We start from the raw sequence: 70,893 nt of genomic DNA on the forward strand, positions 1-70,893 counted from the left end.
TGGATGGGGTCCTGTGGAGGCGTGACTGTGAAGGCCGTTTCTTGGAGTATTGTTTGGTCAATTCAGGGCAGCCAGGGGTGGTGGACAAAGGCCATTATTTGCTTATGATGGGAAGAGTGACATCAGATAAGCCTTTACTACAAAATTTCTTATGTTGATGGTCTTTCTAGATAACTACTGTTCACAAATTTCAGAAAACAAGGTGACCCAGGGCTTTCTTTTCATGACCGATGTCCTTAGAAACCACCCAAGTGGTTAGTTCTAAACTTCTTTCTTTTCTGGATTTGGGATAGTGAGTGGAGTAGCAGGCAGGGATGGATGTGGTTTTTGTTTGTTTGTTTGTTTGTTTGTTTTTGCGGTATGTGGGCCTCTCACTGCTGTGGCCTCTCCCGTTGCGGAGCACAGGCTCCGGGCGCGCAGGCTCAGCGGCCATGGCTCACGGGCCCAGCCGCTCCGCGGCATGTGGGATCCTCCCGGACCGGGGCACGAACCCGCGTCCCCTGCATCGGCAGGCGGACTCCCGACCACTGCGCCACCAGGGAAGCCCAGTACGGATGTGCTTTATGGAATTTCTAAATGTATTTGTTTATTAAGGTTGGGGCGGTTCCATATGGATTATTTGAAGTCCGGTGTGGCCTCCATGTGGGTCTAAGCTCTAGACCACCTGCTCCACGCTGGGGTCGGTGGTTGCTCCACTGTCCCAGTGGGTGCTCTGCAGAGTCTTATCACCCCTGCCGTAGCCTGGGCACATGAGGTGTCTGCCTGTGCCCTCGCGTTAAATCCTCACGTGAGCAATCCAGCACGATGGCTGCGTCCGCTTCTGTCCGAGATTCAGAGAGGTCAGTCGCCCAAGGACACCTCACGGTGTGGCACTGCCAGGAGTTGACCCAGATTTTTGCCTTCCTTCACCACCACCCGACTCAACGGTCTATAAGTCCCTGTGCACGTTTCTCTCTTCCTGGATTCTCCTTTTGGTGGAGGTGACGTCGGGGAAGTCTGGGCTTCTGGGTGGGAGCTGGGTGAGTGCCGCAGGCCCTGAACTTAACAAGCAAGTGGGTCCCCGTCTTCTTCAGGATGAGCAGCTGCAGGAGGAGGTGGTGAGCTGAAGGCAAAGGTGAGCGGGCAGAACCGCCATGGCTCTGGCGAGAGGTGACCCTTCTACTGCATTCTCTATTCATCGTGTGCAAACTCACCGGTACGGAAATAGCACAGTCTTGTCGTTGTTTCTTCTAGGTCAGCTTGGACGTTCCAAATACCTCCCTTTACCTGATGCAGCTGATAAAATCAGGATGGCTTTAAACTCAGTAAGTGGTTAATCATTACCTTCCTGGCCTTTCCTCTGTTCCCGGTTCCTTCTGTTATTTCCAGCTATGTGTGTGAGTCGGCATTTTAAAAGCTGCTTGCAGGACTGCCTTTGCTCCCCGGATGCTGTGAAGGCGTTCTTGGGGTGAGGGGTGAGCAGGGGCTGGGCGGGGGGAGCCATGTGACAGCTGCACAGCGGGAAGTCTCAGAGCTCTCCGAGCGGGTGTGGATGTGTGATTCTCCCCTGGGCCTCTTCTCTTCCTGCTCAGGTTGGGGTGGGGCAAGGGGACAGGGGTGAGGGTGTGGGGACAGATAGAGGCAGGACAGTGGTGAGAGGGAGTGAGTCCTGGGGAGAAAAGCGCGCTTGGGATACCGCCAGCCAGCAGAGCACAGAGTCGCCTTGCTTCCTGGTAGCCTGGGACAGGCTATGGCTGTGTGGGACACTGGACTGGCTGCCCCTCTCCCCGAGACCCTCTCCCCGCCCAACACACACACTTTGGAGACAAATGCACTATCTTTATTCCCCATCGCATCTCACTCATGGTCTTATACCTGGGAATAAGTGCATTTAGTAGTTATTCTACTGGTTAATGAAAAAATTCTTCTCTCTCTTCTATCTGGAAAACAGACGTTTGCTTCCCCTGCCCCTTTATTTAGTATTATGTATTTATTTATACTAGAGCCTTTTTAAATTTTAAATCCACAGCACAGGAATTCACTGGGCCGAACCGCTCCCACCTTTCCTGGGAAGGACGGCACGTTCTTACATGCTTCAGATAGAGGCCAAACGCCTGTGTCGCTTTTTGGCCTCTGGTTCCCCCATTTAGATGAGAGATTACATTTCGTATCCCTTTCTGTTACTGCTCTGGTTTCGAGTGTAATCTTTGGACTTTGGAAGGAGCCCGTTGGTGAGTCATTAAACTCGCATTCGGCCCATTGCTTTCTAATCACGCTGCCCTGGAGGCCCTGTTTAAAATTCTCAGCATCTAGTCGCCTCTGCTCAGAATACTGGTCCTCTCTGAACTCTCGGTCAACAAGGAGCAAGGGGACAAATTACTGAGTGGGCAGGAGTGTTGCATGTGGACACTCAGATAAGAGGGCAAGTGTGGCTCCCAGAGTGGCCCAGCCAGTGGGCGGTTCAGGGGGGCTGACGCAGGACAAGGCGGCAGGCTGCTGGGGTCCGGAGTGTCCAGTGAGGGGGCAGGGCCTGGAGAGGGCAATTTTTAAGTAGGCAGAGGGGGAGGGCAGGGCATTCTAAGAAGATGGAAACCAGCCAAAGGATGGAGCTGAGAGGGAAATGGAGTAGCTGGGCCCCCCCTTCCACGTTTGTGTGTGTACACACTGTGTCCCAGAAATTCCACTGACAGGGACGGAGCCGCGGAACTCCGCACACTCTCAACATAAACGCATGTGTCCTAGAAAGATGCTTGTGGGAGCAGATCTGCTGGCCACCCCCCCAGTTGTAAACCTTTTAGGTAGATTTCTTAACCTCTGTCACTCACGTTCCTGTCTGCAAAATGGGTCTATCCATCTCAGCTGTACCATCTTAGGGGGTTATGGTCACGCTTCAAGGAGGGCATGAATACAGATGCCCGAAGCAGGTGAGTTCTCGAACGTCAGCTCTTATTATTCTCATTCTAATTCTGGCATTGCTAGTCCATAACTTTGTAGCCCACTCTCAGGGGATGGGGTATTGTCTCGTTCCCAGACTTCTACACGTTGTTTTACTCAATGTCAGCCATTTGTTTTTTTTTCTTTATTTCAAAAGATGAATAGTAAACAAACAAACCCCAAAACTATTGCCAATTAATTGGAAACGCTGGTGAGCTTTCATTCTATGTGAGTTCAGTTATTGGCATAATTAAAGATGCCCTAAAGGAATCTGCAGCACTGACCCAGCCATCCCACTCCTGGGCATATACCCTGAGAAAACCGTAATTCCAAGAGTCATGTACCACAATGTTCATTGCAACTCTATTTACAATAAGCAGGTCATGGAAGCAACCTAAGTGTCCATCGACAGATGAATGGACAAAGAAGATGTGGCACATATATACAGTGGAATATTACTCAGCCATAAAAAGAAATGAAATTGAGTTATCTGTAGTCAGGTGGATGGACATAGAGTCTGTCATACAGAGTGAAGTAAGTTAGAAAGAGAAAAATAAATACCGTATGCTAACACATATATATGGAATCTAAGAAAAAAAAAGGTTCTGAAGAACCTAGGGGCAGGACTGGAATAAAGACGCAGACATAGAGAGTGGACTTGAGGCCATGGGGAGGGGGAAGGGTAAGCTGAGACGAAGTGAGAGTGGCATGGACATATATACACTACCAAGCGTAAGATAGATAGTGGGAAGCAGCCGCATGGCACGGGGAGACCATCTCGGTGCTTTGTGACCACCTAGAGGAGTGGGATAGGGAGGGTGGGAGGGAGATGCAAGAGGGAGGGGATATGGGGACATATATATACGTATAGCTGATTCACTCTGTTATAAAGCAGAAACTAACACCATTGTAAAGCAATTACACTCCAATAAAGATGTTAAAAAAAAAAAAGAATCTGCAGCACCGTCCCAGTGTCTTGTCTGAGTGTGATGGGGTGTATATTTAACCTTTAGGATAATTAGGGTTTTGTATCATTCATCTTCTTGTTAAATTTTTTTAAAAAATGTTTAGTGGGTATAGCTGCTTTACAATGCTGTGTCATTCATCTTCTTTTTAATCATTCAGGGGTCACCACCAGGTGTCGGGCCTTACTATGAGAACCATGGATTCCAACCCGAAAGCCTCTACCCGCCGCAGCCGCCCATGGCGCACCGTGCCTACGCGGGGTACCCGGCTCAGTACTACCCGCCCGCGGTGCCCCAGTACGCCCCGAGGGTTCAGACGCACACCTCGACACCCGTCATCCTCATGCAGCCCAAACCCCCGGCGGGACCAGCATGCACCTCAAGTAGGACCCTTTTTGCATTTATTTCCTCTAATGGAGCCTGAGTTTTGGGTCTGCCTTCTCCGGTGGCCCGTCTGCCCCACCGGCTCTGGTGCCAGCTCTCCTCTGTCTGCCGGGCTGGTCTGGCTCTGCATACCTCTCCCCTCGCCCACTCTGTGTCAAAGCTGTGGGCCTGGGTCTCGCCTCCTGTGGGCCTCTGGGGGCCTCCTGGCTGCTAAGACCTTCATCTCCCACTAATGCTCTGGTAATGGCTTGGCCTGTACCACCCAGGGTGGTCTTTCTAGCTGGGCTTCTCTGAACTGCTTCTTGTCTGCGTGGTTTGTCGCTGAATCATCTTGAGTCGATGGTAAACCCCCAATGCAGGGAGAAACGATGTAACCTTTCTCTGTGTACCATTCCCTGGGCACTGCAAGTCACGTTCAAGGTGCTCAAAGGGTAGCTTGTGTATTTTGTGTTTGGTGAATGAAGTGGCCGGTGGAACTGTTGTACAGAAGCATCTTCAACATTTCTCTTGCCTTGAAGGGTCTTGTAGCCAGACCTGACTGGGCCACGGAGGAGGGTTGAGGGACTGAAGGTGGTGTGTCCTCTGCCCATCCCCTTAATCCCATATCTTTCTTATCCTCTCATTCATCTCCTTTCTTTGCATTGCATTTTATCTCTTCTCCCTCCAGACCCCTTCCCGTCGCACCCCCCCTCCCAGGCTTTTAATGCAGGCTAGTTGATGTGGTGAGAACTGCCCAGGCAGGACAAGTACTGCCATTACTAGTATGAGCACAGAGCCAGTACAGTGGCTGGACCAAGGAACATTTTCACTGATAATGTTTTAATTTTAATTCGTGAGATACGCCTACCTACGTACACCACTTGCACAGTTAAAGATTAGTGACAGAGTGAATTTCCACGTGCCACCACCATGCCATAAATAATGACAGTAAGGAATAGTGAATAAGACCCGTACCCTTTGAAGACGCCCCTCCGCAGACCACTCCAGCTCTGCACAGGTGCCGTCGCCCTCGGATTTCTGCCTCGGTCCTTGCCTCTGCCTCCTTCGCGCTTCACAGGTGGCTCGTCCATCCTTCCTTCTCCGCACCGCTACTCTCTTCCATTCCTGTGTTTTCTGCCCCTACCCCTTTCCTGTGTGGTTCTCTTTCCCTCCATTCATTTGTCTTGGATCAAGGAAGCACTTGTCTCTGCACTGATGTCTTTCTGGTGGTGGTGGGTAGAATGAGGCCAGTGGCTGCTACTCGGGGTGATTTCGATCCCCAGGGACATCTGGCAATGTCTGGAGACAGTTTTGGTTGTTATAACTGGGCTGGGGGTGCCCCTGGCATCTCCTGGGTAGGTGCCAGTGACGCTGCTTAACATCCTCCAGTGCGTAGGGTGACCACTCCCCCACCAAGAATGACCCAGCCAAGGTGTCCGTGGTACCCAGGCTGAGGACCCCTAGTCTTAGCCTGTCATGCTCTTAGCTCATCCTTCCCTCTCTTCCCCGACACTTGGCAAACACTGATCTAACTCTCTCCACAGTTTTGCCTTTTCAGAATGTAGAGTTGGAATCACGCAGCATGTAGCCTGGCAGAGCCTTGACAGTATTTTGCAAGTTACTTAAACAGCACAAACTCAAGAGAACCCCAGCAGGAATACAAGGGACATTTTTATCTTAATGGCTCTATTTGTTTTATCAAGAGTTGTAGGTGTTTCACATTGAACCACAAGGCATACACATGTGAATGTTTGGGTTTTGGAGGACTGAAGGTCAACAATCCTGTGCTACTAATAGTTGACACTGGACACGATAGGGCTTTTGCACCAACAATTGACAACAATGAAGGTAAATGATTAGTCAGTTATAATTACACTCACAATCCGTACAGTTGCAAACCAGTACCCAGTCATGTCCGATCGACCAGACAATGATTCCGAAATGCCTGTCCCCCAGAGGTGAGATCCGGGGCTCCCGCTGCCCAAGCTCCTAGTGAGGGCTGGGCAGGTTGCCACCTTCTCAACAAGAGGTTCAAGATACCTAGTTTAATAGCCCTCAACTCACCAGGCATGCTATTTTATCTTGGATAAGATAACACATAGGGAAGTCTCCTAAAGGAAGACATCATCCTTGACTAATGGGTCAAATTGGCCACTTGGAATTTCCCCTGAGCTTCCTTGGGGACCCTGCCCTGCTATCGGTAAGATGCAGGCACAGTGCCAAGTCCTGATAATGGGGCTGGCGGTACATGGAGCTCCTCAGGCCGGCGGCCGTGACCTCACCCGTGAGCCTGTGGCGCTGCAGACTCACGCCTCCTCTCCCCGAGCTGAGTCAGAATCTCTGGGTAACAGGCTCCCCGGTGATTTCTAAGCCGGTTTGAGCACAGACTGTGGGATTGGCAGAACATGGTAACGAAATGAGAGGCGAGGCGTTGAGCCCCGATCAGATGGGTCAGCTCTGGTCTCTCAACCCCAGAAGCTGAACGTCTTGGTCTGGTGGACTTCTCGAAGCAAGAATGTGCACAGGTGGGGTGCAAGGCCCCCCCGCACTGCACCTCTGCAGCCTGGGTGTCCTCCTGTATGAACTAAGCGGTTGGAGTGCCTGTGTGAGCGCCTTCGCCCGGACACTTCCCTCTGCCTCTCCGCCTATCCCAAGGGATCACTGGGCCAGGAGCTGCTCTCTGCACAGGACCTGCTGAGGGTGGCGGTGGTGGGGGCCTTCCTCTGAACCTTGGCATGACGTTCGGCTTACACTCTGACCGACAATGGCGTGTTGGTTTGTTTTGACTAGAGAGCGCTGGTGACCTTCTCCAAAGACTTGTATTCTTAGCTGGAACGTGAGCCCAGAGTTCCTGCCCCCAGACCCGGGAGCGATGCCAGCGCTGCCCAGTAGCACTTCCTGCAGTGACGGAATGTCCTGCCTCTTCACAGTCCAGCACAGTAGCCACTGGTCACATGGGATTACTGAGTAGTTGAATTTACCGAACGATTTAATATCATTTGACGGTAATTAATTGAAGCGCAGATAGCCACATGTGGCCAGTGACTGTTTAAATGAGTCAGTGTCTCTGTCCCATCCCTCCCCAAACCACCTTGAGGAAGAGGCTTTTTCCCCGCTGCCTTGGGTACCACTGACACAGAGATGATAGTCTGAGGAGAATTATTATTATTTTGCTTATGCTTTATAATCACCGGAACAAGGTATGTTTCCTTTTTTCAGCCATTTTTTAATGCATCATTTATTTGACTGCCTTCAGGCCATACTTGTGGAAGAGCTTAATTTTATTGTATGTTGCTTCATATCACGGCTTCCTGCTTCGGTTCTCAAAAAAAGCCTAAAGTTCAGTGCTGTGGAAGAAGTAAGACCTCCCAGGATACGTTCATAAAGAGAAAACTCACATTTTTAAATGTATAAGAAACTATTATTCCTTGATAGGATACACCATATATATCTGAGAGTCTAACTTCTAAGAAACTTGGTGACTAAGTTGTTCACTCGACTCTTTTCTTCCAGGGACTAAGAAAGTCCTGTGTGTCACCTTCTCCCTGGGCGCCCTTCTGGCTGGAGCAGTCCTGGCCGCCATGCTGCTGTGGAAGCTCAGTGAGTGCAGGACGGGGCCAAGTCGTGGTGCGTCGGCCCTTTGGTGGCCCTACTCTCTGGGCTGGGGGCTCACCCACAGCCCCTCGGGAAATTTCTCATCTCTTTCCTCCTGTTTGGTTACGCGATGCACGAATACCCTTTCTCGGAAGCGGCCAATCTCGTTTGCATGCTTCCTCCTAATCCGTGGGCTGTCAAGGTCCCGTGCCCTTTGTGTGTGATATTCATACACGTGGGAGAAGCACGTTGAGTTTACCCCGTGCTTCAGGCACTAGGTGGCACCTGACACTCGTGAGCACAGTGGGTGCAGCACCTCGGGGCCACACCTGGTCCCTGTGTCTCAGTGTACAGCGGTGGCTGCCACAGGCCCCTCCTGTACCCACAGCCACGTCTCCTCCATCAGCCCGGGGCAGGGTTTGTGGATCACAGGACTCACCTGTGTGGCAGAGAGGGCGGGTGCTGTCCAGATCCGAGGCGAGGGGTCCTCCCCTGAGCAAAGGGACAGACCCGAGGGGGTCAGGATCCCTGCGGCCGCTCCCTGTGACGTACGTCGTCGGCAAGGACTCATCCCCTCCTTTAACAGTAAAGGAGGAAAAGCTCACTCCCTCTTGTCACCTGGGTGCTGGGAGGTTTTCTCGGTTTCTCAGCCCGATGGACATCTCCCTTCCGTTTCTCTGCCAGTGGAGGACGAGTGCTTGGGGATGGAATGCAGCTCCTCGGGGACCTGCGTCAGCCCCTCTCACTGGTGCGACGGCATCCTGCACTGCCCCAGCGGCGAGGACGAGAGCCGGTGCGGTGAGTGGCGGGGCCGTGCCGGCTGCCTCGGAGGGGGGACCGCTCTGCCCCACCACAGAGGCCACAGCAGGGCAAGCGTGACGGTGTCAGGCCCGTGTCCCGAACGCCGAGCGTTCCACAACTGAATCCCTTCCTGAAGGCTGAGCCTCGCGTCTAAGCCCGGTTTTCAGATGACGGGACAGGCTCAGAGTGGGCGAGCGCCAGCCCTCCACCAGCATCGCGCAGCATGGGGGAAGGGAGACCACAGCCCAGGGCCAGGCCAACGTGCCTGCCCCAGCTGCCACGACGTCACTAAAACAGGAAAACTGTTTAAGACATAAAGTTGGGAGTGGGCTCTGCGTTTTCTAAACAAGCTGCCTTTCAAGTGATCTATGTTGTCACGGGGTGGGCACCTTTTCTGCTTTTATTATTTTCAATGAATTATTTCATGGGTGGTAAAGTGGTCATGCCAGGGAAAATGATGACCCTGGCGTTGAGGACGAGGCTTGTGCTAATACCCACTGAGGGCCATACCCAGAGCCTAAAGCCTGCTGCGTCCTCTGGGAGCTGTGTTAACTCTGAACGCAGGTGATGCCAGTCAAAGGCCGGGCTCTGCCCCACCGCTGTCTTCCTTCTGCAGCCATCCTGGGGGAGGATGGATTTCCCGTACATCCCATTTCCAGGTCAGGGCACCTGTGTGAGATGCAGTGCGGACTTGGCCGTGGAATCCTCAGGGTTGGGGGTTAGGCCAGAGCTCAGTCTCTGCACCATCTGCATGGACCTGCGTCCACGCTGGTGCCTTGGCCTCTAAGTTCCGACCTCCTGCAGTTCCTTCCCGGAGGGGGTTTGCACTGGGCAGTGACTCACTCTGTAAACTGTTGACATAGTGACTTGCCTTTATTTTGGTGATAATATATTTGTCACCATTTTCTTAAGTAAAGCAGGGAGTTTTTGAGGTTGAGAAGATGTGGTTAAGCTCTCAGGCGGGATGACATTTGATGTTTCCCTACCTGTGCATGTGCATGTGTTGATAAACTCTAGCAAGACAAACTCATGTTACCTGGAGAGACTTTCTCTCTCTCTTCTTAATACTGAAGTTGTATTTACTTAAATACTTTAAGAGTTAGTGTACTCAAATAGATCATAATTCGGGAAGTCCCTAAGGGTATGCAGTGAAAAATCTCATCTCCCCCATTTCACTTACGCTCATGCACACTCACACACACACACACACACACTCACATACTCACACAGAGTATATACTCACACACTGTGAGATAACAGAGTGTATGTATTGGTCTCTGCCCCCCGTTCGCGGCACAGGGCTCCTGAAACTCTAGTGATTCCGAAGTGAAAAGACCACCAGGTGCATCTTTGGTTCTAGTATTTCATCCTTGACCCCAGTTCCTGACACGGAGCTCCTAAAACCCTTGTCATTTCCGGGGTGATAGGAGTGTCTTTTGTCCTAAGAACGCGACTCTTGGCGGGCTCCTGAATGGCTCCTGGATGGGGGCTGGTCTTGGTTAGAAGCTTAGACTGTAGCTCCGCACCCCACTGTCTAGAGAGGGGGAGAGGCTGAAAATGGAGTTAATGATCGAACATGCCTACGTAATGCAGCCTCCATAAAATCCCAAAAGTACAGGGTTGGGGAGCTTCCGGGTTGGTGACCCCATGAAGATCTGGGGAGACCGGTGTGCCCAGAGGGCACGGAATCTCCCGCCCCTCCCCACATACCTTGCCCTGTGCTTCTCTTCCTCTGGATGTGCATCTGTGTCCTTTATCCCATCCTTTATCATGAACTGGTAAACAGTAAGTAAATGGTTTTCCTGAGTTCTGTGAGCTGCTCTAGCAAATTAATCGAAGCTGAGGAGGGGGTCGTGGGAACCTCTGAGTTCTAGCTGGTCGTTCAGAAGCACAGGTGACAACCTGGACTTGGGGCTGGCATCTGAAGTGGGGGGTAGGGGAAGGGGGAGGAGGGCAGTCTTGTGGGACTGAGCCCTCAACCTGTGGGATCTGATGCCATCTCCAGGTAAAAGAGTATCAGAACTGAGTTAAACTGTTGGACACCCAGCTGGTGTCCCAGAGAACTGCTTGTTATGGGGTAAAACCCACATGCATTTGGTGATCAGAAGTGTCAGGAGTGATATGTTCTGTGTGAGCAGTAAAGAAGACACACGTGAAACAAGGATGTGAGGAAGAGGAAAGAACAGGGTAGTTTTTCTAACACACAGACACACTCACACACAGACACACTCACACACAGACACACACACACTCACACACAGACACACACACACACACACACACGCCTGTTCATCAGCCAATCATGTTTTTTCCTTAGGGGCAACGAATAAGAGTATCTTGTTTCTCCTTGCACAGAGTTTTTGCACGAAAATGTACATGTGTTTGCATCGTTAATGTGCCCATTTCCCTGTGGTTGCCATCCAGCTGACTCCACAGGACTTGATGACACATCCTGGAAGTCACTTTTCTGCTGGGACGTGAGCCTCCCCTTTCCCTCCGCTGCACTCGCAGCGTTCCTTTGCATGGAATCCTGAGCAGTTTCACGTGTACAGAACAAACAGAGTTCCCATCCCCCCCGGCCCTCACATACAGTCGCCCCTGCTTGTAACATCTTGCATTGGGGTGGTACCTGCACTGTAAGTGATAAGTCGATATTGATACATTGTTATTGACTGAAGTCCTTAGTTTACATTAAGGTTTACTCGGTATTGCAGATAAATGTACAATGTATACATCTGGACAGTAGGTTTGGACAGATGTCTAACATGTGTCCACCATGACAGTGTCATACAGAGTAGTTTCACTGCCCTAAAAATCCTCTGTGCCCTACTTGTTCATCCCTTACTCCCCAGCCCCGAGTAACCACTGATCTGCCTACCGTCTCCATGGTTTCGCCTTTCCCCAAGTATCTTAGAATTGGAACCCTTTCAGATGCTTCTTTCGCTGAATGATGTGCATTTAAGGTTCCTCCACGTCTCTTCGTGGCCTGAGAGCTCAGTTCTTTCTAGTGTTGAATCGTAATGCATTGTCTAGATGTCGTCCAGTTGGCTTATCCACTCACATGGTGTGTGGAATCACTCATCACAGAAGCAGTAGGAAGTGATCAGACCAAGGCTGGTCATTCCACAGCAGGATGAGCCCCAGATGCCAGGCCCTGAGCAACCACTAATCTACTTTCAGTCTCTATAGGTGTCCTTCTCTAGACGTTTCACAGAAATGGGATCATACAGTGTGTGAGCCTTTGTGTCTGGCCTCTTTCACTCAGCAGAATGTCGTGGGTGCTGTATTGTGTCAGTGTTTCATCCCCTTTCATGAACAAATAATACTGCATTATGCGGATGGACCACATTTTGAGCATTCATCGGTAGATGGACATTTGGGTTGTTTCCACCTTTCGGCTCTTGTGGATAATGCTTTCACGAACATTTGTGTACAGTGTTCCCTTTTGTCTGAATACCTGTTTTCAGTTCTTGTGGGCGAAGGGCATATTTTGCGGGGAAAGGCTGGATTCTCGGCACCTCTCATGTGTAGCTGTTGCCTTGGGAAGAGGGAGCCCAGCCCTGCCTCTGGGTCCCAGGGCCTCTGTGTCCCAGGGAAGGTGGGGCTTATGTGGCGGACAGGATGATGGTTTGAGACTCACCAGAATCTCCCTTCCTGCAGTTCGCCTCTACGGACCCAACTTCATCCTTCAGGTGTACTCAGCTCAGAGGAAGTCCTGGCACCCCGTGTGCCAGGATGACTGGAGTGACAACTACGGGAGAGCAGCGTGCCAGGACATGGGCTACCCGTGAGTTCCGAGCCCCGTGGCCTCCGTGATGATGGTGACAGGCGCAGAGACATAAGATCAGTGCTTCTCTCTGTCCCTCCCTGGAAGCGCCAACACAGGGGCACCGCGAGCCTTTGTCTCCTTTCTAAAGCCGCTCCAGGAAGCCGGCAGGGGACCGTGGGCAACACACTGCCCCATCCCCCTCCACGGCATCCCCAGCCCTGCCTCTGGGGCCTCCATCAGCTCCTGGTTCCTCGAGGCTGTCCAGTTCTGCGGTCACCAGGGTCCAGGGTGCTGGCCGAGGGTCTTGGGTGACTCATTTCCTAAGGAGCCCCCAGGTAGGGTCGAAGCCTTGACTCCACTCACCTCCTGGGTGGTAGCGAGAGGGGAGGGCTGCAGGGAAGGTCTGGAGGGAACAGATCTGCATAACCTTCACTGCGTGAGCGCGGAAGGCGCTGGAGGCCTTTGAACAGAAGAGAGCTGATCAACAGATTTATCCGTTAGAGAATTCATTCCTCATGCAGCCACCAGAGGAGGTGGGAGAGGGGGGTGGGAGTGCCCCCTCCTCAGGATTCCAGCCAGGGACACGCCAGACCATCCTTGTCAACGCGTGGCAGCCGTCTGGCCTCTCAGGGAAAGGCTGTGCGATTTCATTGCCACCGTCTCTTCCTTGGGGGTGTCACCGTGTAAATTCTGTGCAATTCTAGTGTGTTGCCTTTATGCCAGTTTTCAAAGTGAATTACCACTTGATAAGAAAGCTGGCATCTTAGCTAGTGAAATACTTCAAAATGCCAGCCCCCAATTGCAGCGTATGTCACTGGGAATGACGTAGGTGAGGCCCCATCACGGTTCAGGGTCTGTATTTTATCACTGGGAGCATTTTAACAGGTGTAATTTTGTTACATTATATGTACTCACACACCCTTATTCTTACTGCTTCTTTATCCTAATCCAGATTAGATTAGAAACACGACTGATGGAGGACATTTCCCTGACACTTCAGGCTTATCGGATGGAAAGATGGTTATAACGCAGCGTCACTTGACTGGAAGTTGTGTTTTTGTTTTCCCAAATGCTATGCTGTTCCTCGTAACCAGAATGTCATATTCTGATGTAGCTATAACATAGGATTTACGAATGCTCACAACAAAACCCATTATTTTACATAAGATTTTCTGTCTTTTTCAGGAATAGTTTTTTTTCTAGCCAAGGAATAGTGGATGACAGCGGGGCCACAAGCTTCATGAAGCTGAATGTCAGTGCCAACAATATCGATCTCTATAAAAAACTCTACCACAGGTATTTAATTTGGTGATTTCTTTTTAAAAAATGTATTTCATTGAAGTATAGTTGATTTACAATGTTATGTTAATTTCTACTGTATGGCAAAGTGATTCAGTTATATATACGTTCTTTTTCATATTCTTTTCCCATTACGGTTTATTACAGGATATTGAATATAGTTCTCTGTGCTATACAGTAGGTCCTTATTGCCTATCCATCCTATATATACTAGTTTGCATCTGCTAATCCCAAACTCCCACTCCATCCTTCCCCCACCTCCCTCCCCGCTTGGCAACCGCAGGTCTATTCTCTATGTCTGTGAGTTTGTTTCTTAGATAAGGTCATTTGTGTCATATTTTAGATTCCACATATAAGTGATATGTGGTATTTGTCTTTCTCTTTCTGATTTACTTTGCTTAGTACGATAATCTCTAGGTCCATCCATGTTACTGTAGGTGGCATTATTTCATTCTTTATTAGGGCTGAGTAATATTCCCTTGTATGTATGGACCACATCTTCTTCATCCATTCCTCTGTCAATGGACATTTAAGTTGTTTCCATGTCTTGACTATTGTAAATAGTGCTGCTATGAACATTGGGGTGCATGTATGTTATTGAATTGTAGTTTTGTCCAGAAACATGTCCAGGAGTGAGATTGCTGGATCATATGGTAGCTCTATTTTTAGTTTCTTAAGGAACCTCCATACTGTTCTCCATAGTGGCTGCACCAATTTACATTCCCACCAACAGTGTAGGAGGGTTCCTTATCTCCACACCCTCTCCAGCATTTGTTATTTATAGACTTTTTTTTTTGCGGTACGCGGGCCTGTCACTGCTGTGGCCTCTCCCGTTGCGGAGCACAGGCTCCGGACGCGCAGGCTCAGCGGCCATGGCTCACGGGCCCAGCCGCTCTGCGGCATGTGGGATCTTCCGGGACCGGGGCACGCACTCGTGTCCCCTGCATCGGCAGACGGACTCTCAACAACTGCGCCACCAGGGAAGCCCTTATTTGCAGACTTTTTGATGATGGCCATTCTGACTGCTGTGAGGTGGTACCTCACTGTGGTTTTGATTGCATTTCTCTAATGATCAGTGATGTTGAGCATCTTTCCATGTGCCTGTTGGCCACGGTGATTTCCTCTTTCCTTTCAAGAATTGTGTAATGGGAATGAGTAGGAGGCATCAGGGAGAATCACTGTCCAGAGTTTGATTTCTCTGCTGCACCTGCGGGTTTGTCTGAGTTTCTCATGGGGAGGAGATTGGACTTTATGTAGGACCGTCCCTCTGAGCAGCTCTGGGTTTATTCCAGGGAAGTGACTAAGGTTTATTTGCCATCTTGTTTGTGCCCTCTGCCCTCTGCCCTCTGCCCTCTGCCTTCCATGGTATTGGGTAACATTGCACAATTGAAATTCCTCTTTCCTGATTTTTTTCTCTCTCCGGACATTAGACATGTACCTTACTGTGTGTCAGGGTGTGTGTCTAGGAGTCCAAAAGAATGTCTCAGGGTCCCCACTGGGGTGATCAACTCATCCTGGTTTGCCCAGGACTCTGCCGGTTTCACACTGGAAATCCTGCTTCCCAAGAAGCCCCTCAGCGCCAGGCAGCGGGGGTGGTTGGTCCCCCAGCCCAAGCAATCGTGTCAGAGGATGCTGTGCAAGGGGTGGGCCTAGGAGCGAGCGGCTGGTCCAGGGCACCAATGTTTCCTGTACCTGGAGGGATACTCGCAGCGCTGGGCGGGTCGCAGTGCGTCTGGTGGGTGGAAATGAGCCTGAGCTGGTCCCATGGTTGATGGTTTAGCTGTTTCGGAGGGTGGGGGAGAGGGCTGGACTTGAGCAACTCATTTTGTGTTGCATATGTTGAAAATGGTTGCGGTCTTCCTAGGATCATTACTATCCAAATGTTCCTTAACGTGAAAGATACACAGTGTCCTTCTTGCGTAAGTCCTCCTCAGCTCCCAGGTCCCTATCTCCCATCCCCAGGTGGCCAGGCAGGCCGGCACCTCCTGCTGGCCAGGTGCCAGATGCTGCCTTGACGGGAGGATGGACGGGTCACACTTCCCCTCCTTCCGTGTGAGTGGGAGGCTGGGGGCAGGTTTGCGTTCCTGGTGGCCCGGCGGGCTGACTTCTGCCTGGGGCCCCTGGTCTGGCTGTCCCCAGGAATGTGAGAGGGTGAGCCCAGGAGAAGGGGTGCACACGGCCAGGTGTGCCCATCAAAACAGCAGGCCGTGGTTTGCCCTCCCGAGGAACTAAACACAGCTGCCTGGGCTCTTTGTAAATGCCCCCGACTGTCTCGTCATCGTCTTTGGTTACATGGAATCAGGGCTGAGCAGGGGAGGAAAGGCTGCCACCTCTCGGTAACTCACAAGGTGGCTGCAGGGTTTGGAGGAAAGAAGAGAAGGTCATTGCCTGGGATGTGGTGTCCCCGGCATGCATGGCGTGAGGTGGGAGAACTGCTTTCCTCTTTGCTTTCAGAAGTTGCTCTTTGCTACCCGAGTCCTCGCAGGGTTTGTCTGAGTGGCCGCTTTGCGCCCTGATGCCAGTGGCTGCACAGTGTGTAGAGGAGAATGCCCTTATGATCCTTAGGAAGCATCTTCTCTTAATGGGAACATGTCTTCTCTCGGCATCCAATGCCCCCCAGCCAGAGACCGCCGGGACATGCCTTGTCCTGGAACTGTGGGTGTCTCCATGGAAGCGGGTGAGAAGGGACTTATTACAGGGCGTGGGCTTGTGTTGAGTCCTTTTGGGGAAGGTTCCAGGAAGCAGGGCTTTGCCCTGCATTGGATGCTGTCCGGAAGCGAGGGTGATTCTGTAGTTGGTACCTTAATGGTTTTTTTTTTTAGAAGGTGGGTGGCAGGCATGAAGCCAGGCTATGGCTGGGATTGGCTGGGAAGTGCGGCTACTCGTGTCAGCCAGCATAGGGGCCTGTTGGTCACCGTGTGGCTTGGACCAGGCTCATGGGATCGTGCGGTGGGCGCGCCCGCGTCCTGATCCATCATGTAACAGTGGTCTGGCCCCATGTGGATGCCCTGGGAGCTGTTTACGTTCAACAGAACGTGGCCAGGTTCGAACATGTGGGTGTCAGGGCTGTTTCTCTTCTCCTCAGCCTATTGGGGGAAAATTCCGTACACGGTGGAATGCATTGGTTGTTTCTTTTTCATAGGTAACCCGGAATGTCTGCCCCCCAAAGGAGTAACTTTTCTTCTGTTCCCAGCAAATGATTGACTGTATAGTTTCCTGTGCGGTAAACGTAAAGCAGTTATAGGAATCTGGAAGTTTACGAACGTCTTCCTTACAAAATTACAGGATCGTTTTAAATCCCAAGGAAAACTAATAACAGCTGATATGATGTGTGCTTATCTTCACAACCATCCTATGAGTTGGTACTATATTAGCCCATTCTGCAGATGGGGAAATTGAGGCACAGAGAGGTTAGGAAGCTTGTCCAAGGTCACACAGCTTGGATTTGACCCCTGCACGTTGATTCAGTGTCTGCTCTTTACTACCGTCCCCTATGTATATAGATTTACTTTCCTTATTCAAGTCTTCAACTGTGGACTCTTCTCTGTCTGGGGAGGCAGAGAGTGAGAACAGTAGAAGAAAATATTCATTTCTAAGCATTTTGAGAATCAAGTGTCTCGTTTGTTAGAGTGACCAGAATTTTCCCCTCTTCTTTTGTAGTGATGTCTGTTCTTCAAAAACAGTGGTTTCTTTACGCTGCATAGGTAAGTGATTCTTGGTTTTCCTTTTTGTGTTTCTAAAATAAGAAACATTTGGTACTTATAGAAATGTATCTCCCTGTGTCTCTGGGGGATGTGGAGAGATGAGGTGGGGTAACAGGTCAGGACATGCCCAGCACTCTGCCCAAGGGGCTCCTTTCTTGAATTCTGATGCACTTGAGACACCTTCAGCCTCAAGTCCAAGAAGCAGCTGTCCCATGAGGACGGGAGAGCTCAAGAAACTGCCGGGGCCACACTCTAGGGCATCCGCGCGCTGGAGCTGGACGCCTGTGCGTGTCCCCGCCCCTGTGTTTGCATTATTTATAGCTTCCAAACCTTCTACTGGTATGGAGGACACTGTCCCTGCGCTCCCTTCTCTGGGACAGCCCCATCCTGTTCCCATTCGGGTCTCAGGCCTGAAGCTTGGCTGTTCAGTTTGAACAGCTGAAGCTAGCAGATGCCCCTAGGTGGACGCATGCCCCAGTGGTCCCGCTGGTACCTTCCCACCCAGGCTGGCTCAAGCTTCTTTAGGTCCAGAGAAAGCAGGTGCCTGCCCTGCCTTCCCGCGCACGCGCCGCCATCCACCTCCTGGCAGCTTGAGAGCAGCACACGTGAGAAAAGCCTCCTTAGCTCTGTTCGGGAATCTTGGCGCCTCTGAGCATTCGAGGGGGTGCCAGGGCCTTTGTTATCCAGGCCCCCCACCTGGTGTACGGGAGACGCTGATGGAATCGCACAAGTGCTAAGGAACAGGGGCACCCAGTGCCAGCAGAAGTGGTGCTTCCTGGGGGGGAGGGGGAGGAAGCACCTCCTCTCACCCCACCCCCCAACGCAAAGAGACCAGGACACATTCTCGGAAAGTCGGACCCCAAACAAACAGGAACAAGAACAGACAACAGTCACCCTCCGGCCAGACAGGACCCTCGGGCTGGGGGCCGTCTGGGCACCGGGTGTGACGGGCGTCAGGCGGCTGGGAGCGGGCGGCCCTGCTTCGCTCACCGGCCGGACGCGCTGTGCTTGTCGCCCTCAGAGTGCGGGGTCTCCGGGAAGACGAGACGCCAGAGCCGGATCGTGGGCGGGTCGAGCGCTGCCCCGGGGGACTGGCCCTGGCAGGTCAGCCTGCACGTGCAAGGCACCCACGTCTGCGGAGGCTCCATCATCACCCCCGAGTGGATCGTGACCGCCGCCCACTGCGTAGAGGAGTAAGTCCCGCGGGGGCGGGTCCCGGGTTGGGAGGCGGAGGCTCTGGGCCCTGCGGCCTGGAGTGAAGTCTCCGAGTCCTTCGAGTTCCGGTTTCCTTGTGGACACGCGGGGATTCTAAGGGCGCCCAGGTCGTTGCCTCGCTGGGAGGGTCAAATGACTCGTGCAGCGCGTGGCCAAGCCCATCCCTTCAGCGGGCGTCCATTACTCCTGGGGTCTGGCGCAGGGATGCAGTGTGGGGCTGGGGTGATGCTGTGATCAGAACTCCTTCTAGGGGCTTCCCTGGTGGCGCAGTGGCTAAGAATCCACCTGCCAATGCAGGGGGCACGGGTTCGAGCCCTGGTCCGGAAGATCCCACATGCCGCGGAGCAACTAAGCCCGTGCGCCACAACTACTGAGCCTGTGCTCTAGAGCCCGCGAGCCACAACTAGAGAAAGCCCGTGCACAGCAACAAAGACCCAACTCAGCCAAAAATAAAATAAATAAATTTATTAAAAAAAAAAAAAGAAAGAAAGAACTCCTTCTAGCCCACAGTCTTCTCAGCTGTCCCACTTTTCCTGAGTCCCCTGCCCTCTTGGGAGGCCTGGTTTCCCCTGGGTGCTCATCCCCAGAGAGGGTGCACTCAAAGACACTCAGACCTCACACTGCCATGCAGGAAGGTCCTCTGTGGTCCATTAAACACCCTGGGCCACAGCATTGCCCATACAGGGGGGTGGAGAGGGGCAAGGGTAGCCATCATTTACAGTGTTAGCTTTTGTAGAAGATACTATTCCCCCTCCTTTTTTCTTAAACGTGGAGGGTTTTTTTGTGTTTTTTTTGTGTTTGTTTTGGTCACGTGGCTATTTTGAAAAAGCCTCGCTCATCAGAGTTATTTTTCTTTAGAGTGAGGCCGGGCCTGGCCTGGCCGTTCTCCGGCTCAGTGGCTTCAGACAGTCCCCTCGAGGTGGCTGCCTGTAGCATCTGCACCTGTAAGACAGGTGTGCTGCTCCACGGGCTGTTGTATGGTTGAAGAAAGCAGTGTTTATTACCCAAGAGCGTTCCCTTCCTTCCATCCACCATATTCCATGGGCTGTAGGATTTAGGATTTTCTTAGAAGGGAAATACCCAGATAAAGGTAATGCCAGGACGGCTATTAGACTCAGAGTCTGTTCATCAGTACACACCTATTAAGCACCTACTGTGTGCCAGGAAATGCTCTAGCATGTAAAAGTCAGTTAGACCTAGCCACGCCGGAAATGGGGTTTCAAACCTCAGGAGGGCACTTAGGCTCAAGAATAAGCGTTCTTGGAATCGCGAGGGTTTGCCGGCTGGCGGGGAAGCACGGAAGGAATAGGATTCACTGACGAGGTAAAGGAGGGGAGTGGGGGCTGTGTGGGGTGTGGAGGGGGAGGGGCCTGAGACCACCTGGCCAGCCTTGTCGTGCGGCTTTTGACAAATCACGTCGCCTTGGAGACCTTGGCTCGGGCGGGTGACTTTTGAAGGCCGTCGAATGAGCGTTTCGTGTTTGTGGTTCTGACACGCTGAGCGGTGTTCACGTCTGTCTTCCAGACCTCTTAACAATCCCAAGATTTGGACGGCCTTTGCAGGAATTTTGAGACAATCTTTCATGTTCTATGGAAACGGATACCGAGTAGCAAAAGTGATTTCCCACCCGAATTACGATTCCAAGACCAAGAACAACGACATCGCTCTTATGAAGCTGCAGACGCCTCTGACTTTTAACGGTGCGTAGCAGCGTTCCTGCAGCCCGGGGTACGTGAACGGTTTTGACCGCATCTTAAGGAGAGGTTGACTGGAAATAAAATGTGCTGTCATGTCCAGAAGGAAGGAAGTTGCACTGAGTTGTAGCGTGTGGAGTCAGGGGAGGGGTTGGCTGCTAGAAGAGGGCTCAGCAGAGGCCGAGTCACTGAGGGATGCCACTGAGGGATGCGTTCACTGCGGCACTTTTCCTCCTCGGCACGGTGACGACTTAATCAGCACACGTGAACGTCTAGAAAAGTTGTTTCCTAGTCAGCATCTGGTGGGTGCTGGTTTGCAATTGCACCTGTTGTGAGTTTAATTATAAATTGCTAATCACTTACCTCCATCCTTATCAATTGAGTCCGATGCAGCCCTACCACGTCCAGTGTCAACTCTTTGTGTCACAGGACTGTCGATCTTCAATCCTCCGAGACCCTAACTTTCAGAGGGGGGCGTCTTGCCTGTTAGAAGGAGGGTCCTGGCAGGGGCAGGAAAGGGGATGCCAGGACACACTGGAATCCAGAAGTCTCCCTGGGCAGGAGGCTGGTGGTCCCAGGCCCAGGGAAGATCCAGGTGGACACCGTCGCCGGAGGCCTTCAGTTAGACCAGACCCGCTCACGCTGTTTTCCCTTCTTGGAACAGACAGAGTGAAACCAGTGTGTCTGCCCAACCCGGGCATGATGCTGGAACCGACACAGGCCTGCTGGATTTCCGGGTGGGGGTCCACCTACGAGAAAGGTGAGGCTCCCAGCAGGGGATCTGCGGGTCTCAGGAGCAGATCACTGGGTTCTGAAGCGGGAGGTCTAGGTTTTGATCCTGGTTCTACCACTAAGTGATTTGACGACTTTGGGCAGTTCGCCCAGTCTTTTTGCCTGTTTCCCCACGTGCTAGATGGGAAAATCCTAGCTGCCCTACCTACCCCATGCCCTTATTAAGACCAAATGGAACAATGTGTGGAAACTGGTTTTTGAAGGGTGAAGGCCACCGTGTGAGGGGCACACGGCCCCCATGTTTGTACCCCATGGTCGCTAACAGGCCGCCTGGAAGTCTGCCTGCCTTTGATGGCTGAGTGATAACAGACTCGGTGAGGATGGGCTTGTGTGACCGGCAATGCCAGCTGCAGGCGTCGGAGCCTTTGTCCTCCTGCCCTGACACCACAGAGTGGGAAGAGGCGCTAGACCCTCCTGACGCAGGCTGGCCCAGCTGCCTTCAGTTACAATTTGCTTTCATCTCAGATAACGTTTTTCAAATGAAGGGATCCTTGCTGTTGCATTCTTATGGAGCATTGGATGGGCTTAGTCGTGCATTTATATATTGTTTACATCCTTCCAAAAGTGTTTAGGGCACACCTCCAAGGATCTTTTAAAGCACGGTGAATAGCTCAAGGGCGGGGTGGTTGGGAGGGGTAGGGGGGATGTCGGTGGCCCTGGGTGTCCTGGCATCTGGTCTAAAGAAAACTCCTGGATTGAGCCTTCCAGTTGTGAGCGAGGTTTCCCAGCATCCAAGACAAAAGGGAAAGTCAGCCACAATTTGGGGAGCACCGACCAAGAGCTGGGAATGCAGCAGTGAACAAAATGAGACAGAAATCCCTACCCGCAGGAGCTTCACATTCTCCTGTGGATGTCTGGGGGCAGGATGTGCTCAGACAGGAAAGGAATAACTGAACTAGGTGCTTTCAAACAGCGGAGGTTTGCGACAGCGAGCGGTGGTCAGGGAAGGCTTCTCGGAAGAGAGGACATTTGAGCTAAGATCTGCATGACTAGAGTGTCTTACGAACAGAAGGGCCAGTGTGGCCAGGGCACGATGAGCCGGGGTGAGGGGGCAGCCTGGGGCCAGGTCGCATAGGGCCTTGTAGGCTATAATGAGGATACTGGAGTGACTTGATCTGAGAGCTGTGTAGGGAGTCACGGCAGGGTTGGGGGTGAGGGCAGACGGAACAGCACGGTGAGGGGACCAGTGCTGTGTCCTCCGAGACAAGAAGGCGGCTCAGACGGGGGGTGGGGGTGGGGTGGGGGTGGGAGCACGTTTGGGACAGAGCCTTCAGAGCTGCTGATGGATGGAGTGTCAGCAGAGAAAGAGCAGAGAGTCACAGGAAGGCGGCTTCCAGCTGTGACGCGAGCCCCCCGGTGGGTGGTGGGACCATTTCCCGAGTCCGGAGGACGGGGGGCGGGGTGCGGTATGGCTTTGGGTGGAGGAGCCCTCTAGGAGAGGGCCCAGAAGACATCCAGGTAGCAACTGGGAGACATAGAGTGCAAGTCCCAGCGAGCGTCTAGGAAGTTTCCACCTGCTGGCAGCCGAGGGCAGATGGTCAGAGAGTGAAGGGTCGTGTGGGGTTGAGGACGGTCGGGTGTTTGAGGTGGAAACACAGGGCTCCTCCGGTGGCCCTGGGAACGGTCCAGAGAAGAGGGAGCAAGGAAGGAGGAAAGCTGACCCCAGGGAACCAAGTGGCTGGGTGATGGGAGAGGATGATTCTAGGACACAGGTGATGGGAGAGGATGATTCTAGGACACAGGTGATGGGAGAGGATGAGTCTAGGACACAGGCGGAGCTCCCCAGCCCCAGAGGCAGGCAGTCTGCTACCAAACCCAATCTGGAGCCGCTTTACACACAGACCCCAGCAGCTGGAAGATACCCCGGTGTCCCAGGAGCCAGTATGGGAGGAAGGGCGTGGCTGTCTCTCCACGCCCCCCGGGAGGGAGTCCAGGCTTCCTGGGAAAGCCAGCCATCCTCTGTTGCAGGGAAAACCTCGGATAGGCTGAACGCGGCGATGGTGCAGCTCATCGAGCCCTGGCGGTGCGACAGCAAGCAGGTGTACAGTGACCTCATCACGCCGGCCATGATCTGCGCAGGGTACCTGCAGGGAACCGTTGACTCCTGCCAGGTGATGACCAGCTTGCGTTCGGCCTCTGCGCCTTGGCCGGCTCCCAGGGGGCCCGTGAGGAGCACCTCCTCCCCGACCTGGGGCCCGGGGGCGGCCGTGGGAAGTGACGGCCATGGACGGTGCGACAGCCCTGGTACCCCCAACAATGCACGCCGCTGCTTCCTCCGGAAGGCGCTATGTGGTCGAAGTGTCACAGAAATAAGTCTTTTGACTATTTAAAAATATGGGCAGCCATTTATTTGGCAACTATTAACTGATGCAGACGCCAATTTGTCGCTGTTGCAGTCTCTTTGGGGGACTATATGACTGTCACCTCGTCGGAGGAGACCTGCAGCCCCTCCCATTACCCCCACCTCCTTGCCCTCTGTGATGTACGGCCTGGGGTTTCACTTCTGCTCTGTAACCTGCTGTGTCCCCCAGGGTGACAGCGGAGGCCCTCTGGTCACTCTGAAGAGCAGCGTCTGGTGGCTGATTGGGGACACGAGCTGGGGGTCTGGCTGTGCTAAGGCTTACCGACCGGGAGTGTACGGAAACGTGACCGTGTTTACAGACTGGATTTATCGACAAATGAGGGTAACTTTCCCGTCCTCCTCGTTGGGTTCTCTGGCTTCGCTGTGTCAAAGCCTAGGAGGTGTGGTCCCCGTGCCAGGTGGCATCCCCTCCCCCACTGTCCAGGGCCCACCACTGGTGTTTGGGTGAAAACGTCTGGGGCTCAGCTTTGTAGGGTCCAGAGCTGACTGTGATGGGCTTCCTTGTGCTCTGACCACGCTCGGTTCTGGCTCAGGTGGTTCTGTTTACCCACCCAGACGTCATTGAGTCAAACTTCTGGTGGATGGGCAGAGAGCAGGGAGAGGCAGGTCAGCCAGCCGTGCCTCTGCTCTGTCCTTTTCCGGGCTATCGAGTACGCCCTGGGGCCGGGGAGCAGCTGGGGTTCTCTGGTACAAGGAGAGGTGGTAAGGTGGGGAAAGATCCCAGGGGCTCCCGACCTGGCCTGTGGTGCATAATGGAGCCCAGTCCTTGTGCTCTGCCTGGATCCTGGGTCCACCTCACGGGCCTCGGGACCGGCAGAGCCCACAGATTTCGGCTTCTTCTAGGGGTTGGCTCCTGGTGGAAGAAAAAGTTCTGTTCTGTCCCCTCTCACGTCTCCAAAGGTACCCAGGTGCAGGACCAGAGGACACTGCCCAATGAGGTCCGGCCTGCATCTCCCCAGATTGAAACCGTAGGACCTAACACCTTCAAGTGGCCACGGGGCCCGTCTAGTCCCCCCCCCAGAAAGGGCCGAGTGCTGGAAGTAGATGACTCCCTCTGGCCCGCCGGGGGCTATGTGGTAGAGGGAAGCTGGGGGGGCTGCGGTGGGGCTGGGAGGAGAAGGCGGCCCGGACACGATGAGGGAGGTGAGCCAGGCCAAGGGGAGACTGTCCGTCCAGGATGAGAGAGCAAACGGGCAAGGTGTGTTAAGGTACCGCCGGTGGCTCAGCACGGCCAGAGCGGGGAGTGAGAGGGCTGGGTGGCAGCAGAGAAAGTGGTAGAAAGCAGGACAATTAGACACTTGACGTCTTTCAGTGGCTAAGGTCACACTCGGTTTGCCCACAGAGGCCTGTGTCCCAGCTGTGCTGAATGATTGGATCCCTACACACCCCGTTCCCCCTTATGCCTCAGGGCCTTTGCACATGCTGTCCTCCACTGTCAGCCTAACCCCTTGACCTTCATGCTGTAGAAAAACAATATCCCTTTGTCTTATTAAGCTTACTCATTGGTGTATAAGGGCCTCACGTTCATTTAGGGGAAAAAATAATTTTCTACCTTTGTTTGTCTCAAGAAAATAACATCGTTTCTTTTTCCTTTTTGAACAGGCAAACAGCTAATCCATACAGCCTGGGTCCTTGACACCATTTCACAAGAAAATGAAGGGGCTGATTTTTTTTTTTTTTTTTTTTTTTTTGCGGTACGCGGGCCTCTCACTGCTGTGGCCTCTCCCGTTGCGGAGCACAGGCTCCGGACGCGCAGGCTCAGCGGCCATGGCTCACGGGCCCATCGGCTCTGCGGCATGTGGGATCTTCCCGGACCGGGGCACGAACCCGTGTCCCCTGCATCGGCAGGCGGACTCTCAACCACTGCGCCACCAGGGAAGCCCGAAGGGGCTGATTTTTAATCCCTGTGCATGATGTATTTTTAGAAATGATTCCCAGGTCCTTTCGTTTTTATTAAATAGTGAACCTGTCTGTCTTTGGCACGCTCCACAGTTCTCTGCAGGCCACACGGCCTCCCCCACCCCGGGTGTACACTGCCGCGCCCCTCGTCCGACAGGGGAGGCCCAGCTGGGTGTGGGCATGCAGGGCCAGTGCAGGCAGAGGGCTGGGGTCTGTCCCACGGGGACCTCCCTTCCAAGCCCCGTTCCAGGGGCCCCTCTTGTATGCACATGGGGCTGGTGACTTCTCAGCTGCTGGACGGCTTGAGATGGGAAGGGAGGGAGCCAGGTAGAAACTGCAGGGGCCACCCTCTGGGGCCATCACCAGTGCGGGCCACTTGGGGCAGCCCCGGGGCCTGTCTCCCCACGAGGGATTTTTGCTGATCATTTTTTAGTGCCTTTTTAGCAGCCCTGGAAGGTGGCTGGAAATAAAGGGACCAGCCCTTCATGGGTGATGACTTGATAGCCACTTGTCAGGGCACTGAAACCTTTTTTCCTTCTTGGGCGGTGGTGAGGGTGTAGACGGAGCAGATGTGTTCAGTGCTGAGCACTGCCGGGGCAGGGGGCCCCTGCCTGTTGGGTGGGGCGCTGTCCAGGGAGACCAGCCTTACTCCGTGTCTTCTCCCTGTCCCTCTCCTTGGAGACTGTGCTACGCCCCACCCCCTACTGTGGTCCCACCCCGAGTGGGGTGTCTGCTGACCCTCTTAAGGTCTGCTAATCACGTGGAAATTGAGGTGACCCAGGGCAATCAGGGATGCTGATTAAAGATACACTGTTTCCTGTAAACTTTCTACATGTTACTACCTCAGTGCTCATGGAATCTGGGCCGTGATCCTCTAAGTAGTTCTACCCCTGACTCTGAAACTACTGTTGTCTTTGCCTGTGTGAACAGCAGCGGACTTGAGTTGCTGGCTCCGAATTGAATGCTCTGTAAGTGACATGCACAGCACCTGTGCTTGTGACAAAGAAGAGAGAGGTGTGTGTTGGACTCCCTGTGACCCCTTCCAGCCCCTAAAGTTTCCCTGGAGGGAAGGTCACGTTTCAGTTGCCAAGTGTGAAGCATAAACGCAGGGCCGTGAGGTTCTGCACCCTCTCAGACACGCTGGTGTTTCCAAGAACAAATTGAGTGATTCTGTGCTAGGACTTAACCTTGGAACGGAAGGCTGTACGATCCGCTCGCAGGATGCTTGGCCGGCAGCAACCGCAGGGACCATCCGGACGCGCCTGCTCCCCGAGGCGGATTTTAAAAAGCATTGTCATGGTGAGAAGGCGTTCCTTCTTTAGTGCTTCTCTTAATTTATGTGATCACTGTTTGTCTTCTGTTTTGTATCTTTTTTAAATTGTAAAATTCAAGTGTGAAAAATTGTACAAATAAATTATACATTCTTTTTCCAAACGTGTTGAGGCTCTGGAGATCTGTGTGGCCACCGTGAGCCAATCTGCGTTACTTTGTAGGGCCGGGATGTTGGAGCAGCTGCTGCGTGGTGGGGTGGGTCTGAGGCTGGGGGCGAGGGGCTGGGTCTGAAGCGGCGGGGCGGGGAGGGGGGGGGAATCACTTGTACCTCCCACTTCTCCCAGATTCAGACCCCGAGACCCAACTCTCTTCTAGAACTCTCTGCCCAGTGTCCCAAGAGTTTTCAGAACCTGCCTCCTCAAACATGAGTCTAGCGTCTCTTCCCCTAAAGCTGTCTTCCTAAAATCCCCACGAGCTCACGGTGGCAGAACTGCTTCCTTAACTAACAAGCATCTCCGTCCCTGGCATTGTGGCCACAGGTGGGAGACGGAGCTTAGGTAAATGTTTTCCTGCCTGGAACAAAAATCCATTCTCATTCTTCAAATTCCCCAAATCCAGCAGGTCCCAACAGGTAACAGGTGATTGGAGAAAACAACTGGCCGTTGTCTTCATCATGTCAATTTGCGTTAAAATTATGGAAAAACTTGTAATTGAAAAAGAAAAGAAAGCACATGTTTTTGTTAGATAACGTTCAAAAATACAGTTGAGGGCTTCCCTGGTGGCGCAGTGGTTGAGAGTCCGCCTGCCGATGCAGGGGACATGGGTTCGTGCCCCGGTCTGGGAAGATCCCACATGCCGCAGAGCGGATGGGCCCGTGAGCCATGGCCGCTGAGCCTGCGCGTCCGGAGCCTGTGCTCCGCAACGGGAGAGGCCACAGCAGTGAGAGGCCTGCGTACCGCAAAAAAAAAAAAAAATACAGTTGATTCTTGTTACTCGTGGCAATTATGTTGTACAACGTCATCGCGAACCTTGAATTAGTGAATATTGAATCATGGCTCCTAAGGGACAAATAGGGGCAGATGCCTGCCAGCCACCTGTCTTTGTCAACCCATCACTGCATAACCTTGTTCGGTATGTGTTTGTTTAAAGACACCTTATGGGTATATATTGTTCGTTTGTTAACATTGAACTTACGGCCCACAGCCCTAAAACACTCACTCCTGAAGGCCGCTTCTCCGTAGGGCACAGCCCAGCCTTCCTGCACTTAGCACACCAGACAGCTCTTTCCCACTCTGCTTGGGGCCATTTCAACAGTGAAATCACCAGCCCAAAGTACAAAAATGCTAAAAAAACACCGCACTAAATAGACTGAAAATGATACTTCTTTACAGTCTGAGCTGAAACGCATTCAGCAGCTCAAATGTCTTGCCCCTCTGCCCCTGTTGGCAAGTGTTGATTTTGCGGGGAACCAATAAATTTTAAAAGCAAGTTGGTGAATCCACCCATAAGGGATCTGCAAATAATAAAGACTGTATACCTGAAAACGTCCATGTGGGCAAGGCAGCTGACATGCTTTCCAGTCACACTTTTCATTTTGGAGTCCCCTCGTGAATGGTTTTACTTCTGGATGAAGCTGATTTCACCTAAAAAGTCCAGCCAGAACACTGAAAACATTGATATGTTTGTACTTAAACCTTTATAAAAGACATAGGTTCGATTTGCTCAATATAAATGAACCCAAAATACTAATTAAAGTGGAAATGAGTATTAAGGAAAGTGTGGAATCTGTGTTGATCGTCTTGTGGCTTCCTGCAGCTGGGGCAGGGTGAGTTCGCAGCGTGGAAAATGAATGAACTTTGATTCGCTTCTTGCTGAGCTGTTATGGAGGTCGGGGTACAGTCCTACCTTAAACTCGGGTCCCTGGCCTGTTCTCAGCTCCTTCTCTCTGGTTCTCCTGTGGTTTCCCTGACCTGGCTCTGATTTCAGAGACGTTTTCCTTATGGCCAAGGCTTCACCCTGGAACCTGACTTTTTAAAGAGACACACACACACACCCCTGGTTGAAGTCAAATCCTTTGCTGCTTTGGACGCAGAGAAGGTTATGTGGCACGGGCCAGAGCTCTTCTCCCAGCGCCCCCAGTGTTTTAAGGGCTGCAATTTAGGCTACTTCCAAAGTGACACTTAAAAGATTCACTGTTGTACCAGCTACCTCATTTTAAATGAATTAACCCCATAAACATGGGCGTTGCTGTGATTAAAGAACCTGATCTTATAATCCCCTGAAAATCCACTGATCCATTTGAATCCACTGAAGGTGAGTGGATTCAAGGTCAGTGCCCCTTTTGCTGCTTTTATGGCTACCTGGCGGATGATTTGTCCCTGGGACTGGATTCCTTTCCTCCCAAACAAAAACTGACCACGGGGCCTTTTCTGGCTGGCTGGCTGCTTTCGTCTTTGCTTTCTGCTCCAGAAGGAGAGAAATAAAGGGAGGTCTTCCATAGCATCTTAGAAAATAGTCAGGCATCCAACAAGTCATTTGGACAAGTGCCCAGCATCTCCTATGCCCACTCCACCCCTCACAGCATTTAGTAAGCACCTGCAGACCCTGCATTCTGGAAAAATGAGGCCTCCTACTTTGGTCAGTTCAACGTGATCTGGCCCCTCTCCTTGCTCTGCTCCAGACTCAGCCCCATCCTATGGGATCAGCTGAAGCCCAGGCTTGCCTGGAGTGAGGGACCGTGAGTGGGCATCACTGCTATTCTAGCATATTCTGCACACGTTGATGGACCTTCAGGCCGATGCTGTAGAGCAGGCAGCAGACCCTGGAGAGGCAGGTTCTGATCCGGGTGCCGCCCCTCATGGGTGGAGATGGGAGATGTGAGAAGGAGAATGGCGGGGGCAGTTCAACCCTTTGCCTGAGCCTCTCCGCCCTCTGAGTGAAGGAATCACACAGAGTGAACGCCAGGCCTGTCTCTCCCTGAGTCCTGAACAGGTGAGAGGAGAGACAGGGCACTTCTCCCCTATCGATGGCTGGTCGGAACAGGCCTGAGGGATTCCTGGACGTCTGTTCTTTCGGGGTAACAGGAAAGTGATTATGAGTACCTTGTGAGTCCCCAGCGGGCTTCCTCCCTGGGGAAATTCCCGTTCTCTGGGGCACATACTATCAGCTTTCTTCCTCCACTCAGTCTAGGAATCGCCAGGAAAACCGTAGCGACAGCAAAGAACCCTTGGCAACACGAACACCTCTGATTCTGGTCCCTTGTTGGTATTGGAGCAGTTACTCAGTCCAGCCACGAGGGGGCGCCAGCCCCCAAGTGTCCAGAGCACCCCGTCTCGTACATGAATTCGCATATTGTCCCAAAGCATTGAGGATCACGGAGTCCTGAGTGTCAGAAGGGCCCTGGGATGGGGGTGCGGGTACGGTGGGGGCTGGGTGGGAGGGGACAGTGTAGCTAGTTCACCCCCCTCTCCCCAACAACAAGTGGTTGTCCCACTGGGCCTGGGAGTGGACAGCTCGTGAGATAGCCACTCCCTTCCTGGCGGGCTGTCTGCGTGCGCCCCCAGCCCTGCCCAGTCCAAGGACACTCAGGACCGTGCTGTGCTCCTTCTGGCCAATTCACGGTTAACGGTCCACCTTCTCTGCCCACCAGACCTGCATTGGCCTGTAAAACCCCGCTGGCTGGGCAGTGACTTCTCTGGACGTGGGCTGTTTACCTGTCAGCCTCATGCCAGGTGGCCAGCGGTTAAGCAGACTGGACACTTGATCAGCACACGTTATACACAACGAATGCCGATTGCTCCACATTCTGTCGCATTTCTTTAACTGTATTCCCCATTTCCCTTCAGCCTCTCATCAATAACCGACCACATTCCTCTGTTCAACTGTTCGTTGTGACCTGATCCAGCACCGAGGGAAGCGGTAGTGCCCACCGACTGCTCCAAGCGTTCCCGCCTGCTGTCACTGTCAGACTTCTCCCCCCCAGATAAAGAAGGTGTCAGAGAAATGTCTGGTCGAAACGCGTTTATTACAAATCAAAGAAATAGGCTTCTGTGTGCATTCACACACGTGGCACTAATGCCCCTAAAACGTCGGGTGTGAAAGGCCACTACAGAAACCGGAATGACCCTCTTAGGATGCTGTGTGGGCATCGGTAACTGATGAAGTGATGCAGAGAGCACAGGGCAGCCGTGGACCATCTGTGTAAATCACTTTATGCCTGAAGCCAGCGTGCCCATCACAGCTTCTTACTAGGTCGTCATCCACTAACAGCAGGGATGACGGCTACAGTCTGACTACTAACCACTGGCGCAACTGTGAAAGGATCAGCTAATGACGCGAGGCTGGCAGGGAAAGATGTCGGTCGCCGGATTCCTGGAGACCCCGGGGCGGGGCGGAGGGCGGGTTCAGCCGGGGAACTTGGCGAGCCGAGCCCGGGTCAGCTGCTGCAGCGGCTCCCTCGGGAGCTTCCTCCTGTCGCTGGTGTCGCTGCGCTCCTTCAGCAGCCTGTCGTACTTGTCCTTGTTCTGCAGCAGCTGCAGCATACCCTTCCGCAGCTGGCCGAACGTCTTGAGCATGAAGAACTGGATGATCGAGGGGGTGTGGCTGGAGATGCGGGTGCTGACCTCCTGGCAAGAAGGGAGGGGCAGTTCACAGGAGGGTGAGGGGCTGCGGCCGCCAGGAGACCCTGACGTCACCGAGGAGCCCCCGGCACGGACGAGACCTGGCGGGTGCAAAAGCTCCCCACCTGGGTTTCAAAGGCACCCTCGTCCTCTGTGCTCCAGGAGGCACCGCGTCGGGGGCCAACCCCAAGCCTGGGCTCCCACCAGCCTCTCCTGATCACTAAATGCTTACTTCTGATGCAAGAAGGTAAAATGTGCTCTAAAAAGGTTAATGGGCAGACTGAGTACAAAAACTCTGCCCCGAAGATTTTATAACCTTTTTTTTTTTAAAATCAAAGCTAAAATTATTTAGCAGAAAAGGAGCTGGACTATCAAAAACCACAGAAGGGAGTTCTCTGAGCTCTGGGCACATTGAAAGTTCGTTTTGACCTTCCTTTCTCCCTCTCTGTAACTCAGCAGGACCCAGTGGGGTCCTGGGACAATATCCCCTCCTCACCCCACCCATGTCCTCTGCTTTCCCTTTGTCTCTAAAAAAAGAAAATGTATCCAAAGGATAAATTTAATCAGAGAAATGAAAAAAGGCAGCAACAAAGGAAAATAGTCAAGCCAAACAAAAGAATAATAGTTTAGCCGTTAAACAAAGTCAAGGACCTTTAGTCCCTCCTCAAGGGCTACAGACAGTATTTTGCACCATGTCCTCTGAGCTGCTTTACAGAGACTAAAACTCCCACCACGTAAAAGAAGTTAATCATATGCTGCCCACAATCACGTAGACCCCAGATCAGTTGGAACCAGAGGGTTGAGGATGTTGACCCTTGGTGACCTCACCACCAACCAATCAGAGGAATGTCCACGAGCTCATCACGTACCTCTTTAGCATGTTAACCCTTCCTCTTTTCCCTACAGAATCTCCAAACAAAACCTGGAAAATGGGGAATTGGTTCTTTGGGCCATGAGTCCACCTTCTCCCCAGGATTGCCGGCTTCCTGAGTAAAGCTGTCTCTCATTTTACCCAATACTTGTCTCTCAGTACTGGATTCTTGAGCAATGAGAAGCAGAACCTGAGTTGGGTAATGTCACCACACCCCACCTGCTAGTGCAAAGTTTCTCTTTCCTGAGATAAGTTGATCTCTCAACAAGCTGATATATACTGGTACCGCAGCAAGTTCTGCAACCTCTCCGTGCTTCACTTCCCTTCTCTATAGTATGAGCACCTGGCCTCATGGGAGGGCTGAAAAGATTACATGAGCCAAAAACAAAAGTTTAGAAAGATGCCAGGAGTGGAGCAAGCACGCAGGGTATGTGCGTGGAGGGAATCAGTGAGCTGGAGCTGGAACACATGCTCCGTGCCCCAGGATGAGGGCAGGCGAGGGATGGGACCGCCAGTGTCACTGATGCAGGGCGGGAGAGAAGGGACAGGCAGATGAAGGCATTCCAGGGGGATGCTGGGGCCAAGAAACCGACGTCTGATGTTGGAGAATGGACACCAGCTGAAAGGAAGGGCTGGTCTGTCTGACCGGCAAAACCACACACCCAAACAGCTTTTGAGAGTCTGGTATGAACACGGCTGCAAAAGTCATTTTCCCATTGTCCTGGAGATCATTCAAATCATCCCTAGTTTTGGTGAAGTAGGAGATGGGTAATGTTCAGCCTGTGACCCCCGTGTAACAGAAGCAGGGGCGGCCAGGCAGAGCCACATAGGGGGAGGGGAGCAGCACAGGTCAGACAGGGAAGGAGAGAGAAAGCCTTTCCTGCCGGGGAGCTCCCTGGTGAGCACAGTAGCCCAGTGAGCAGGGCTGATGCAGAGTTCTTCCTGACCAAGTGGGTGTGGGGGAGCTGAGGTGGCGGGCCACACAGAGAATCACACAGAAGGGCCACGTTGGCATGAGACCATCTCTTGGGAGCTGAGAGGAAATTTCTGAGTAGTGAAAATCAGCTCCCCTGGACCTCTCCGTTGTATTTTCTTTTCATCACCGCAACTGTAAGATCCATTACGAGACACGTCAGGCTTCAAGGCCTTGGTGGGTTAACCAAGATCAAACTGGGTTATTTCAGGGGCAGCACCGTTGGGAACAAAAAGAGTGTAACACACATGATATGTCGACTTGCTCACTGTTGAGGGAGGGCTGATTCTTCTGAGAGTCGTGACTGATATGGGCCAATGAATCTGTATTTTCTCTCTAGGTGTCCTCTGAAATCAGTACTAGACACTTGCTGGCCAGAGTTCAGGGATCTGAAACAGCACATGTGGCTTTCACGCCACTAACTCCTTACTCTGGGCGTCCTTCACCGACTGCATCACCCAGCCCCCCAGCCCTGGACTCAGCTTGACTTGCAGGGTTTCCCATGGTGCCTTGGACTCACCTTTCCGGAAACTGTTTGCAACCACAATACTCCATCTGTAGAACTCGGTTCGCATTTTGTTAAACAGCCGGGAGTCATACTCTCTCACGAATTCTTCCCCTTCTATTATATTAGTGATCTCTTTATTAAATGCATCAATTTTCTGCCAAGAAGAAAAACGTTACATATCAGTGGAGATATTCCAAATACAAGCAAAGTAGTTTGGCGGTCGCATGCATGCAGAGGGTGGGCGAGCCCTTCTCTGCTGCCTTACGGGCCTGGGTGGGAGGACAGGAGAGAAGAGGCTTTGGCAGCAGACAACCCCAAACTCCCCTCACTGCCCGGGGGTCTCGGGTGAGCGCGCTTGAGGAAGAGCCGATGCTGTGAATGGGATGGCCTGCCACTCCCTGCCCACCATCCTCCAACCCCAGCCCCTTTCTGGTGCTAAGTGGCCAGAAGGAGTCCGGATCAGCTTTAGGGGAGTGAAGAGAGATGTGCACAAGGCCCACGCACAATCCCTTTGTAGACAGTGACGTGCGACTCTCCGGCTTGGTGCCCCTGGCAACACTCACATCTATCAGAGAGAACATCTTCCCACTTGCGTCTTCCGGGATATCTGAGCCATACTTCTGTAGCTCCTCTGTTATTCTCTGGTGACTCTCCTTTATCTGATTTTCTAACAGGGGCAGAGATTTCTGAGGAAAATAGAAAACAATGGAAAGCCATAAATATGAAGAGGGAATGAGTCAAGTTTGGCGATGACGGGAAAGGAAGAGTTAGTCCAGTGCTCATAAGATGCTACTTAGTAATTAGGCCAAGTGGATAGTTTATGAGCATCCCACTCAACCTGTGGTCCTCTGACAGGCAACATCCACACCACCTGGGAGAATCCCGGGCCACATCCAGACCCCCTGAATCTGAGCCGGCATCTTCACGAGATGCACAGGAGATCCACGTGTGCTGACGTTTGTTAGCCGACACGGTTAAGCTTTGTGTCTGCAGGATTCTATTCAGAGATTGGACAGCTTTGCAAGTACTTACACAGATGTGCATGATGAGTTCAGTGGTCAGTCTTTCGGCCAGGCACAGGACCGTGGCCCTTCCTTCCTCCAGAAGATCCCTGTGAGAGAAAACAACGTACGTGTCCATCTGGGTCTAGCCAGAAAATGCACGTCGGCTCTCTGCTGCTAGGGAAAGCCAAGGCAAATCCAGTTACTTCCCACTGGATGGGATATCCTGCATCTGGTCCCCAACAAATGTTCAGAATTGGATCGCATAGAGTTGACTGAATTTCAGTAACGTTAGGTATTTCAAAAATGGTACAGAATGATCCTGCCAGCTGATATATTGTGTCTCATGACATCTGACTATAGAAATGGTCTTTATAAAAATATACAGTCACCTCTAGATACGTTTTCATAACGTGCACATACACTTCTATATACGTGATGCACGTCAGTATCGAGCCTCGTGAAAATATACTGACACAGGTTTACGGATGAACCCTGAACTGGGGGACCCACCCTTCCCCAAGAGGAGAACTTAAACCATGGGCTGGTTGGAGGAAGGAAGCCAAGCCCTTCTCGCACGGTTTCCAAATATGTGTTTGCAGGGTGAGTTATTACATGATATTCTATATTTTAAGGGACTTTTTAGGATGAAGGGCGGCCAGGAAGCATGAGTCCACACACCTCTTTGCAAGAGTACACTCGTACCTAAGTTTCAGTGTCCACACCTGTCAATTTTTAAAATTGTAAAATATACATAACATAAAATTCACCATTTCGGTCGTTTGTAAGCCCACATTCAGTGGTATTAAGTACAATTACGTTGCTGTGCGTCCATCACCACCATCCACCTCCAGAACTACCCCATCTTCCCCAAATGAGACTCTGTCCGCATTAAACGTCTCCCCCTCCCCCTCCCCCCAGGCCCTGTCTCTATGAATGTGACTCTTCTAGGGGCCTCGTACAAGTGGAATCATACAGTGTTTGTCTTTTTCTGACTGGCTTATTTCACTGAGCATAATGTCCTCAAGGTTCATCCGTGTTACAACATGTGCTAGAATTTCCTTCCTTTCTGAGGCCGAATGCTATTCCACTGTATGGACGGACCACATTCTGTTTATCCCATTCATCTATCAGTGGACACTCAGGTTGCTTCCATGCTTTAGCTATTGTGAACAATGCTGCTATGAGCACAGGTGTACAATTATCTCCTCTGAATTATACGTCTCTGCAGGCTTCTGGGAGCATCAAATGTGATAACGTTTACGAAGGACATGGGTCTCCACCTGCATACACATGTGTGCACACAAGGGATCTCAGTGACTGTGTCACTTTTTTCTCCACATCTTATAAGCTCCTTTTCATTGGCATCTCATTGCACAGCAGTCTAATGGTTGCCAACGCTGTGATCTCTTATTCTGGTTCATTTATATAAATCCCATGATTTTCAACATTTAGATTCCAAATTTTCACAATTAAAAACAAATCTGTGGGCTTCCCTGGTGGCGCAGTGGTTGAGAGTCGGCCTGCCGATGCAGGGGACACGGGTTCATGCCCCGGTCCGGGAAGATCCCACATGCCGCGGAGCGGCTGGGCCCGTGAGCCATGGCTGCTGAGCCTGCGCGTCCGGAGCCTGTGCTCCGCAACGGGAGAGGCCACGGCAGTGAGAGGCCTGCGTACTGCAAAAAACAAAAAACAAATCTGTAAAAAAAAATATTGTATAATATTGCTTATATGTGGAATCTAGAAAAATGGTACAGATGAACTTATTTGCAAAGCAGAAATAGAGACACAGATGTAGAGAACAAACTTATGGATACCAAGGGGGAAGGGGGGGTTGGGATGAACTGGGAGATTGGGATTGACATATACACATTACTATGTATAAAATAGATAATGAATGAAGACCTACTGTATAGCACAGGGAACTCTACTCAATACTCTGTAATGACCTATATGGGAAAAGAATCTAAAAAAGAGTGGGTATATGTATACCTGATTCACTTTGTTGTACACCTGAAACTAACACAACATTGTAAAGCAACTATACTCTAATAAAAATTTAAACAAAAAACAAACCTGTGCTGAATATCCTTTAGCCAACATTAGTGGATACATCTCTGATTACTTTCCTGGGTGGAATTCCTAGAACTGGAACTCAACCTCGGACACGCACCTATGCAGACCGGTTCGCATGTGACCTCAGCACACATTCCCAGCAGCAGAGGTGAAGGTCCACGCCCCTCCTTTCCCACCAACTCTACATCTTCTCATTGTTTCAAATCTAACCAATTTATCAGTCTTTTCCTTTTTTAAAAATGTCATTTTTGGCATTAGGGTTAGAAAGACTTTTATGCTGGGATTATAAATTCTCCGTCTATATTTTCTTCTGGGACGCTTATGGTGCCTTTCTTGTACTTAATTTTAAACTTCAACTGATATTATATTTGGGTATCCCATGTTAAGTAAGGTCACAATTTAATTTTTTCCCAAATATTAAACAATTATCTCAATGCCACTGATGGATGATCCAACAGACATAGCCCAGGGATTTGAATTGCCACATTCATCATAGACCAAATATATGTATCTGAGTCTTATTTCTGGGTTTTCTACTTTGTTTCTATCCTGTTTCACTTACGTTTATATTCCGGTTCCAGAACCATACTATTTCAGTTATTGCAAAAACCTCTGCCTTATTTTGACGTTTTAAATTTATTCTTTGCAGTACTTTGTGAATTCCTCCTTTTTTCTTCCAGGCAAATTCCGTGGTCATTGTCAAGGAACAAACACACATGGATACTCTCAAAATCTGATCTCAGACAGCATCCATTTTCCCCCGTGAGGACGGAGGTCCTTAATTTTGGTTCACACTCGGAAAACACCACCCGCCTACCTGAAATGGGCGTGGTTCCCAAAGAAGTCCTGCTCCTTCTGCAGGGCCTTGGTCAGGCTCAGCTGGTGCTGGATGTCCTGCTGCCCCCGGCACTTGACGATCACGTAGCCCTTCTTCAGGTGGAAGACGAGGTTTCTCACCACGTCCACTACCTTGTCTTCGGTGCTTTTGTCCACCAGATCGGGCTTCGTCAAGATTCCTGCGACCCAGACACTTTGGTTAGAGAATGCTCACAGCTTCGCAGAGCGAAAAGTAAGGACAGCTCCTGCCCCTGGGAAGGCAGGTCCCCTGGCCCCTGGTTTCCTCCCACCCTGCTTGAGGGCACACAATAGGGCTTGCAGAGCGAAGGTGTGAGGCTCAGTCCCTGTGTTCTCCCCAAGCTCACATCACCCAGATCTCAGCTCTCACACCAAAGAGACAGTAGAGTGTAATGGCCCTTTTGTGTTCTTTCTGTCCAGTGGAGGAGTTCACTCTCAAACTTTCCTGTGCATCTGAAACACCTTAAGGTAGGTCTTAAAATGCAGAATCTCAGGCCCCATCCCAGAGATTCTGATTCAGGAGGTTTGGTGGGATCGAGGGACTTGCATTTCTAAAACTTCTGCAATTATTTCTGGTGCAGGTGGGGCCTGGCTCACACTTGGAGGAACACTGGTCCAGCCAGGACCAGTTACATCACTTGCGGGGCCCATTACAAAATGGAAACGCAGAGCCTCTTGTTCAAACGTTGAGTATTGCAAGATGGCAGCATCAGAGCATCACACCAGGTGTGGACCCTTCGGGTGCGGGGCCCTGTGGGACTGTCCAGCGAAGCCAGCCCAGGACTAACCCTGAGGTTTACCGTGTCCACTGGTAGCTGCTGCCCTGGCCCAGAGATTCCCATCCCAGGCACGACAGGCAGCAGGACAAGCAAAGAATGAGAGCCTGCAGCTAAGGATGGTGGAGCAGAAGGTGGAAGGGACTGGGTCCTGACAGCGTCACTGAACAGCGGTCCCGAGGGAAGCAGCCTGTGCCCAGAGTTCTTGTTAGGCGTGAAAATAAATCGCCATTTGTTTCAGCCACTGTACTCGGGTTCTCTGCTATTTACAGCCAAACGCATTTTTTAAAAATAAAATTTACCATTTTAGCCATTTTTAGGTGCACAGTGCAGGGGCATAAAGCACTTCCACGTTGTTGGGCAACTTTGATCACTAACCAGCTCCAAAACCTTTTACTCCTCCCAAGCTGAGACTCTGTCACCACTGAACACCCACTCTTCTTTCCCCCTTTCCCCCCGTTTGACTTCCTGTCTCTAGGAACTTGACCACTATAGATCCCTCATATAAGTGGGATCACACAGTATTTGTCCTTCTGCCCTGGCTTATGTCATTAAGCATAATGTCTTCCAGATCCATCCACATTGTAGCAGGTGTCCGAATATCCTTCCTTTTTTTTTTGCGGTACGCGGGCCTCTCACTGTTGTGGCCTCTCCCGTTGAGGAGCACAGGCTCCGGACGCGCAGGCTCAGCGGCCATGGCTCACGGGCCCATCGGCTCTGCGGCACGTGGGATCTTCCCGGACCGGGGCACGAACCCGTGTCCCCTGCATCGGCAGGCGGACTCCCAACCACTGCGCCACCAGGGAAGCCCTGTCCTTCCTTTTTAAGGTTGAATACTATTCCATTGTATTGATACAACACATTTTGCGTATCCATTCATCTGTCTGGGACACATGGGTTGTTCTACCTCAAATGCACTGTCAACTGACATAACTGCTTTCTGATTTTGCCTCACCTCCTGAACCCACCATGCCTCTTATAAGCAGGTAGACAAGGATTACAAGCCAACGCATGGCCAATAAGAGTCAAATGTGGCCCATTTCATCTGGCCTCAATGTGTTCTCAAAAGGTTCTCATCTTGCGTGTGTGCCAGGAAGCACCCACTGGATTCAAGCGATGCTTTTCCACTATCAAGCCACCTACTATTTTTAGATTCTTCCGTCTTCTTACCTATGGTCCTGTCCTTGGAGGTCCACCTCCTGAGCCATGCGCAGTGCCTCCACGGTGGCGATGTCCACATTAGCGGGGACTACCACCAAGTTGATGGTCTCCTGCTTAAGGATGTAATTCCTGATGAGAGACTTGATCTGTAAGAAAATGAGAGGGTATGAGAGATGAGACAGGTCCTGACCTTGTACTTGCTTCAGACCCTCCAGGTCCCAGAGGTATTTCTCCAAAGAAGCAACTATGGAGAAACGAGCCCACAACACAAGCCTGGTGGTACTTCCCAAGGCAGAGGAACTAAGTTCTCTGTGGTTCAAACAGGGAAAACTGTGAGGTCTTAACTCTTTAACTATCTCCTAAGACCTCAAATCTGACAGTCACAATGAAAAACAAGATGCCAAAAGAATTGCTGGCCTATTCCCTAAATCTTTAATCCACAGAGTGAGATTCACTGATCTAGGAATATCATTAGACTTGCTTCTAATGCTCTCTTATGCTCCCCACATAAAACCCCTTCCTAATACGTGCTGGTTTAGATATGGCACAAAATGTAACTATGACCCAAACGAGTCGCCACATAAAACACAAATAAAATGCATTTCCAACTTTGCCTGTTTGCCTTTTTCCACAGAAGCTTCCACCCAACTTGGTGGAGTAGATTTCGACCATCACACTCTCCAAATTCCCCACCTCCTAATGCCCACTCTTCAAGCTCAGTCCTGGACTCACTGATGCTCTAATGCAGCCCCACCCCCACAAGGCCCGGGCCAGGATGGAACCTGACGTTTCACCTGATATTCAATGTCGGCTGGCTGATTGCCCACAGCGATCCTGGTGATGCCGGGAAGGTCTATCAGGGTCAGATCCGGGACATGAGGGGAGGTGACTTCCAGACTAATCAGCTCATGACTGATTCCCGTGCCTTCCCCAGCAATGGCAACCTGGGCTAGAGAAGAGGAAGGAAAAAAACAGAATAGAGCTTAGGATGGAATATCACATTACAGCGAATCCTCTGAAAGCTACTTCCACCCACTGTGATTCACGGATGAGGCATGCAGTGAGTCCCCTACATATGAACGAGTTCCATTCTGAAAGTGCGTTCGTAAGTCCAAGCGTTAAGTTTCTCTTTTCAGATGTCTCACATCGATGATGTAATCTCTGTGGTCTGCATTTACCGAGCCCTGCCATAAATTAGCCTAAACCAGGGTTATGCAAGGACATGCACCCCACTCTTGGAGAAAAAGGACCCCCATTTCTGAATAGGGTTCAGTGATGCCCCAGTCAGCATTTTGGAATGCCCTTTTACCAGGTTAATAGGTGAAGGGGTTCCCTGGTCCCATACCCGTATACCTCTTCCATCAGATCTGTGGGATGGGGAAGTCTGTGAATAAGGGGCCAATACTCCATATTTGGAGACAAGCTTCAAAATTCACACTACACTCAAGTACGTACTTACATACTAAACAATAAACTACTGAGGTCAGATTCTGTCCAAAGCACTGGTCTTAATGAGAGTAAAAGAAGAGAAAATACAAGAAAGCTGGGGGCCGGATGTAGGGAAGGGAGGGTTCCCGAGGGACCAGGACAGGCCCAGAAAGGGGAGAGTGGGAATGGTGACAGGCAGACCCCACCCACTTCACCTGGTTGACCAGACAGCCAAATAGGCAATGACAAACAAACACGGGACACTTACCTTCACTGATTTCCTTTTCCACCTGCGAAGCATCTGAAATCTCAGTCTCTTTGTCCCGGAAACTTGACTTTGCCTTTCCACTCGTCTTCATTCACAAGTGTTTTCAGTTTCAGCACCAGAGGACATCTTGTAACAACACCTAGGAGGTCATTATCCATCAGTTCTATACGCTGCTCTTAACAGTCCTATATGGTGGTCTTAGACCAGTGGTTCTCAAATTTCTATACAATCATCTGGGGAGACTGTTAAAACTGCAGACTTTCTGGTCTCACCCTCTGACACTCCGACACATTCTATCTGGGGTGACTCACGAATGTGCATCTTGACTGTATGTCTCAGGAGGTGTTTGGCTTGAAAGCCACTTCTTTAGACCCCCTGCTTCACTCCAGTGTTTTCCATCAGCCCAGATGGCAAACTACAGTGGGGAGCCCCAAACTTCTGCAAATGTCCTCCATCGTCCCCCAGTGCACACACCCCACTCCTATCAGGAAGGGGGACTGCCCCCGCCAGGCCCCCTCACCACAGTCCCCTTACTGTAAACTTCTTCCAAATCCCACCCGCCTTCACATCTGACCCGTATTTCAAGACCCAGCTCAGGTGTGCCTTCTTCCCTGGAGCCCTCACTGATCCTCGGCCTGGTGGTTCAAAAAGCACCACTTAGCAGAGCACCAATCCTCACCTCCCAGATGGAGGGTCACCTCTTGGGAAGGGGCTCAGGAAGGACACCCACGTGCACAGTGTTCAGGGCTGAGGACCCACATGCATTTACTCAGACCTTCCTCAAGTGTAGGTTATGGACCATCCACACTAAACCTGTGATGAGAGGATGTTATGAATTGGGTCTCCTCCCCCCGCCACCCTGTCAGACTCATATGTTGAAGCCCCTAATGCCCAACGTGACTATACTTGGAGATAGGGTCTATCTTTAAAGAGGTAATGAACATTAAATGAGGTCATAAGAGTGGGGCCCTAAACAACATGTCTGGCATCCTTCTAAAAAGAGGAAGAGATCCTAGACATGGGTGCACATAGAGAAAAGGCCACGTGAGGACACAAGGAGAAGAGGGTCATGTGTAAGCCGAGGACACAGGCCTCAGGAGAAACCAACCCTGCTGACACCTTGATCTCGGGCTTCCAGACTCCAGAACTGCGAGAAGTAAATTTCTATTGTTTAAGCTCCTAGTCTGAGGTCCTCTGTTACTGCAGCCTGAGCTGATTAACATACAGGGCAAGTGCTTAGGCAGCTGTCCAGGGCCTGTGGGAGCTGCCCTCCTGGGGGCCTTCCCAGAGACCTCCCCTTAAACCACTGGTCCTCGGGATGCCTTGTGGCTTGCAGGAGGCTGGCCCGGCAGAGCTTATCGCTGCCTCTGGGAAGGGCGAACCCCGACAGAGCCTCCAGCACAGAGCTCTTGCCCGAGCTCTGGTCCCCAGTGACAGCGATGGTGGGCAGGGCCAGGCCCTGCTCCACGCCCAGGGCCCGCAGGGAGTCGATGAGGTCAATGCAGGGCCGTACCTTCTCCTCATACTGGTTGTACAGGTTGTTCTCAGACCCCTGGAAGAGGTAGAGTGGGAGACCTCTATCATAGCCTGCAGGTCACATGCCATCAAAGATGGACAACTTCAATCAACCTAATATATACAGGTGATTGGAGTTCTCAAAAGAGAGTGGGGGCAAAACAGAAATAAATACTTGAAGAAATAATAGCTAAATTTTTCCCAAGCTTGGTGAAAACTATTAGCCCAAAGATCCAAAAAGCTCAATGAATCCTGAGCAAAGGAAACATAAAGTAAACTATATCAAGGCACATGATAGTCAAATTGCTCAAAACCAGTGATAATGACAAAATGTTTAAAGCAGCCGGAAAATAACATGTGATAAGTACAGAAGAACAAAGATGAGATTTACAGCACATTTCTCACTAGAAGCTATACAAGTGAGTAGACAGTGGAGCAACCTTTTTAAAGTGCTGAGAAAAACCATCAACCCAGAATTCTCTACCCAGCAAACATATCTTTTAAAATAATGAAAGTGAATAAGGACTTTTTCGGATGTACAAAAGTGAATGAATTCATCACCAGCAGACCTGCACTACAGGAAATGTTTAGGATGTCCTTCAAGCCAAAGGAAGATTATATTGAATGGACTTCTTAATCTACACCCAGGAATTTACACCAGAAATGGTGACCACTATGCTTTTTTATTACTTAATTATCTTTAAAAGACATTTGACTATTTGAACAGAAATAACAATGTATTGTGGGGTTTAAAATATTGATAAAATTAAAAATCATGATAAAATAGCATGAAGGCTGGGAGGGGAGAAATGGACACATTCTATCGTAAGGTTCTTATACATGAAGTAGTATATTAGCACTCGAAGGTAAACTTGATAAGTTAAGGACACATAATATATTCCCTAAAACAGTTTCATTTAATAAGCCGACGGAGGAGATAAAACAGAATCATAAAAAAACTTGATTAATTCAAAAGAAGGCAGGAAAAGAGGAAAGAGGAGATGAAAAGCAAGGCAAGTAGAAAACAAATAGCAAAATGATCTTTCCAAGCCCAATTACATTAACAATCACAGAAAATCTAAATAGTCTAAGTAGGAACAGTCAAATGACTTTGAAAAAGAACAGAGTTGGAGGGCTAACATTCCCTGATTTCCATAATTACTATAAAGCTGTAGTAACCAAAACAAGGGGATGCTGATGCAGAAATGGAGAAAGAGAATGGAACAGAATGCATAGTCTAGAAATCAACCAATACATTTGTGAACAACTGTTTTTTGACCAAAGTACAAGGGGAATGCAGTGGAGAAAAGGTAGCCTTTTCCTTCAACAAATGGTACTGGGATAACTAAACATCTATATGCAAAAAAATGACCTTGAATCTATGTTTAACACCATGTACAAAAATTAACTCACAGTGGAACACAGACCCAAATGCAAACTCTAAAACTATAGAACTTCTAGAAGAAAACACAGGAGAAAATCTTTGTGACTATGGATTAGGCAAGGATTTCTTAGATATGGCCCCAAGAGTAAAATCCATAAAAGAACCAACACATAAATTGGACGTCATCAAAATTTAAAACATCTAATCTTTAAAAGAGACTGTTAAGAGAATGGAAAGACAAGGCACAATGTTTGCAAAGCTTATGTCTGACAAAGGACATGTACCCAGAATATATATATAAAGAACGCCTAAACCTCAACAACAAGAAAACCAACAACCCCAGTGGCGAAGAAAATAAGAAAAAATCATTTTACCTTTTACCTTTTTCTAATTCCTATTTTTGTGTATGCTTTATAATATAATTACATTTTACGGGAATAGTTGTTTTACAGCATCGTGAGAAGGTGTTCATAGTTTGGACCAGATGAGCCTTTGTGGTCGGGCTGTCCTGTGCATTGTAGGAGGTGTAGCAGCATCCCTGGCCTCTATTCACTAGTCACTTTGAGTTGTGACAACCAAAATGTCTTCAGACATTGCCAGGTGTTCCAAAGGGTAAAACTGCCCCCAGATGAGAACCACTGCCTTACAGAATGCCTGAGCGCAACATTTCATACGTGGGAAATGTTGACAAGATTCAGCAGAGAAGAGGGTACACACACTGACAGGGATGCCCTTGGCCAAACTTTAACGGGGCTCCTTTGAGCCCCCTTCTCCTCTAGGCTTCTCCTTCACCTACTGAGTCCAGACTTATCAAAGAATCGTGCTAAGCCAGTTCATCCAGAATCTCCTCAGCTTTGACAGCCAGTCAGTTCCTTCCTCACCTCCCTTGATCCTAACCTAGTTCCTCTAGGTAATTCTTCCTCCTGTCCTCCACCCTGCCCGCTGGCTATAAACCCCCACTTGTCCTTGTATCCACATTGAGCGCAATCTCCCTCCCCTATTGCAATAGTCTTGAATAAAATCTTCCTTGCCCTTTTTAAACAAGTGTCCTGAGCAATTTTTCTCTATAACAACACTTCAGAAAGGTTCAGAGCACAATTCCCCACAGAAAGACTCGTGGTGGCTGTGCACACACCTGGCTGTACCTTTACACACATCAGTGACCTCAGTCTTAGCCCTCCTTATGGGTTCTTTCTGTTTTCGTTTCTTTATACCACCCATTCATGAGAGTTTACAAAACATGAAGAGTAATTAGTCAAAATGCATGTACCAACCACCTGGGTTAAGAAGACACATAGTCCCTGTACTTAAGACACTCAATCTACCCCTCCCCAGGCACCTTCCTCCTAAAGCCACTTCAGCCCCGGAGGGTTCTCCGTTCTCAGGTCGGTGACAACGGTGTCCTTGCCTCTTCATTACAGTTTTACAACCCGTGCGTCTTTCCCTAAACAATACGTGGCTTATGGTTGCCTGTTGTGGATGTTTATATAAATGGGATCATACAGTATATTTCCTCTGTGACTTGATTCTAGGGTTCACCATTGTTTATCTATTTTTAGTTTTGTTTTTTTTTGGCCACGCCGTTCGGCTTGCAGGATCTCAGTTCCACAGCCAGGGTTGAACCCGGGCCACGGCAGTGTCAGTGCCAAGCCCTAACCACTGGACCACCAGGGGACTCCCACACCATTGTTTTCTAGACTCAGCCATCTTGATACCTGGAACTCTAGCTCGTTCCTTTTCACTGCTGTATGGAATCCTACTGCACGAGCACACCACAATCTATGTATGCATTCCACTACTCGTGGGCACTTGTGCTGTTTCTGGTTTTGCTTAGAAAGAATGCTATATGAACGTGGAAAAATGCTTCTCAAACTTCAGCACAAAGAAGAATCACTTGGAGGGTCTGTTAGAACACAGATGGTAGGCACTGTCCCTGAAATTTCTAGTTCACTAGGTCTGGGGGAAGGATATGTGAGTGTGATCACTTCCACGTCAAACTTCCCCGGGGATGTTGATGCTGCTTCTCTGGGGACCACACTCTAAGAACCAAGGTCTACACCTAGAAGTGGAATTGCTGGGTCATAAGACACCTCCTATTCAACCTGGCCGAAAAAGGTGACGCTACATCCGAACACATGGGTCTGAGCACTGGGAGTCCCTCCTGCCCTCTACCCTGCCAGTTACAGCCAGGAGAGAGACGACAGTTATATTAGGGTGGTGGAAAGATGGGTGGACCTTCTTATTTTTCTATGTCCTCCAATGTAGTTTGTAATATTGTTTAAAACATTGTTAAACATTGATTATGAAAATGGAGCCAACTGGGAAGACGCGGAAGATCCATTGTGTTGAAACATGTGACAGCGATAAACAGAGCTCTTCCTAAGTGCCCGGCCTCTACCTCTTCTCAACAGTCACACAAGGTAAATACTATCATTATTCTGACTTCACAGATGGAAAATCGGGCTTCTAGAGGGAAGAATAACCACCCAAGATCACACAGCTGCCAGTGTCAGCACCGGAATCAAATTCAGGTTGAGCTGATTCCAGAAGCCAAGTCTGGTTCCCACCAAAAATATGTCTCGATTCTAGGAGAAAAGACACCACATGGCTTCACCGTGAGGTGGTGTCACAGTGACACCTCAGAGGTTTGAACTCGAGACTGAACCATGATGTGTGCATGTGATAACACAGGGCTCCTTGGGCCCAGTGCCTGGGGCCAATTCCTACACTAGCCCATCAGCATCTTGCCTGGTTTTCCAGACCAAAATTGCACCCCAACCAGCATCAGCTAAGGTAAAACACTGTCTGCATTTGGCTGCAAGAAGGGCCCAAACAGAATGAGTAGAGTCTTTGTATCCACGTCCTGCCCTCAGAGAGATGTGGAAGCGGGCACCTCCGGGCAGCAACGGCATCACTGTATCAGTGGGCAGCCCGCAAGTGGACACAGCTCATGTCCACACGGAGAGTGGTTTTCAGGCATCAACTTACCGTTTCCTCATTTTTCCCCACCAGATCATCATTTCCATTTAGTAACAGATGACTGGATGCAGAAGGTGAATCGGGTTCTTTGATTTTCAAGTCAGAATGAACCATCTTCTTCCTTTATCAGGTCAGCTTAAAACCAAGTAGGTCAGGATTAACACAATTCAGAAGCTGAGTACATTCAATCATGGAACCAAAACCACCATGAGACACACTGGGACACAGTGGGAGCTCAGAAAGAAATGACAGGACAACTCCAAGGAACCAAGTGTCAGATGAGGACAGATGCTCCCAACCAGCTCAGTGGTCTTCAAGGATATGCTTCCGGATCTCCAAAGATTTTTTTAAACTCTGTATTTCCCATCATGATTGTAGGTTGAACATCAAAAATTTTTTTCACCATAAATTTAAATAGCGGCAAAGGATGAAATTTCTGATGTATCTTTAAGTTTACATTTAAAAGTAAAATTATTATAAAATTCTTTCCAGTGTAGATGAGGGATTCTAAATATTATGATAATTTAACACCAAACCTGTGTTTTATAAAATATGAACTCCAGGGCTTCCCGGGTGGCACAGTGGTTGAGAATCTGCCTGCCAATGCAGTGGGACACGGGTTCGAACCCTGGTCTGGGAAGATCCCACATGCCGCGGAGCAACTGGGCCCATGAGCCACAACTACTGAGCCTGCGCATCTGGAGCCTGTGCTCCGCAATAGGAGAGGCCGTGACGGTGAGAGGCCCGCGCACCGCGATGAAGAGTGGCCCCTGCTCGCTGCAACCAGAGAAAGCCCTCGCACAGAAACGAAGACCCAACGCAGCAAAAAAAAAAAAAAAAAAAAATGAACTCCAAGTCTTTTACTCTGTTCCTTTTGATCCCCGACTTCAGATTTTTGTTCCATTTCCCCCACCTAAATGGATCTTAAAGTCATTCATTTTATTTATTTATTTATTTATTTTGTTTGTTTGTTTTTTTGCGGTACGCGGGCCTCTCACTGTTGTGGCCTCTCCCGTTGCGGAGCACAGGCTCCGGACGCGCAGGCTCAGCGGCCATGGCTCACGGGCCCAGCCACTCTGCGGCATGTGGGATCTTCCCGGACCGGGGCACGAACCCGTGTCCCCTGCACCGGCAGGCAGACTCCCAACCACTGCGCCACCAGGGAAGCCCTCATTTTATTTTTGAAAGCATTTAATTGGCCACCTTATCATACTTGTCTGCACCCAGAAAATACATATGCATATATTTGAAATTCATTAAAATTTTTTTCTGGGACCATAAGTCTCTAAATATTAAAATTTACACATCTAATAATCTTAGATAAAAGTAAATGAAAATATTTCTCCTATGACTTGAAATAAATGTTATAAAAAATATAAAGCACTTACTTACCTCCAATATACCTTCCTTTTACTTGACAATGTAACGTTGACCCATCGGCAGAAATTCAGAGCTGTTCTCCGACACCTCCTTGAAATCAGGCAAAACATACAAATTAGACCAAAACCCGGGCGAATAAATGATAGCGCTCACCAAGTTTCTTCCCCATTGCTGAGAATGGTGCAAATGAAGGGGGGAGGGATGTGCTTTGAAAGAGATTTACAGTTCCCTAAGTCCTTTTTGTAAACCTTAAATGTTTAAACTCTAAGGTAGATGGATAAGGCACAGAGCCTTGCTGTCGATGTACGGCCTGAATCAACACTTTTTTTTTTTTTTTTTTTTGTGATGCTCTTGCTTCTTCTCAAGGGACCCTACCCCAAGGCCTATATGATTTTGGGTCCATACTGGTGCAGTTGAAAGGGCAAGTTTGCTAAAAAAAAAAGTGTACTGGGGGGAGAGGGATGCATTCTGTTTATTGTATAGTGAGAGAAAAGCAATTTTGAAAGGTGATCAATTTTAAAGAGTCCTTATGGAATCTGGCAATCTGGAAATTTATTCCCTAACCACCACCCACCCCCATGCCTTTGGAAAGACTTCGTGTGCCCAGGGGGTCCCGGGCTGGAGCTGGGGCCCCATGTTAGAGACTACAACTTCAGTTGACCTTACTGCACCCAGTCAGGTGGCACATTAGTCCCCAGGGCTACCACCCCATGACCGTGGGTTCTTTGTGAACAAATTCCCTTCCTCTGTTTGTTTCATCAAATGACATTCCCTGAGGGCTTCCCTGGTGGCGCAGTGGTTGAGAGTCCGCCTGCCGATGCAGGGGACGCGGGTTCGTGCCCCGGTCCGGGAAGATCCCACATGCCGCGGAGCGGCTCGGCCCGTGAGCCATGGCCGCTGAGCCTGCGCGTCCGGAGCCTGTGCTCCGCAACGGGAGAGGCCACAACAGTGAGAGGCCCGCGTACCGCAAAAAAAAAAAAAAAAAAAAAAAAAAAAAGACATTCCCTGAAAGCAAAATCTTGTGACTTTTGTCTGTACATCTTAATTATTTGTACCTATCTTGGATCATCTTTGAAAATCAGTTTGGATCTCAGGAGCAAAGCCATCTCAGTAATAAAAACCAGTTTTACTTATTCATCACATTCAGCATCCGGCTGCACTTGTCAAACTGAGCTGAACGCATTCACCCATTCTGGCCATGCTAGAGTCAAGCCGTGTGACCCTTAGCCCTCGGCCCCGAACTGCTCATGAAACGTCTAACCCCTACCCTGTGTCTGCAGACAAGATGGCAGGGAGCTTCGAGGCGGGCACAGCACTGGGAATCTCTCTCCTTTCCAGCTCCCAGCTCCCCAGTCCTGCACACCCACACTGGTCAGTAGTGGGGTTACTGCACCAGGCTCTTCTCTCACTCCAAAGGTTGGGGAGGGGAGGGATGGAGAGAAACTGCCCAGGTGCTGTGGGTTCTTTCCATTCTGTCTGTCCACTCAGGTTCCCCCTGTCCATGGGGGTGGCTGGCTGGCGGTACCTCCCCCTCCCCCTTAAGATCTCCCAGAGTGCCTTTGCCTATGTCTCCCAGACCCAGATGCCATTCCCCAGTGTCACTGGAGAATCCCTGCAGTGGAGGGCAGGGAGGGGATCAAAGGGTTGCCCAGGGGAGCTCTGTCCTTGTGGGAAAGCTTCCTCAGCCCAGTCTGCAGAGAGGAGCAGGGATGTGAGGGAGGATTTGCTCCCCTAAGCCCTAAATAAGGGCCACCTACCAAGCAAATTCAAGAAAACACCGGATTCAGTGTCTGCAAACTGCCCAAATAATTCAGTCCAGTTAACCCTCTCAGGACTTAGATTTGCTTTTTCTCATCAAAGTGTTTTGCCTTCCAGAAACTCACTGACATTTACATTGTTTATGATTGTAATAGGGAAGAACAAATCTGACTCCATATTAGATCTGTTTCTTTTACTTTTAACCTTTATATTCTATTCCTTTTGCTACAAGTTAATCATTAAAGAGATGTCGCCTGTAGCTTAAAGTAAACGTCATGGCCCCCAAGCCTGAATGTAAAATGAAAATACCTTTTCAGCTCACAGGAAACACTCTGACCCAGCCCACCTGTGTATGGCTGCAGGAAAGAAGAAATTAGCACACCCCCTCCTCCAGTCAGGCTGAAATCCAGAGATATTTGCAACAATTTAAGGCCTTTCTGCTTTACCTCTTCACCTCCCCGGTCTTTGTTGTACGAAAGAAACTAGCATCCAGACCCCGGGAAGAGGGTTCTCTAGGTCATCGGTCGTCTGTCTTCTCGGACTCCCAGCTTTCCGAATAAAGTCCTTATTCCTTACGCCCAACACCTCATCTCCCAATTTTCTGGCCTCTCCCAGGGCGAGCAGAAACGCGCAGACTCAGTAATTTGGTTAAAAGGTTAAAATCTTTGGTTGAAATCTTGTACTTTAGACCTAAGTCTCGCTATCAAATCAAGATGAGCTGAGTATCGGGAGGTAGGCGGAAGAGAAGTGAAGGACCTGGGGGGGGGCGGGGGGAGGGCACGTCCACGGGCCGGTGGGGAACTTCCTGGCCAGCAGCTCTGTTCTAAAATAGAAAGGTGACATGAACATTTTAGGAGTCTTCCGGGGACTTGGCAGCTGAGGCGGAGGTGGGGGGAAGGGTTGACATCACTTGACCTTACTTCCGACAAAAACCTGATTTAAAATTGGACTGAATGATTCCGAGGATCCCACACGCGCAGCTCTGCGGTCACCCGCGGTGGGGTCGGGGCGAGGAGGGCTGCGGCGCAGGTGTCATCAGCGCCTGGGTTTCCCGTCAGCCCCCAGGGCTGTCCTACCTACCTCCATCCTGAAGACTAAGTGTGCCGGCTCCACGCCGTCGCACCCGGCTGCACAGGCTACGAGGAAGGCAGACCCTGGGCAACTCTCCATCCCCTGGGTTAAGGGTCCTCCACGCAGGGCACTTCTGCGTATGCCCCATCTCTCGGGCCAGCCCTTGCTTCCTATAGGGCGGCTCCGGCACCCAAAACCTCCCAGCGACCCTCCGCTTCAACCTCCCTCTATTCAGAAGGATTGGTGAAGACCCCTGGTCCATGCGCTTCCAAGGAAACCCCCGGGCAGCTGACTTGTCTGGTTTGCACTCCTTAGCAGGAAATATAAACTGATATATGAAGCTTGGTCAGCCGTTTGGGGTGCGCTCGGAGGTCACGCAGCAGTGGATGTGAAATTTTTGCAGTGCGCCCCTCTTAACCGGCTCCCTCGGAGACCCTCTTTGACCCCATCCCCTCCACGTGCCCACCTTCTCAGGCAGAAAAGCCGCCAGTTTGGGGGGTGGAGGACTGTTTTTGATGCATCACGCAGGAGCCTCAGCAGCGTGTCGGTAGGAAAGTAGAATCAGCGGTGCTCTCAGCCCAGCCAACGTCGCCATTACTATTACTATCGTCATCATCATATTCATTATCATGTCAATATCACTAATAATCACGATCGTTTTTACTACTACTAGCTTGCGCAATACCCGCAGCCCGGAGCGCTCAACTCCCAGCCAGCCGCCCAAATGCCCCGAGGCCTCTGGCCGGCGGAGGGTGCCCAGACCCAGGAGCGCGACACTTACCGTCGGCGTGCAGTGACCGGCGCCAGGCGCCCGCCGCTCTTCTGCCTTAAGCAGCGCGAGCGCCGCCCCTCGCTCCCCGCCCGCCCCTGGCCGCGGGCAAACGAAACCCTCACGTTCCCAGGGCTGCGGGATTAGAAACGAAACGTAATGCGTAGTGCACCAGCGCCTCCGGCGGCCCCTGCGCCCCGCGCCCCCAGCCTCCTCGAGGCCCCCCAGGTGTGTCCCCGCACCAGCAGCATGCCTGGGAGCTTGCGGGAAATGCAGATTCTCGGCGCCCACCCAGACCTGCTGCATCAGAAACTCTCGGGCGCAGGACCCAGCTACCTGAGCTTTATCCGGGCCTTCTGATGGTTCTGGCACGGTTTGAGAACCGCTGCTCTGACAGTCCCGAGTCATCCAAAGCTAAACGTAGCTTTGAACTTAGCTTTGAACTTAGCCGGTGCCTTAAACCTCTGGTCTTCTGAACAGATGCTTGATAACTGGGTGTCTTAAAACCCTGCCGTAGGTTCACTGGGAACATTCCTGCACCAAAACGGATTCTTACGCATTCTAAGCTCATGGCAGCTCCCCACCCCAATTCTTCCTCCCCCCTCAGACCCACATCATCCTCCTTTCTCAATTCTCCTTATCTTCTTCAAGCCCTCCCTGGAGTTTAGCTCATTTGCTTTCTTCAGGATGGAAGTGGGTGGAAGATGGAGGGGAGGGGTGGCAGGGTCAAGTGGACCAAAAAGTGGCCCTTCCAGTGAGGGCCCTGTGGGGGGCAGTAACCTTTCCCTTTGGAAGGAGCTGGCACCGCACCTCCCTTCCCCTTTGCTCAGCTAACGAGCCCGGACAACAAGCCTCCTCCCTACAAGGACCCCTATTATTAGGAAGAACATCCCTCACGCCACACAAAGACCCAGGACCTGCTGCCTTTCCAAGTGCTGTGGCCAGGTGTCAACTGAAAGAAAAAAAAAAACCGCACACCTAAAAATTGAGAATCATGTTTTATTTGGTGGACTTACTGAGGACTTACCCCAGAATGATGGCCTCTCAGATGGCTCTGAGGGACAGCTCCAAAGAGGTCAGGGAGGAAGCAGGATGTATAGGAGTTTCTGTAACAAAAAACAGGTAGTTGGAATGTCGAAAGATTACTGTTAATTGAAGAAAAACCAGACATCTCAAGTGAATGACTTCAGCACTTTTCTATGTATGGGAAGATGCAAGAGTCTGGGCTCATGGAAATCATTCCTTTGATATGCACCTGAACCATCTAGGGCCAGTATCCTCTTTTTCTCCACGCTGAATCCCCTCAGGAGGCACAGTCTCCGGTAGCCGCAGTAGCTGATGGCTTGATGGCTGCAACATCCTTCGTCTACTGATAGAGCAGGGGACGTTCTTCACGCACACAGGGAAAGCTTGGATGGAACCAAACTCAATACGGTGGCACCCAAAAGGAGGGGAGGAGGCCCCACGGAGCAGCTCCCTGGCCTGACGGCTGCCGTGCTCTGCAGGGTCCACTGCTGGGGTCTGGGCAATCCCACCCAGGGTGGTCTGATGGGAGAACACACGCTTCCCCAATAATTATCCAGGAACACTTGCCTAGCTGCTTCCCTGTCCGGGCCTCGGTTACTTCCTTGTTACAAAGAAGAGTGAAGGCTTAACTCTGAGGAATGATCTTACTTCCTGAAACCACATGAGGCTCTCCCTGTGATTCTGGTTCAGGCATGAATTCAGAAAGAGCTGCTAGCAAAAGTGAAAACTGGCTGGGGCCAAAGCCAGCGCCAGGGCCAGGGCTGGGGGCAGGTGAGTGAGTGAGGTGCCTGGGGTGCAGGATTTAAGGAGCTGCTCACGTTCAGTAGGTCAAGTGCATCCTTAATGTTGGTGCCCAGTTGCTTCACACTCCTCCCGCTCTTGCCTCCTGGCCTCCTGCTGCTTCCAATATGCACATTAGATGGCAGTTCCAAGAGCCCCGGGGCGCGTTTGGGGTATAATTGAATAATAACACAGTAATAGCTCATATGCACCAGGCCATAGTATGTGTTGGGTGCCAGCCTGAGAGACTAGCTCACCTTCACAACCACCCTGTGAGGGAAGTAAGATTGACAGGCCCATTTTACGTATGAGGAGACTGAGGCCAAGGAGTTAGGTTACTGCTAGGCCCCTTGGCTAGGAAGTGGGGGAGCTAAGATTGCAATCTAGGCTTTTATTCCCAAGCCTGTGCTCTGTAGCACCTTCTCTCCATGCTAAAATCGACAAGATGCAGCTCCTGTTCTCAGGAAGCTCACAGCCTTTCACCTGAATTGCTGATGATTCTTTCCCTACTAAAGAGACATTGATGACTCTATATCCTAACAGATGAGTGTCAAACTCTTAGCCCTTGAGAATTGTCCTCCAGGCTCAGCACCCCACTTCTGCTGGCCTATCTGTCCCCCTGGGCTCCTGGAGACATTCTCCTCCCTTGCTAAGTCCCAGCGGCATGCTCCCTGTCTCTGCAGCTGCCCTAGGGAGCTCCTTCTAAGCCTGGGTCACACCTCTTCCAGCCTCCGCTTCCCCTGGCTTAGCTCAGGCAAAGATGCTTCGCATCCCAGATGGATGTTCTAAATAGTGGAGCATGTAGCCTCAATGGGGCTGTCACCTCGACAAAGTTCTCATCAAGCTTCGATCCCTCCAGTGCCTACCACCCAGCAACAGTAGGTGCTTAGTAATCATAGGCTGAGTTTCACTGGACTGAGCACAGCCATCTCAGCCCCTGGGGATCCCACCATAGCGTGCGCCTGGCCCTACCCTCTTACTAACGTTTCTTAACTCCATTAAAACGTGTCTGGCAAAAACACAGCATCCACAGGAGAGCGTATCAGGGGCCAAACAATCACACTGATCCCTGAACTCCTGCTGCCTGTGCAGTCACGGGTGCCCAGGGCTCTGCAGGTCTCTCTGGTCCTGGTCCTGCCCTCTCATCACCTGCATGGCCTGGCCTTGCAGAAGACAGGTGAGCTGGTGCTTATGGGAAACCAGGCCCGACAAGCTTCCAGGCACCGCTCCCCACCTGCAAACCGGTGCATTTACTCAGACACCTGTGGGAAGCGAGCGGCACCCTGTGCAGGGATGGGAGGGGTGGAGGTATTCCAGCGAGCTCAGCTTGGCGTGCCCCATTGCCTGAATGCAGTGCCGCCTCAGTATGCAAGAGCTTCCATTTCAGGGCGCTTCTCCTCCGCCTGTGCGCTGGGCTTCTTCCCAGAAAGCAGCCTGCCTCCGTCCTTCTCCAGGCCTAGTGGACTTGCTTTCTGGGAGCCCCACGTCCCAACTCCCCTCTTCCCCAGGACCATGGCCTTGTCACGCTGTCTTGGCCATTTTGAACGCCCTGTCTGCCACCAGGACGTCAAGGGCACGGACAAGTTCGTGATGTTTGCTGTTGTACTTGGGGTCCAGCACAGTTCCTGGTACATAGTATTTCAATAAATGTTTCTAGAATTAATGAATGAATGGTGAGTCAGAGGACTGGCTCTGGTCTTGCAGACGTGGTCCTCACGTGACCTCGGAGAGTGACCCTAAGCCGCTCAGTTTCTTTCTGATCTGGCGTTTCCCAGTCCATTCAAGTTCGGTTTCCGTTTCTTTGCTCAGAGAAAGTGAAGTCCAGCTGCCGCCCCCCAAGAATCCAGAGGCAGGAGAGGCGGGGGCGGAGCTCGGAGGAGGAGGGGGCGGTACCGGGTGGGGGTGGAGCGCGTTGGAGCGGAGGACGCCGCGTGAGGAGGAGGGGGCGGAGTCCGGAGCAAGGGGTGGTGCCTAGGGGGAGGGGCGGTGTAAGGGCTCCGCCCCCAGGCCGGCCAAGTTGTCGCGGCCGCACGCGGTAGGGTGCGCTGCGCTGCTGCCTGGACATTGCATCAGGTCCGGACGCAGGTCTTCCGGAGCCCGGCGGCACGCGGGGCTGCGGGGTAACCCGGAACCACCGCGGTAATGCTCCCGTGTCTGACGCTACCAGGCCGAAGCGCAGAGCAGCGTTCCGCGGCTGAGCGCCCCATCAGTCCCGCCAGAAGCGCCAGTGTCTGGCGTCACTGCCACGTTTTGTTTTCTCTTCTGTGCTGGTGACATAGACCTGGCTTCTCAAAGGCTGGTTCCAGGACGAGCAGTGTTGGCTTCACCTTGGAGCTTGTTAGGAACACAGGGTCCGTCACTCTGCTGGAGCTGAGTGGCCCCGGGACCAGGGCCACTGGTGGCCCTGGGACCAGGCTTAGTGTACATGGGGCCATTCCAAAATCATTTTTTCCTGGATAAGGGTCAGCTGTCTGTCTGGCATTCGTCTGGTGATCAACACTTGGTGAAAGTTTGCTTTAACGATGAAGGAGACAACAGCACGTGTTCCCTGCCTTCCCAGGACCTCTCCCAGGGGGTAACAGGAAGTGGCCCAGGCCGTTCTTTCCACCAGTTCTTCAAATTCCAACCCAGGCTGCTCATTCCTACTCTGCCTGCAGCTGAGCTCCGTGTTTCATGGAATAGAAAGTGGAGGGAGCCCAACACAGTGTCTCTGTGTCAAAACTGTCATCTCTTTGTTATGGGGCATCTGTGGAGCGACCATGTCAGGTACTGGGCTAATTTCTCTACACATATGATCTCTAATATTGCAAAAATACATCAAATAGTAAATGGAGCTCAGAGAGATGGACTTGATCTCGGGTGGCCTCAGCCTGCCACGGCTTGAAGCAGGATTTTGGTTCCCTGGCCGGAGACTGAAGTCAGGCCGTGACAGTGAGGCCCCTGAATCCTAGCCACTAGACCACCACAAGGGCCAGTGGCCAGTGATAAGGCCCCTGGACCGTTGGCTTTGTAGAAATAAATTTCCACAAAGAGGTGGAAAGTAGTGAAACAAGAAAAGTGTTTATTAGGAGGAAAAAGGGTACGTGTGAATAGGCACACACTTGCGGGCTCAGAGAGAGAGTTGCGCCCTAGTGCCAGTTTGAATCCCTTACATGGGGCATTTCTTCAGCGTTTCCTCTGCCCAATCATCTTGTTTTGCCTGGCTCTGAGACCGTACTTGGTGTATCTCAGCGTCCTCCCTGTGTGCGTGTGCATCTCTTAGCCAAGATGGATTCTAGCAAAGAGGCCTATGGCTAGGATGACATCACTGCTTTGGGATGCCATCTCCCTCCCTTTTTGACCCCCAAGGAGCCTTTCTGTGGGTGTGTAGTCAGGAAGTGTTACCGAGTCCAAGCTCGCTCTGCTTGCTGCGCACGACAGGCCAATAAATTGGGAGACAAGATGCTGAGGCAAGGAACAGGAACTTTATTCGGAAAGACGTCAGACCCAGAAGACGGTGGATTAGGGTCCCCAGAAAACCATCTTCCCGGAGTCTGGATGCCAGTTTCTTTTATAGAACAGAGAGGGGGAGGAGGTGAGGAAGTAAAGTAAAAAGGCCATAAGTCTTGCAAAACATCTCCTGGTTTGGCCAGCCTCGGGGAGGGGATGTGTTCATTTCTTCTCTTCTGCTGCCATCCACAGGTGGACAGGTCAGGGCGTCTCCCTGTGAGCTGAACAAAGGCACTTTGGTTTAACATTCCGGCAGAGGGGCAGGGTTCCCCGAGGCAGGCCCTTATGTATGCCTATAGCTTTCGACAGAACAAAAGCAGTGGAAAGCAAAGGGCAAAGTGAAAGAAACAGATCCAACCTGGAGTCAGATTTTGTTCTTCTCTGTTGCATTATCACTGCACCATTGATTGGAGAGAATATCCCTCCCCCAGCCCACCTCCACCCCAGTGTGGAATCTCAGGGGAAGGGAGGGGAGGGAGTGATAATGGAGCAGGTCGCTGTGGGGCTCCTGGGCACAAAAGCCTTTCTGTGTCCCCCATCTCTTGATTACAGAAAATAGGTTTCATTCAGCCTCCATGACCTTCCCTGAGTTCCAACTGGGCAGCTTCAAACTGATGCTAATCAGGGAAGGGAGGGGATGTGAGACAAGGAAGGAACAGTCAAGAGAAACAACAGTGCAGCCTTGGGGCAGGGTCCTGGTTCCCACCAAGGGATGCACACAACAATATCTTCGAGCTGTTTTGCAGGTACTGAGACCCCCACCAGGTGGGAAGAAGTTAACTGTGTGCTGCCCATAAGCATGTAGCCCCCAGACCTGTTGGAACCAGAAGGTTGGTGATGCTGACTCCCACTTACCACCAACCAATCAGAAGAAAGTCCACCAGCTGATCACGCCCACTTTGAACCATTACTATAAAACTTCTCACTACCCCCTCCAGGTTGGGATACACAGTTTTGAGGGCATTAGCCCGCTGTGGCCCCTTTTGCCTGGCAAAGCAATAAACCTGTTCTTTTCTACTTCACCCAAAACTCTGTCTTCAAAAATTAATTCAGTGTTGGGGTAGAGAAGCTGGATTTGACTTCAGGAGGGATCGTGTTCAAGCACAGGCAGATCCCCAGACTTTGATCAAAGCAGATTTCACCTGTAGGAGCAGGTCTGCAGTGCCCAGAGGCAGAGGAGAAAGGAAGGTCCCACAGGTAAGGTATGCTGTGAGAGACTTAATATACACACAGTCAATGGTCAGACCATCTATGAAAACAGAAGGCTGAAAACAGAACAGGCTGAAGCAAACCGCCCAGGAAACCAGTCCACTGTTAACAGCAGCCAACCAAGGAAGACAGCCTGCCTTAGGCCAATGTGTAGGAAGTCAGAAAGCTACCTACCAACAGTCCAGGAAGCCAAACAATAACTCTTGTAACAATTAGCCCCAAATGACCGGGTTTTTTTTTTTACCAAACCAGGTCTGTTTGCAGCAGAGAAAGAGCTTATTCACAAGACGGTCAAGCATGGGGAAGGGAGAACAAGTCTCAGACCTGCCTCCCGGAAGGCGTGGAGGTTCAGATATTTAGAGTTGGGGAAAGGTGACTGGAAGTGGGGGAAAAGGTGAGGTAATCAGTGTCTTGCGCAGGCGCATCTGGGTTACATGTGTCGGCTATGAAATTATTCAGAACCTATAAGTTGAGCGTTATGTTTTATTTGGCGGGAAGTTTTAGAACTTCACGCCTGGGAGGCAGCATTTCAAGTAACCCTGAGAGAACTGCTCCAAGGAGGTGAGGGGGGAGCTAGGATATATGGGAGTTTTGCAACAAAGGACAGGTAGTAGGAACAAATGATTACTGTTAATAAAAGAAAACTAGATACCTCAAGTTAAGGAATTTAGTGCTTTTCTATGTATGGGAAGATGCGAGAGTCTGGGCTCACTGAAATCATTCCTTTGATGTGCACCTCAGCTATTTGGGGCCAGTATCCTGTGTTTTATATCCTCAGGTCCCTCAGGGCTCACCAGCTCACCATAGGCTGTGGCTGCCATTGCTGACGACTGTGACACCCTTTGTTTACTGACACGGCAGCAAATATTCCATTTATCACTGGTTTCTGCATATTCACAATGGAGGCGCATAACATGATGGGAGGGTGGAGTTTTCCAGCCCTCTGGCCTCAAAAGGCCATATGTTGGACACCTGCACAAGCCCAGGTTTAGGGTCAGTGGTCCCAACCAGCCTTAGCTGGCTCACACTGTACGGGACCTGAGCCAAGTTCCAGTAGAACAACTGGGCTATGTGTAGCTGGGAAGGTGTGCAATCAAAGAGAAAAAGAAAGGGAGGGAGGAAGGGAGGGAGGGAGGGAGGGAGGGAGGAAGGAAGGAAGGAAACTAAAGGCTGCTTAATTGGCGAAGGCAGTTTACAAGTTGAGGGGTTTTGACAAGCTACCCCCTATCTGTTGTTCTGCAAGGCAGGCTCTAGAATTCCTGTTAGCTATCAGTTTCTGTCAAATCTAGGGGGGCATGGTTTCAATTTGGTTACTATGAAACTTCTAGGCGGTGTTTGGGGGGCTCCGAGGAGCTCTGGTTCTTCATGTCTCAGCACAGAAAGAACTCAGCCAGAGGCAGAGTGATAGGTAAGAAGTGATGTCTTAGAATAGGACACTTGTGAGGCTTACAAGCAGGTGGATGAGAGCTTTCTGCTCCCCAAGAAGTTAGTGGGCTACAGTTTTATAATCATAGGGAAAGTGGGGAGGGGGGAAAGGGCACCTTCTTCCTCATTCTTGAGTAGACGTCACGCTTCCATCATCAGCTCCACCTCCATGTCAGGTGGGGGAGTTTTCTTGTCCCTACCTGGTCAAGCCAGAACTGCCATGGCACAAGGGAAATGAGCAAAAAGGTGGTAACATATGCTAAAAACGGTAAATCATCTCAGGTTTTAGTATAATGTCACTTTTCCCTATATATTTGTTTTTAGTGTGTGCAGAGGAGCAAGTCCTAGGAATGAATCATTAACTTACTGAGCTTACTGTGCAGGATGTGGGTCTCACGCCACCATTGTTTTATCATTTGGGGGCACGTCTCATGCTTCTGTTTCATGGTTTTGTTGCTAAACAAGCATACTTGATTTTTTGGTTAAGAAAACCTGCTTTCTTGGGCTTCCCTGGTGGTGCGATGGTTAAGAATCCACCTGCCAATGCAGCGGACACGGGTTTGAACCCTGGTCTGGGAAGATTCCACATGCCACGGAGCAACTAAGCCCGTGTACCACAACTACGGAGCCTGCGCTCTAGAGCCCACGAGTCACAACTACCGAGCCTGTGTGCCACAGCTACTTAAGCCCGTGCACCTAGAGCCCGTGCTCCGCAACAAGAGAAGCCACTGTAATGAGAAGTCCACGCACCGCAATGAAGAGTAGCCCCTGCTCGCCGCAACTAGAGAAAGCCCGCGTGCAGCATCGAAGACCCAACGCAGTCAAAAATAAATAAATTTAAAAATAAATGAATAAAATTAAAAACAAAAAAAGAAAACCTACATTCCTGATTGATCATTTACAGGGGTCTCCCAGACTTTTTTCTTTACTTATAATCCCCTAGTAGGATTAGCTATTTAAGCGCCTACTTTGTCCTTTTACTTTGTCCCTATCAAATAGAGTCCCTACTTTTTTGTCCCTACTTTTAATTTAGGACTCTAAAGAAAAAAATGTTGCCTGCCATTCCAGTTCTACAAGGATCAAGCCGTTGGTCCCCGTGGTTGCCCACCCACAGTGCACCTGAGGGGAATTCAGGATGGAGAAAAACGGGAGGCATACTGTGCTTTGGATATACCAGCCCTTAGAGAGTTAAGATACCTACCTAAGGAAAAATTTCAAGGACCGCAGATTCTTGCATCTTCCCATACATAGAACAGCACTGAGATAATTAACTTAAGATATCTGTCCTTTGTGATTAGCAGTAATCTTTTTATGCTTGATGACATGTTTTTCCCAGCAAAAAAAGTTCACAAATATCCTGGCTCCTCCTTTACCTCTTTGGAGCAATCTCTCAGAGCAGTCTGAGCCTTCCTTTTTTTCCACTGTAAAGCTTTCCCACTCCTCTGCCTGCCGTTGAGTCTCTGACAAAATGTGAGTCCTGGTGGTGGGCCCGCTTGCTATAGCCAGCTGTGAATAAGTAACTTTGCTAGTTCTTGTGGACTAAGAATGCTGCCTGCCATCAGTAAACAAAGGATGTCACAGTCATCAGCGATTGCAGCCGCCCCAACAGTGAGCCCCAAAGGAACTCAGGATGGAAACGAGAAATACCCACCATCTAGCAGTCATCAGACTGCAGCCATCTGACAGTGCAGCTTGTGACAGTGCACTGCACTAACACTGCAGCTTGTGGAAACGCAGGATGAGAAAGCACAGGATGCTGGCCCCAGGTAGCTGAGGTGCACATCAAGGGAATGATTCCAGTGAGCCTAGCCCCTTGCCTCTTCCCATACATAGAAAAGAGCTAAATTCCTTAACTTGAGATATCTGGTTTTCTTGAATTAACAATCTTTTGACATTCCAACTACCTGCCCTTTGTTGCAAAATGTCCTGTATATCCTGGTTTCCCCCGAACAGTTTTCTCAGCCTTTGTCTGAGATGCTGTCTCTCCAGGGTTGAAGTCCTAAGAATGTCCACCAAATAAACCATAACTCTCAACTTTTAGGTTGTGTTCTTTTTTTTTTTTTTCCATCTACATTCTCATTTGGGTAGTCTTCCTTTATTTCTACATTTGTTATGAACAAACCCCAGATCCACAGTAGCATTGGAGGAGGAAACGTGTGTGTGTGTGTGTGTGTGTGTGTGTGTGTGTGTGAGAGTGTGTGTGAGTGAGCCTGGGATAAGAAGGAAGAGCAGGGAACACGTCTGTTTCTTTATTCCTGTGTTTTGTTCAAGGAGTATTCTCCATGGATGTAGGGGTGGGTGTGGCAATGTCCAAATCCTGTTTGCTCCGCCTCCTGCTGAGCTGGACCACATTTCCCAGCCTGCCTTGCAGTTAGGTGTGGCCACAGGCCTGACGTCTGCCCACGGAGGGTAGGAGTAGTGATGTACACTACTCCCAGGCCTAGCTCCTGGAAACCTTCCTTGCAATCCTCACCAATCTCTCTTGCCTCACCTGCTGGCCAGATGTAGAGGGTGTGGTGGAGGATCAAAGGCCACTGAGATGGTGGGGTCACTAGGTGGGAGGAGGCTGGTGCCCTAAGGGACAGTGTGGCTCCGAACCCTGCCAAGCCACCTTGGATCACTGTGATGTGAGCAGGAAACACCCTTGGATTGTGTTAAGCTGTGCAGATCTTAAGGTGTTTGTCGAAAAGTTAGCTCCATGCTTTGACCTGTTGGAAAGCCAGGTGTAGTGGCTTTGTTACTGAACTCAGATTTGACTGCTCACTGCTCAGAAGTCAGTATTCAAGAGGCAAATATTGGCAGAAAGGAAAGTTGCTTTAATCGGAGCCCCAGGAAACTCATACACCTGGCTCCAAGTATCTTCCCTGGATGCCTTGCACCTAGGTTTTGGGGTCAGTCCTGAGGTGGTAAATGAGAAGCTTTGGTTGAGGCTGTGTATGTGTACACATGAGTGAAATGTATTAAACATTTAGGGGAAGCTTTGACTATACAATTTATGAAACAAATAATAAACATCAGATTTTATTTTTCTCAGAATTGCTTGTTCACAACAGCATTTATTATATGAAGGGATTTGATTCTTTTCTTCAGCTCTGCTACTTTTTGTACATGTGACCCAATTCATAAAATGAGGGGGAAAAGCCAGAAAGAAAAAAAGTATGATACCTAAAGTGAAACCAGTGTTTTGTCTTTTAAATTTTCTTCTCATAATCTTTAGGTTCAATATTACGAAAGTTCTTTAAAATCAGAGTAACTTTGTGAGACAAGGATTCCCACTTTTGCCACTTTTATTCAACATAGTATTGGAAGTTCTAGCCAGAGCAGTTAGGCAAGATACAGAAATAAAAGGCATCCAAGTCAAAAATGAAGGAGTGAAATAATCTCTGTTCACAGATGATATGACCTTATATGTAGAAAACCATAAATAGTCCACAAAACTGTTATAACTAGTAATGAATTCAACAAAGTAGCAAGATATAAAATCAACACATAAAAATGAGTTGCATTTATGTAAACTAATTATGAACAATCTGAAAAGGAAATTAAGAAAGCAATTTCATTTACAATAGCATCAAAAAGAACAAAATACTTGGTAACTAACTAAGGAATTGAAAGACTTGTACACTGAAAACTACAAAATATTGCTTAAAGAAATTACAGAAGACACAAATAAATGGAAAAACATCGTATGTTCATGGATTGAGAGACTTAATACTGTTAAGATGCAAATACTACCCAAAGCTATCTATGGATTCAGCACAATTTCTATCAAAATTCCAATGACATTTTTTTGCAAAGATAGAAAAACTCATCCTAAAATTCATATGGAATTTCAAGAGACCCTGAATAGCCAAAAAAAGAAAAAAAAAAAAGAAAAAAAGAACAAAGCTGGAGGACTCACACTTCCTGATTTCAAAACTTACGACAAATCTACAATTATCAAAACAGTGTGGTAATGTCATAAAGACAGTCATATAGACCAATGCAATAGAACAGAGCCCAGAAACAAGTCCTTGCATATATGGTCAAATGATTTTTGACAAGAGTGCCAAGATCAATAGGGAAAGAACAGTTGTTTCAAAAAATGGTGCTGGGCAAACTGGATATGCATACGCCAAAGGACTCTTATCTAACACCATATACAAAAATTGTCAAAGAGTATCAAAGAACTAAACAGAAGAACTGGCTGGAAGAGCTTTAGAATTGAGGGCTTCTCGACAAACCTAGAGGTAAAGAAAAAAAGAGCTCTTTGTTGGAGGGAAAAATTGCTGGCATTTTTGAACACCTGCTTTGGGACACATAGTTTGTAGAAATGGTTTCACTTAACCTTCCTAAAATTCCTGTGAGGTCATTAGCTTAGTTCGAAGAAGAAAATAAAATTAACCATAATCCTCCAATCTAGAGATGACCACTGGTGTGAAGCTCTATGCTTTTTAAAAAAATGTTTTTCCTTATTAAATTTCTCTTTAAGACTTAACACAGCAATGGAGTTCACTGCAATTAGAGAAACTACAAATTAAAAATAATATCACTCAGTCTCTTTTCTCCCGGGGGGGCTGGGAAACACCATCGCAGCAAATGATGGGAAGAAGGTGGCATGGCATGACTGAATTTGTCGGAAAGTGGCCAGCTAAGGGACACCATTCCAAACAACCAAAGTCTGGATTTAAGCCATAGCCTCAGGTAATCTCCATCATTCTTTGGTTCAATGAGATGTTTATTAAGTGGCTACGATGCTCCAGGCACCATGCGAGATTCTGGAAATACAAAAGAATATGAACTGACCTTACCTTTCTGAGGTCTCATAGTCTAATGCAGAGGGGTGAAAAATTAACAAAGAATGACAGCAGTATTTAAGAATGCTGTACCTGAGGGCTCTGGGGCCCAAGGGCTGGAGAGCTCCCTCTTTACAGAGGACAAGGAAGACCTCCCGGTGGAGGTGACAGCTCTATGGGTCGCAGGACTTCAGATATAAACTCTAGTCTGAGGGCAGCACAGTGAAGATGGACACAGACAGCAACAGAAAAGTCTGGCCCCAAATAAGACACCACTTCCTGTACCAACTCCCTTACAGTCACGTGCATAGCAAAACCCAGCAGCACTGGTGTTCTTTTGGGATTTACCGCTTTAACTGGGGGAATTCGTAGAGAGCTCGCCGTGCCTGAGCCAGCCGGTAAGTTTTCTCCCTAAGGAATCTCCTCTTGGCTGTCGTGTCACTCTGTTCTTGAAGCAGCCAGGAATAGTACTGTTTTTCCTGTAGTATCTGCATCGTGGCTTTCTGTAAGTAATCACCATTCTCTTGGAGCATAAAATACTGAATTATGAATGGGATCGGGTTGGCGAGACGTTTGCCGGTTTCCTGGAAGAGGGGATAAGAAGGCTCAGCTGGAGGGGTCTGGGCCCAAGGCCTGTGGCTGCAGAGAAAAGTTCTTGGATGCATGCACGGTCTACTTGCTGAGTCCTGGTGTCCCGTCCACCTCCACGCCAGCGGTCAGTACCAAACCAAGGGAAGGATCGATTTGGGTCGCCCAATTTTCCCTGCCCAGGTATTCCCTCTGGCAAGAAGAACCCACCTGTAGGCTAGCAAACCCATACCACGTTCTGGACATCCCAGCCTTTCTGGGAGCTCCTCCCCCACCCCTGCTTCTCCTCCCAGAAGGGACCTCCCAGCTGTGAACCCTGGGTCCCATCTGGGAGCCCATCGGGACCTGTGTCAGCGCTCACCTCATTCCCTCCTTTCCTCAGCATCTCTAGTTTGCCTGACAGCTGGACCCCACACCTGGGTAACTCTACTTTCTATTCTGATCGAGAAAGGGCTTCAGGAGTTGGGCTTCTTTGCAGTTTAAAAGCTACCTCCTTCTCTATGCACCCTAATACTTTAGTCCACGGATGGAGTGTTAGAAACCACGAAGCCGACTGGGTCGCAAAATCTAGGGAAAGCCTTTTTCATTCCCACGTTGTGGACCTCGCAAGTTTGAGGCACTTTGAGAGCCTTCTGAACTATGAAGGGAAGCTAAACTGTAACCAGTCAAGTTGGCGCTTTGCTGTATTCTGATAATAGTAATTTTGTAATTTATGCATAGCACAAAATACAAAGAACTTTGGAGATGGAATTAATTTTGAGTACATTCTCTGCTCCATGAGAAACCTGATTTGGGGGCAAATTAAAAGTGCTTTGGTAAGGTTACTATAAAACTATAATGAGATAATATATGAGTAGTTTTTCACAGCCAAAGGGCTTGGTACGCAGCAGTGTGGCCTCTCCCCTGTTTGCTCAGCTAAGCAGCTGTCAACGGGGTTACCCCGCTCTCTGCTCGGCAGGGACCGCAGTGCACTGTCCCTGTACCCCTACATGCTCACCGAGAAACACACATTCAGGTGGACCCAAATTTCCACAGTGGAGGAAAATGAAGGCGGATCATTTAAAAGGGGCGATTTCGACTGAAGATTCTGTGGAGGCGTTCCCACTGGGTTAAAGATCTCTTCTCAGACTCTGTTCAGAACCACACGCTGTGAATCTGATCTTGACAATAAATCAATTGCTCCATCCTGAACTGAAGCCGGGTCAGATTTTCTGCTGTTTCCGCTTGTTTTGCTTTTATGTCTTCAATCTTCTTCTGGTTGAATAAGAAAGAGAAACACACTACTTCTCTTTTTCTCCCTCCACCCCCCGCCAGGTTGCTTAAACAGCCTAGGAAGTATGATTATGTTGAACACGGAGTTAAAAATAATCCGAGGTCAAAGAAGGCCCGAGACTTAAATGGCGATTTTCAGGAGCTCCCCCTTCACCCTCCACTGCTGTCCTCACCTGTCCTATCCTGTGACTCTGCCCCTTGCCTGTGCCAGGCTCGCCTTCTCTACTGCCAGTCTGTGTGTTTGTTTGTTTAGTATAGTTGCTGCCAACGGGAGCACACGCCTGTTCATTTTCTCTGCCCCGACCTCCATCACCTCCCACATCCCCGTCTTTCTGGTTCCCCCATTATGGTTTATTCTACATTTTCATGCCCACCACTCTTGTCTCTGTAGTTGGCTTGAATCCAAGCATTCAAGAATGTCTCCAGGGCTAATGAGCCCAGTGGGATAACAGCTCCCTATCCGTGTTTCCCAGAAATCCTGCGACTCCCATGTCACCTACATGGTCAAAGGCATCCCGGGAACGGGAGAGAGGACATAGTGGCATGGGTTCACTTCTTGGCTTTTGAGTTTCACATGGACTTTTGTGCATTGAAGGCAGAAACAGTAATTTGAGAGAAGAGAGAAACTGTGAGCTTCACAAGGGCAGGTTTTCCTTCTGTTTTAGGCGTGTATGTGGCCAAAACCACGTATGTGACAACGCCCCCCCCCCCTTGCAGATTTGGGGCCTGAGAATAGAAGCGGGCTATGCACCACTTCCCAAGAGGAGTTTCACGGGAGGACACAAGACCCTTGGTTCTGATGTGGCTCAGGAGAACAGAGTACAGACCCAGGGGGAGCGCATCTGGGTGGGTGTCGTGTAGCCGTGCCCAGACCTTATTCATCCCAGGACGGCACAGGGGGCAGAGGCCCTTGGACTTTCTCGGCCACAGAGCGGCCTGTGTTTGCAGCAGAGCGCTCTGAGCCCTGGCAGGGCTGGGGAAGCGCCCACGAGGGCCAGCCCTGTAGTCGGGAGCATGGAGCGTCCAGGGGACCAACCACGAAGGCCCAGGAAGGACGCATACATCTTGCAAGCTGCCAGCCTGGAGGAATGGTGATCAAGGACCAGGCACGGCACCTAACCCGGGACTCAGACACAGCCCCTGGGATAGCTGGAGACATGTGAATTGTTTTCCACCAGCTGGCCAAGGAGGTGTTTCAGTTGAGAGTCATCAACCCAAGAAAGAAGTTGAATGTTTATAATTGGGAGGGAAAAAAATCTGATTAATTAAATGAAAATAGAAACTCAGAAATTCTTATGGCATTTACAGCTCTCCCAAGAATACATCCAGACTACAGCTGGAGGACTCCTACCATGGAAGGAATAGTGCTGTTTTTATCACGTGCCAAAACAAAGACGCACACACACACGCATGCACGCATCACGGGCACACACCCTATTGGCATTTGGGCTGAAGCAGAATGGAAGTTGGAATTCTGCCAGGGAAAGCAAGGAGTTTCTTGTCAAAGCATTGACCTCTCTGGTCTTGGATTAGGGGTGAAGAGGAGGGAATCGACGGGGTAAGTGAAATTGTCTCGCCTCGGAACAAAGGAGCAGAAGAAAGCTGGAAGTAGGTGGTGGAATCGTCTTCTATTGAATTGGTGAGGTCGGCGCACCACACTGATGGGTGGGAAGCTGTTACAGATACTAAGGGGTCCCTCGTGTGGGCACAGTCAGCTCTTCGCACACTTTTCATGTGCCGGAAGTAGCTTCTGGTCTTGGTAAACATGATGCTGCTTTTGCGGGAGCCCTGTCCCCAGACTCACCTTTTTGGGTATTGGCTGCAAGTATGAGTATCCAGTTTTTAAACTCCTGTCTGATTTTGTTATATAAGCGGGACTCTTTCTCCTTTACAATTTCTTCTCCTTCTATTAACTTTTCAATGTCCTGATTAAACACCTTAATTTTCTGAAAAATGAGATAAAAGCATCATTCTGGGCTGTAATCATATTACAGAGCTGGGATCTGGGACAGCTGAGTGTGGTGTGGGACCTGGGGTTTCAAAAGGGTCCAATGACCCACCAGCCACTTCATCCCCCAGGTGAGACCCAGGGAGGGCAGGGCAGGGCTCCCGCAAGCCACAGGCGGGGAAGCTCGCATATAGGGAGGGCCACCACAAGATGTGCAGGGCCACCAGGAAGGATGCGACCATCTAAGGAGAAGCCAGTTTCTGTGCCCGAGGGTCACACGGGGTCCCCGGTAATCTTCAGCTCAATCAGAAAGAACATTTTATAGGCTTCGTTGCTGGGGAGATTATCTCTACACTGGCGCACCTCCTCTGTCGCCCTCTGGTGACTCTCCTTTATTTGATTCTCTAACAAAGGGAGCAATTTCTGAACAACAGAAGAGCAAACAATGAAAGGCTGCAGCTTGATGAAATTAGCTGACAGATTTTTTAGGTGTATGGGCAGAGTCTCATTTGAGAGCGTTTAAGGGGATCCGGAATTTCTATTATTGTGTGAAGCTTGTTGAGATGGACCCCTGTTAAGAGCTCAAGAAGGGCTTTGGATGCAATGCTATGCACTACAGCTTCAACCATCTGGTGTCAAGAACTTTGCAGTTCTGTCAAGTGACCAGAGCGGGGAGGAATCAGATGGGGGCCAGTTTTTGTTTTTTTGCTGTGTTTGGCTCAGTGCTTTTCATTGAGAGAAGAAGTATCCTTGTGCTGACTTTAAAAAATGCACAACATGAACAATGTGAGTGAAGTTTTATTTGGGGCAAAATGAGGACTATAGCCCGGGAGACAACATCTCAGATAGCTCTGAGAAACTGCCCCAAAGAGTTAGGGGGGGTTGGTCAGTACCTATGTGGTTTTGGTGAAGGGGGAGTCCATGCAATCAACAACATGTTTTTTGCAGAAGGTTCTGCTCGTCTCGTGAAGGTTACTGCTAGTCATGAGGAGCAGACGTCACCATGAAGGATTTTAGTGCTTTTCTAGATATGAGGAGATACAAGAATTGGGCTCATAAAGTCTTCTGAGAATATCTAACCATCTGAAGACCTGTTCTGCCAGTTTTTCCCAGAGCACAGAGTGCCTCATTCCTGATCTCCACCCTGAACTCCTTTCAGGAGGTGTTGAAGGTCAGCAACTACAACAGCTCATGATTTAATCCTTGTAGAGGCAGATGGCAAGTACTAGTTTGTAGCTGATGCTTGAATATAATGGAAGACTTCTTTAGCAAAATGTTATGTTAGTGGTCATTTGAGCATGACAAACTGAGAAATGGTGCTTTGGTAGAGGCTATGTCTGTGTGTCGCTGTCAGGCTGGTACAGTCCTAAGCAGTCAACGTTGCTAACAACAATTTAACAAAGAGGAAGAGCAGGAAGGATGCAGAGGGGCACCAAGGAGGGTTATCTTTGCGCCAAGCATCATTCCAAGCCCTTCACGTCGCAGTGAAGCCCTGCACTGCGGTACAAAGCATGTGTCTTCACAAGAGAGGAACCTTAGGCTCAGAGAGCCAAACTGCTTGATATCATTGCTGAGCTGGTAAGCAGTAGAGTTCCACTTTGCATCCCGTTCACCACCTTTACAGCCCGAGCAGGTAAACACTACAGGTAAAGACACCTGTGTGAATGACGCTGGTGCAGCCAGCCAGGCAGGATGAGCTCATTGAGATTTAGATGCAGTTTGTGGATGAGGGTACCATGAAGTTGATAATGTCTCAGCCTCTCTCTCTCTCTCTCTCTCTCTCTCTCCAGTTTGTATTTGTATCTCTAGGCAGAATATGTATTAATTTTTTACCTGATATTTCAAATTATCATAATTGAGTCTTGATATAAATTTTTTAAATTAATTTAAAATAGTACACAATGTAAATTCAAAATTGTAAATGAAATATTTAAATGTTGAGAACTATGTTATGAAAAAATTATCAAAATGCAAAGTGTTTTTGCAGAAAGGATGTTTTTCTCAATTAGACACTTCACATCTTTTAGGATGGTATTATCAAAAAAACAAAAGACAAGTGTTGGCAAAGATGTGGAGAAATTGGAGCCCTTGTATACTGTTGATGGGAATTCAAAATGGCACATCCACTATGGAAAGCAGTAAGAAAGTACCTTAAAAAATTAAAAATGGGACTACCATATGATCCAGCAATCTCACTTCTGGGCATTTATTCAAGAGAATTGGAATCAAGATCTCAAAGAGATATTAGCACTCCTGTGTTCATTGTAGCACCATTCACAATAGCCAAGATGTGGAAACACGTAAATGTTCATGGAAAGGTAAATGGATAAACACTGTGGTAGATATA

General features: G+C 50.0%; 2 protein-coding genes and 1 pseudogene across 2 annotated transcripts; 1 reads left to right on the forward strand and 2 right to left on the reverse strand.

Moving 5' to 3' along the window:
• The first annotated feature begins 1,274 nt into the window (after positions 1–1,274).
• On the forward strand, positions 1,275–23,919 carry TMPRSS2 (transmembrane serine protease 2). Its single transcript, XM_030835403.2, has 12 exons — positions 1,275–1,304; positions 4,039–4,261; positions 7,755–7,841; positions 8,520–8,633; positions 12,297–12,423; positions 13,591–13,701; positions 17,365–17,408; positions 18,430–18,601; positions 20,148–20,323; positions 20,982–21,077; positions 23,078–23,220; positions 23,641–23,919. The coding sequence occupies exons 1-12, from the start codon at positions 1,290–1,292 to the stop codon at positions 23,917–23,919; spliced, it is 1,587 nt and encodes a 528-aa protein (XP_030691263.2). The 5' UTR covers positions 1,275–1,289.
• A 6,738-nt stretch (positions 23,920–30,657) lies between these two features.
• Positions 30,658–52,184, reverse strand: LOC115841496 (interferon-induced GTP-binding protein Mx1-like). Its single transcript, XM_030835455.2, is given in 13 exon segments — positions 30,658–31,267; positions 33,626–33,767; positions 34,177–34,299; positions 34,646–34,724; positions 37,508–37,720; positions 39,492–39,628; positions 40,277–40,431; positions 41,179–41,242; positions 41,244–41,318; positions 42,539–42,730; positions 47,066–47,191; positions 48,449–48,526; positions 52,047–52,184. Coding segments are annotated over 11 exon segments (1,584 nt in total). The 5' UTR covers positions 47,171–47,191; positions 48,449–48,526; positions 52,047–52,184; the 3' UTR covers positions 30,658–30,968.
• A 12,898-nt stretch (positions 52,185–65,082) lies between these two features.
• On the reverse strand, positions 65,083–66,920 carry LOC138842667 (interferon-induced GTP-binding protein Mx2-like; annotated as a pseudogene).
• Between the last annotated feature and the right edge of the window lie 3,973 nt (positions 66,921–70,893).

The sequence above is a fragment of the Globicephala melas genome, chromosome 4 (assembly GCF_963455315.2).
Source record: "Globicephala melas chromosome 4, mGloMel1.2, whole genome shotgun sequence".
In the NCBI taxonomy this organism is placed as follows: domain Eukaryota; kingdom Metazoa; phylum Chordata; class Mammalia; order Artiodactyla; family Delphinidae; genus Globicephala; species Globicephala melas.

Coding starts and splice junctions, on each gene's coding strand:
- TMPRSS2 (XM_030835403.2), top strand. Junction 4,262..7,754: donor GGGACCAGCATGCACCTCAA/GTAGGACCCTTT, acceptor CTTTTCTTCCAG/GGACTAAGAAAGTCCTGTGT. Junction 23,221..23,640: donor GAACCGTTGACTCCTGCCAG/GTGATGACCAGC, acceptor TGTGTCCCCCAG/GGTGACAGCGGAGGCCCTCT.